General features: G+C 32.0%; 1 protein-coding gene across 1 annotated transcript; it reads right to left on the reverse strand.

Annotated features, from left to right (window-relative positions):
- Positions 1–17,551: 17,551 nt before the first annotated feature.
- LOC114758886 (uncharacterized) lies at positions 17,552–19,238 on the reverse strand. Its single transcript, XM_028947982.1, has one exon. It carries the CDS (start codon positions 18,938–18,940, stop codon positions 17,984–17,986), a length of 957 nt encoding a protein of 318 aa, XP_028803815.1. The 5' UTR covers positions 18,941–19,238; the 3' UTR covers positions 17,552–17,983.
- Between the last annotated feature and the right edge of the window lie 52,851 nt (positions 19,239–72,089).

Consider the following 72,089-nt stretch of genomic DNA (forward strand, 5'->3'; position numbering starts at 1 on the left):
ACAATAAGTTTACTAGTTTCAAACATTCAATAATAATTTGGGCAAATGACCCAAAAGTACCCTAAAAATACAAAATTTCAAGTTAGGCATCTGAAAGTTACAAATGACAAATAATGAAGGGAAGCTTGAACTGGCATTATGAAAATGTGGGAAAATGATAGAAATTCCCTTGTGATCAACAAATGCATATTTCCTACAATTTAATAATTTTTGAATTAAGATTAACAAGTTGCTTTTTTCTAACATCAAAACTTAGCAAATTGGAAAAAACTACCATCTCTGTGAAATTCCTACAATTGAGCTAGCAATAACAACATCGCAGCACATTTTAACAACTATGGAATTAAGATTCACAAGTAACATTTTTTAACACCAAGACTAGGCAAATTGAGAAGAACTACCATCTTCATGAAATGCCTATAGTTAAGTTGAAAATAACAACATTGCAACACATTTTAACAACTTTCAAATTAAGATTAACAAGTTGTTTTTTTTTTCTAACATCAAGTCTTAAAAAATTTGAAAAAAAATATGTTGTCCTCAAGAAATGCTTGCAATTGAAATGGCAATAATAGCATAACAACACATTTTAATAACTTTTGAATTGAGATTAAAAAGCTGTTGTTTCTCATCAAGACTTAGCAAATCGGGAAAAACTACTCTATGAAATGAATGCAATTAAGCTGATAATAACAACATTGCAACATAGTTTGATAACTTTAGAATTAAGATTAACAAGTTACTTTTTTTCATCAAAACTTAGCAAATTGAGATGAACAATCTTCTTCTCTCTATCTCATGAGCTTCATGACGTAGCAATTGAATTAGTAATAACAACTTCCAAATGCATTTTACCAAATTTTCATCAAGATGGTTTATAGGAATTACACATCATGAAGCTCGCAAGATAAAGAGAAGAAGATTGTTCATACCAATTTCCTAAGTCTTGATGTTAGAAAAGGCATCTTATTAGTATCTCTTCAAATATTGACAAAATGTATTGCAATGCTATTGTTTTCAATTCAGTTTTTTCCCAATTTGCTAGTCTTAATGTTAGGAAAAAAAACTTGTTAATATCAATTTGAAAGTTGTGAAATTGTGTTGTGAAATTGTTATTTCTAGCTCAATTATAGGCATTTTATGAAGATGGCAGTGTTCCCAATTTGCTTAGCCTTGGTGTTGGGGGGGAAAAACAACTTATTTATCCCAATTCAAAAGTTGTTAAAAATGCATTGTGATGTTACTTATTGCTTAATTGTAGAAAATATGCATTTGCTAGCTTTTGGGGGTTTTTTTTGTCATTTTTCTACATTTTCTTAATGCCCATTCAAGCTTTCCTTCTTTCTATGTCATTTATATTTACTAAGTGCATAACTTGGAATTTAGTATTTTCAGAATATTTTTTGGATCATTTTTCCTAATAATTTTCTTGAGTAAAACTATTCTATGGAAACAAACAAATCTTACAAATTATATAAGAGAATACATGCATGGATTTTGTGAGATTTTGGGAACACAATTCTTTTATCACAATACTTCTCAGCCTTCATGTGATTTTCAGCAAATTGAGTTATTCGATAGGTTAGAATCTAATCAAGCATGCTCATAATTGGAAGTTCTCTTACCTCCAATAATCTACCACTAAATAACTTTGATATATTATCAGTGATCATGTCATATTTACAAGTTTTGGGAAAGTAACACTTAGTCCAAGAACTTAGAGGGATTCCCATTTAATGATCATGTGCTCCACTGGAGACAATGTAACACCTTAATTTTAGAACACAAATACAGCCAAAACATGTCAATTGGAACTACTTTACATGACATTAAGCTTGGGAAACCATATTTTGAAAAATCACTTTCTTGGGTTACTATTCATTTAGCAATCCTAAAAATGTTGCCAACTTCAAAAATTCATAATTAATTCTAGAAAAATCAAAATGAGGTGGTTCTAAATTTTATTTGAAGCTCATTCATTTCTTTATGGAGAAAAAATACTCATTATTTGTTTAGTCAATTTTTATTTTCCAGCTTTTTGCCTTAACTTCAAAAATTCATATCTTTTCATGTAAAACTCTAATTCAGGTTATCTACCACTTCATTTGAAGCTTAAAATATGAAATTTAGGTCCACCAAATTTCACAACCAAAATTTCATCATTTGATCATAAAGTTGGGGCCTCAAGTTAGAGTCTTACAAGTAATTTTATCTCATTTAATTGCCCTAACTTATGAAAGTTGATTCCTAACTTCCATTTTTACCAACAACCATTCATATCATCATGGATAATATAGCATAATATCTACCAAAAAGTAAGAGTAACCATCCATACAAGCATCCATCATAACATACATAAATTACATAATCCATTTGTCTCATTATACAAAACACATAGAATTGCATAAAATTTTTTGCAAAATTTCCTCTCAAGTCCATACTCTTTCTTTTCTCCCATGATAAGCCAAGTGTCAATTGTATATAAAACAGAGTGACATTTCTAGAAAATCCCAATAGCATAGAACAATAATTATAATATTAATAATACAAGGTTATTCATGCTATGCATAATCAAATTTTCTCACGTATCTATTCTCATTTTCATGCCATGGAAAGGGAGTATAAAATTATCTCATTAACAACTCAACTATACACATTGCCAAGGCACAAATGCAAGGAGTTAAACACATTTTATCACACATAACCACATCATAGCATAACATGCATAGCTAAAACAATCAATTTAATACTAAAAATGTAAGTTTTTGTTACCTCCTATCAAGCTTTACTCCTTGATCCCTTTAGCTTGTTCTTGAGTCTCCTCTTGCTCAAATTTAATGCCTATCAGTCACACAACAATGGCATTCTACATTACTCAAACAATTCCATCAAATACCTAACTTAAAACCCTAGCCCTTAGTCCTTGATTTTAGGGTTTTTACATCATCTCTTCTAACATAATCCTCTTAGGCTTTTCTTACATGATATGTAGAATCCATATTTAAATATAGTTTAATCAAAATTCAATTCATTTCCATCAAACTACACTTAGCCGAAACATAGGGTTAGGATTCCAAAAATTTTATTTTCAAATTTAATGCTTCTAAACACATGAGAAGCATCAAATTAACAAGAATCAAACTCTAACCCTATAATCCCAGCTTGGCCAAATGGTATACATTAATGTCACAAGTTGGAATTCTTCCATATATCAAGTTAAAACACTAGTTTTCAACTATTTTCTATCCTCTAATCCATATACCATTCTTGAATCATTCATATCTTATTAGATGACATTTTGGGAAGCAAGTTTTTCCTAGGATTTTAGCCATTTTCAACCATCAAATCAATCCCAAATCATGCACTAATCAAGGTAATTAAACCCTTAATGAATACTTTACCTACCTTAGATGATTGCTTAATGATAACTTAATCTTCTTCTCTTTTTCTTCTTCCTTTTCAAGGTTATAAGAGAGAAATCTCCTTGCTAAGTTTTTCAATTTTTTTGAATTGTTTTTTGCTTGGATTTTCATTTTTTTTCTATTAAGAAAACCCTAGAATTTCATGTTTAGTTGGCTCTTGATCCAACCATTCATCACAATATCATGCCACATGTCCCTCCAAGCTACCAAGTGTCCTCTTACCTTGCCAAGTGTTCATCCACCTATTAATCATGAGATTTAAAAATAATATTAATTTCATTCTTTTAAGTTTACCCCTTAACAATTTGTATTATTCCACCCATGTCCTCTTTCCCTATTTTGGTGCCAAGCCATGTGGAAAAATTGGGGAAAATATTTGCTCCTCCAAACTTTTGGTTATTTTACTCTATAAGTTTCTAATATCGATAAAATTTTTCCTGGATCTTGTCTAATCCAGTCCTTCTGAAAATTTATTTCTTTATTCCAATAAATTTATTTTGATGAGGAGACGTTCTCTTATTTTTCTTATTAAATTTTGACCTATAACTCCTTCTATTTAATTTCTCCTGAAATCGGCCTTTTACCAATATAATTTGGTTTTAAATATTTTAAAGCTAACCTCTACACTTTCAGAGGCCAAGAATAATTTTAAAATTTATAATAACCTCTCAAATAACTTTTCTTTTTTATGTGTGAATTATTAAGGCCTTTATATATTTAAAATAATTCATTTTGGCTAATTTTTCCTTAATTAGCCAAAAATACGAATAATTACAAAAAATTTTAAAATAAATTATTTTTACTCTGTTTGTACTTTTTAGGCCTTAAATACTATTCTAGACCCTTTATTCTATTTTTTTAATAAATTCTTAGGAATTTTGAGCATAATTTCTAATTTTGCCCTTCCTTGACCAGAACTTTTCAAAATAACATTCCAGTCCTTTCCTGTATTTTACTTCAAAAGTTGTTCTATCTTTGTTTCTATTACACTACCTAGCCCCTGGTCAATCCTAAGTTTCTCACCTTCTAGATGATAATTATTAGGATATGACAGATAATCTTTGTAACATCTCGAATTTTGGGCTCTGAGATGTAAGAAATAGTCTGAGATGTGAAGGCTACTCGAACCTTTCTAGCAAGAGTCCCAGAGTTTTTCTGGAGGGACAGAGGGATTCCCAAGGACTAAATGGCAAAATGAAAGTTTTCTAAGACTAAGGAAAGAGAAAGTAGAGACTCTAGTGAAATTTCAAGGGGTACAGTATAGAAGTTAAGGTGATTAAGAGCTAGAAGTTGTGCTAGGAACCTTAGTGAAGGGATTCCCAAGGTTAAACCCAAGCGGGGATCTAAATGTAAATTTGAAAAGTTCCAAACTGTAAATTGAGCAGTGATGAAAGTGAGCCTGAATATTTCAAAAAAATTCCAAAAAAATAGGATGAGATTCTGAGGCTTATATGAGGTTAAAAATGATGAAAATACCTCTAAAGTAAATTTGAGAAAATCCCAAGGTTTTGGCTAATCATCAATAATAGCCAGAATTAAATTATTTAGAATGTGAGGAGGCCTCAGATGCTCAATGACACTAGGAGATAAGCAGTTGAGGAATTATTACAGATTTTAAAAATAATTTCGTCCCTAGCAAGTAGAGAGATTGGCTTTGATAGAATTTAAAGCCTATATATATTATGGGAAAAGCCAAAATAAACCGTCTATGGGTTGACTTTTGACTTGAGAAAAATTGGAGAAATACATCATGATGAATAAACAGTATTGGCACCCATAGACAAAGAGTCAGAGTTATGGACCTATAGAAAGAATTTGATTAAATTTACTCCAAAATAAATAATTATTAAATGATTTTAATGAAAGGTAGAGGGAAAGGCATTTCTCCCTCCATGGAAAGCATATATAATGTTATGTGGACTTATTTGTGATGAGAAAAAGGTGTCAGAGTATGTCATAGTAGTTATGGGTAAGTCAGGATCTGGAAAAGTACCCGCTACAATATAAAATGGCAAGATAGGTGGATGAGTAGTTAAGGGGCAGATTTTGCATGAATTTCCTATTAATTTCCTCCCTATTTTATTGCCAAATTAATGAAGGGACATGGAAGGAATTATGAGGATATGTAGATAGAAAGGAATTAAATATTGGTTATTTGTTACACATGAAAAATGTTGTAATACAAATGACTTGATCAAGATGGAAGGAAACATAATAAGGCACACACATAGAAAGATCAAGAGAGGGAAGCCATGAGATTTGTCCATTTTAGAAGAACATTAAAAAGGATGGCTAGAGATTTTAACATGGTAACTTAGAATAGCTTAAGGATTAAGTGAAGAAAGTATTATAAATACCCCTTCCCTCCCATTTAGGCCAATTTTCCGCCAAGGCAAAGAGAAGAGGAGGGAGGACGAAATCATCGCAACAAGAAGGAGGAGAGGAAGAGCTCCAAGTCCTAGGCAAGTCTAAACTCCAAAATAAGATATGTTCATGGTTTTTTATATAGTTTCCATTACCTTTATTGTTGGTAAGCTTGGTTATGAGTTTTATTAGATTTTGGGAGCTTGAAACCCTAAGGGGACATGCTGTATGAAATGATTAAAGTAAGCACAAGATGTAACTCATGTTAGAATAAAGCTTAAGAGGTAGAAAAGAGCTAGAATCAAGTTGTTTTGTATTGAGTTTGTAAGAAATCCACCTTCCCCTAACTTGTGTAATTTTTGACCAGACTTAAGGTCTGAGTTAGGGTTGGATTTTGACGATTTTTATGCTTTCAATGTGTTTAAAATGAAAAATTGCATAGGGTAAAAGTCAGAAAGTAATTTTGAAAGCATTAGAATTGAAAACAATTTTTTGTCCTAAAACCCTATATGTTTCAGCCAGAGCTGGTTCTAGAGGCAAGAGTTGGATTTTGATAATTTTGAGCTTGGAAATGAATTTTACATACAAAATTATGTGGAAATAGCATGTGGGATTAATTTTAGAAAGATTAGAAATAAAACTTAAAAGTTAAGGCTAAACTATGTTGAGGAAAGAGTTAAGGATGGAATGTGTTTAATGTCATGGCTCTACTAAGCATCTGGCATTATGTGTTGATGTATTTAGGACCATGAGACATCAAGAAAGAGGAATAGCAAAGGTTGAACATGTTCTAATAAGTGTTAATGAGTAAGCAAGAGGATGCATGAAGTAGAAGCAAAGAAAAAAGAAAAAGAATTAAGAGAAATGTGATGTAGTACATTATGCAATTTGTATGTCAATATATGATATAAATATGCTATTAATGTTATGTGATGTTAAATGATAATGATAGCATGCAGGATTAAATATTATGATGTATGGGAATGATTTATGTAATGTTGGCATGATTATGAGATAAGAAATAAATGAATATAAATTATTAATGCAAGTAAAGAGGATATATTATCCATAAGGGAGCCACAAATTTGTGACAGAATGAAAGTAAGGCAAATGATTGAATCTATGGTGAAATTTGCCACACTTAAAGTACATATCCTAAGCTTTTAAATGAATGGTAGATTATTTAAAATGGATGTGTGTGCTAAGAGTTTGGCTGCTAAAAGTTAGGGCAGAGAAACTAGAAAGTATAATTTTTACCAAACAAATAATAAACTTCTATGAATTAACTATATGAATGGATAAGGATTAAGTCTAGAATTATATTTTTTTCCTATAGAAAATTGAAGGGGCTTGAAATATAATTTTGAATCACCTCAATATGATTTTTTTATAATTAGTTATGAATTTTCAAATTTAGACTAAAAATCTGAAATTTACTAGTGAATAGTAATCTAAGAACAAATTTTAAATTTTTAATCTACAGGCTTGTTTCATGAATCGTTTTAACTATAATACTTCCAAGTGTATACTAAAAGGAGTTTAAGAAAGGATGTTTAAACCTTTAACTTATTCATCTATTTTCTTCAATCAAACTTAATAATGGCCTTGGCAACAAAAAAAACCAAGTCAGGAACCACAATTCCTCTTCCATATTTAGCTTTGATATTCGGGTACAAATTCTAAACACAAAATCAATATTGAGTGCCTTCAAATAAATTTTCAAATTTCAAAACAAGACCCTACAAATTATTCAAGCAAGCAATTAAATATCTATTTAATCCAAAATTCATATCATTCAAATATTTTAATATTAATAAAAAGTACTTTTTGTTGGTAAAAAATAAACACTCATCTTCCTTGCATAGTAACAATCTCATCAAACAATTTATTTGTAAACCACATCCTTGAGTATCTATTTTCTCCCTCATAAATGCAAAGTATAGATAATTAGGACCATATTCCAAAACCACAAATGGCATTCCTCTATATGACCCCTTTAGAGAACACCTATCCAACCGAATAAGAGGTTTATATCCTAATAAGAAACCTCCCTTCATAGCACCAATACACTCTTATATTCTCTTGAATATTAGAAGACAATCTATGTATGGTCGATCAGTACCTAAAGCAAAAGTCATTTTTGGTTAGACTTTCTCACTTTATTGTAATGATCTCTCAACTTATGGTATTGCTACTTATAGTCACCATCAATCATTGCCTTCACCCTTTTTCTTGCGATTTGTGCTTGTCATGCAAACACATCATCCATATAGTGGTCTCATAATGATGCAATTATATCTTCCATCTTGATGTTCTTATTAGTCTTCATAATGTTTACTAATTCTTCTGAAATCTATTTTGAAGTGGTATTTTTACCCTTTATGGATACCCCACGTGTGTTTAGAGTAGAGTGTCTTCAATTGATATTTCAATTCATCCCCTACTTCACTAATGAATATTAACCATTTGCATTCTTTTTGTCCACATTTCACTCAACATCTCACCTTATCATTCTTTACAAATTCACTTTATATCTATTGAGTGGGCTACATTTTATAATTACATTCTTAAATTGTTGAAGTGTATCCCTAACTTGAAATGAAGCTCTTTGCACATCTCAAATGAATTATGTTTTGGATACTTCATTTTAACCACTTTATTTTCCTCATCACCATTCTGTTTCAGTGGGTTTAATTATCATAATTGTGAACTAGCAACAACTTCATCCAACACATCAATAATTCCCTAAAATAGTCCCCATCCATATGTTCAACATTATTCTCAAAATCATACAAAGACCTATATGAGCCATTATCACTGTCCTCCACTCCATTACTGTCACCACTAGCATTATTCTCTTTTTGCCAATCCATATTTCATCTACTAGTATTGCAACAAAAAGAATGGTTGATTCTGTAGACAGACTTAACTACAAATTATATCATGTATTTATGAACCACATAAATTTTCTCAACATAGTTAATGTTGTCGTCTTCAGGTCCAAGTCCTATTAAACTACAAGGACTAATGTTTTAAACAATGGGAAAATACAAAGACCCAGACTTGTGGTTTGAAACTATATAAACAAAAATAAGGTGAAAATATAGGGACCAAAGGTTGTATTAATTCTATTATTTATTTTGAATGAAGAAATACAAAATCATAATTATGAATACAAATAATGTCACATGACAAAGATTGAAGCTATTTTGTTGAAAAAAGATGTTTTTCTGGAAATTTAACATATACTCAAAGAAGGTGTTGGCGGCAGCACCAAAATTCTCCAAGATCTAGCAGATCTTCCACCTCCTCTATAATGCTAGGCAAACCCTGTTGACAGCAACACCTGCAGAGAACGGTAAATCCGAGTCGTGTCTTACAGACACTATCCTTAAGAGCTATTCCGCAACTACCAACAAAGCAAGAAGCGGCACTCCCCAGGATTAAACGGATTCTTCCTGTAAGAACAGGGTGAGCAGAACAGCAAAAGGTAAAAGAACTCAGTAAGGCAGAACACCAGAGGAGGGAAGAGAGTTGCCAGAAAGCTCAGAGCACGGCGGTCCCCCTTTGAACTTTCGTCTCATGCCCCTTTTATAGGCTACGGATCACAATATCATTGGGCACATTTAAACGCGCTTAATGATAATTAACTCATAATTAAATGAGCGGTTTCAAGTAGTAATTAACTTGTTTAATGACTATTCAAGAAGAATAAAGTCTTCGGTTATGAACATTGAAGAGGCATAATTATAATTAAAATTTAGATAGATATTTCCAATAAAGTACCCAATACCGCATTTGACTCGTGCACAAGGGGATGAGGGGAAATTGCCGGATTTGTCTCCGGTGGCCCATTGTGCGCGTAAGTCCACTTCTCCTCTTGGCCCATTTGGTAGCCCAAGACCACTTATTACTTAGACCCTCACAATCCCAAGCAATGTGGGACTCTTCCTTTGACACACCCATACATAATATTTACAACAACCCCCCACATGTGTTAAAGGAAGTACCTTTAGTTGAGTTACACACATGAGTATAACCATTGTATCTGGTGGTCCTTTGGACTTAAAACCCGACCTAGACCAATAAGACTTAGTACACAGAGATGTTGGTGGTCCTATGAACTTAAAACCAACACCTCTTAGGCGTATACTAGAGGCATTATTAGTCAGATTATACCCCCACATTTTCGCTGTTAACGGCGTTTTTGCGCGTTAAGACGACCATGCGCGTGCCTAGTGCATAACAAATGCTTTAGAGATTTTGCCACGATCTCATAGGAGCGGCCCCACTCCACATTCGTAGAGGTGATTTCATTAAATGTACCTGCAATGAGCACATCAACCCGTAGGATTATGAAATCATTAAGAGCTTTCGCTCAGCCTCACCAAAATACATTCTAGCACTTTCTTGTGCCATAGGAAGGGACTAATAATTTATTTTAGTGCTAGCAAAACTGACAAACAACTTGTTTTTACCCATTGAACCTTCTTCATGGGATCACCAATCACAAAGGTTGGGTTGCCGTCGCTGTCAATTTCAAGTGGCTTTAGTCCCATTCCCGTCGACTGATTTGTTTCTTCCTAGGGTTATTAACGGATCTGCTAGGTCCACTTTGACGTCATAAAATTGATTGAGATACCTCCGCAATTTTTAAGCATGCTTATTCACATTGTATCTCAAGTGATTTCCATTTACACCATTGTTCTCTCCACAATGGTTATTGCCATTTAGCAATCACAACTCATCGACAAGTGTCGGTTTTACACCAAAACATCTGCTAAGAAATTTTCAACATCTTAGCCTCTAATCACCACTAAAGGTGAATGATCACTAGTGAATTTCTCTCATATAAACTGAAATTCAGTTAACATCCGTGTATCTCTATATCACGGGAATCCACTGTACATGACACCAAATTTATGGTATCCCTCAAGTATTTCATTTCCCTTATAGGACTTCATAATTAGATATATGCTTAACCTTACAACAAAGATTATATCACAGCGATTAATTATTTAATGCAAACAAATTCTCAAGAATTTGTGCATACACAGGTTGAGCTGCACAACTACCTCAAACAAAATATTAGCATCACAAGGAATATTCACATATTGGTTCTCAAAAACCAAGCTTTAGAAACATTTCTCTCAAAATCTCATTCCTTTATGATTTTAACACTTAATCCACATTCAATATTCACAATAGTTGTGCATACTCATACATATTTATATCAAGATAAGTTATTTATCCTCAAATAATGATATTATGAAAATTAAAACACATTTATCTCTACACTAGATAAATGACTAAATTTTCATACCCACATAATGTTTGTTTTAAGCAACACAGAAAAATTTGGTAATTCACAAAATTTGCTCTCAATAGCAAATAACAAAACCTCCACTTTTTTTTTTTCTAAATCACAACACACATATTGAGATTTGCAAAATGAGACGAACATAAATTAAAACATATTCTTCTAGATCTCCACCAATATTATTTCTGTAAGGTACCCCACATTTTAGGCACCCCCACACTTTCAAATATTTCATTTTTATGGGATAATTATTTCCATACCTTATCAACAATAATTCTAATTAAATTATAATCTTACACCAATAACTCCTCCCATTCTAATTAAATTAGAATTTTCCTCATAAGACAACCAGCACCGTGAGATGATATGCCCACTGATAATTATTTGATTTATCCCTAGCTCATGGGTTATGGCATTTATCTATTTGTTTATTAGTCTTAAAACTCAATCAAGTGAAATATACTGCTACCAGTGACATCCGTTACTTCAGTTTCAAAACGGTCTCACATTTATCTACTAAAGAAATAACGTTTTCCAAGTTAAAATACTTATTCCACAAGAGTCTCAGCAATATCTTGTTAATAAAGCATATTTTCACATCTTGGAAAGATGCCAATGCAAAACCGTAAAACCTACCTTAAATACATTTATAATTATAAAACTGCAAATTATGCGACACTTTTAATCATTTTTAATACATTGCGTTTCCACTTTGGATATTGTCCAACGTCATGATGAACCTTGAAAACTTTGAATACAAGAGTAGTGATAGAAAGCGTAGTTAAATTCCTTAAATATACCAACGGTAACATTCACCTAATAACTCAACGTTAGATTTCATCTTTGATATTCGTAAAACTTGAATGCTTATTACATAACCACTCCAAAATTTATTTACTTTAAAATACGAAATAAAGATCCCATTAACATCTTCATAACGGAACTATATGAAACATTCACACAAAAAGTAATTCTTCCGACTAACATATACTAGTCAGATTTTCATATCACATGCAAATTTTAATTTGTAAATTGACAAAGCCTCAAGCTTTAATTTGAATGTCAAATAAGCAGTTTCACACAATTGACATGTAGATGACTTTAAACATAGTGAATGCTCATTAATTCACGTGCTAGATAATAAACTTCAATATCAACGCCAATGTTAATTTTCACGAGCCACATAATTCTTTTGATTAATAAACACATCAATATTTGTACTCTCAATTTGCAATAATTTCTTTTCACCTTGATTAACACTTTGCTAGCACACCAATGTGTATTAAATTAGAAGAACATGTACCTGCGAAGCACGCTCAACAGCACCTCTACACAATAATGGCATTCATGCCTCCAGACTTTTCATCCAGATATAGTATCCACAAGGTCCAGTGAGTCTGATTAAAGAGGCAAATTTGGCACTCGGGTTCTCAACCGTCATGGCCAGCTTAATCATATAACACACCTCAAAACCCATCTTCTCAAGAATATCATCAGACTCACTATCTCAACTCATGCTTTCATAGGGTTCACATTTACCACCAATTCAGATCACCATATTAGGGGGTCATGCCCGGGTATGTGAGTTAAAACTCAACACTCAATTCATCCCTGGCCTCTATAATTACCAGGGGTCAACATGAGTTTAGCACCTGTTTACTACCATCTCAATAAAAGACAAAGAGGCCTCAAAAACGTCCTAGAAGGAATGTACAGAAAACATGTGAGACCAACTCAATATTTCTCTTGTGCAAGAGAAAATAGAAATGAAATTAAAATAGGACAAAGTTCAGATGCCTCCCTGTCTGATAACTCTATTGCCAAAACAATTGATGTTGCACTAGCTCTTAAGATTATTGGCGGCAGCACCAAAATTCTCCAAGATCTAGCAGATCTTCCACCTCCTCTATAATGCTAGGCAAACCCTGTTGACAGCAACACCTGCAAAGAACGGTAAATCCGAGTCGTATCTTACAGACACTGTCCTTAAGAGCTATTCCGCAACTACCGGCAAAGCAAGAAGCGGCACTCCCCAAGATTAAACAGATTCTTCCTGTAAGAACAGGGTGAGCAGAACAGCAAAAGGTAAAAGAACTCAGTAAGGCAGAACACCAGAGGAGGGAAGAGAGTTGCCAGAAAGCTCAGAGCACGGCGGTCCCCCTTTGAACTTCCGTCTCATGCCCCTTTTATAGGCTACGGATCACAATATCATTGGGCACATTTAAACGCACTTAATGATAATTAACTCATAATTAAATGAGCGGTTTCAAGTAGTAATTAACTTATTTAATGACTATTTAAGGAGAATAAAGTCTTCGGTTACGAACATTGAAGAGGCATAATTATAATTAAAATTTAGATAGATATTTCCAATAAAGTACCCAGTACCGCATTTGACTCGTGCACAAGGGGATGAGGGGAAATTGCCGGATTTGTCTCCGGTGGCCCATTGTGCGCGTAAGTCCACTCCTCCTCTTAGCCCATTTGGTAGCCCAAGACCACTTATTACTTGGACCCTCACAATCCCAAGCAATGTGGGACTCTTCCTTTGACACACCCATACATAATATTTACAACAGAAGGTAGTCATTACCACTTCAAGAACTTTAATTGCATTTAAAATAACTCATTATATAAGGCAAGAGCACATCCATACATTCTTATATTCCATCAAAACACTAATATTATACTGTATCTAAGAGATGACATCCCAAATAAATGCTTATCAAATCACACATCTTCACAAATTGGTACATGAGGAGCCAAGACACAAATGCTAACAAGTTTTACATTCATTTTAACATAAAAAATTATGAAATTATTATAATAATAACTTAAAATTTCTCGCTATGAACCTCAAGACTCTGACAACAGTTCCACTTCAACACCGTTGTTTCATTTGTATGACTTGAGACATAGAATTTTTCATATATATCGTAACATAATCATTATATATTATATTATGTTCATTGAAATAATTGAAAATTACTTTTCATTTAATGATGTGCTTTGTCTATTGCAGGATGAAGCAGCAGATGATACATATAAAAGATATCAAAAAATAAAGAACCAAACAATTGTGCTTCTCATTCAATTATACTTGATTGAAGAACATGGAGCTATGTATGTTTATAACTCATAGCTATCTCCTATTAAACATTAATTTTGGAATATATGAGTTCTTCACACAATGTTTACCAATAAATATCATTTTCAACAGTTTTCATCCAATGGCAAAGACAATAAGGAGTTGCAAAAGCATAACAAAAGTTGCTTTTGATCATGCATTTCTTGACAACAACCAGTTCAAACTCTTGATAGGTGAAGAATGAGAGAAAATTGAATCAGATGATTGAAGTTACAATTTGATGACTATCATTAATTGCATAAATATTATGAGTTTTTCTCAATCATATATTTCATGACATTTTCCTTCTTACATGTTCCCTGTGTTTGAAATAATTGTGTGTGTGCGTCTATATGCTTTTCACACTATTGCTTTAACACAATATATTATTTCTGATCACAAATACTATTCATAATCATATAGCAAAATTGGTTTAATGACAGTCATTTTCCGATCCAAAAATAAATTGATATTATTTACTTCAACTATCTATCATTGACATCATACTTATCACAATTCATCGATGTCAACTATATCCTAATGAGTTAAATAATTTGATTTTGTCACAAATTATTTTACTTAACCCATATGGTGCACGGGGTTTTTATTAGTCCAAATAGGATTACTTCTCTTTTGGCCAAGAAAATAAATAATGCGTTTTATGAGTTGGAGTCTCTTCTTATATGCACAAAATTGAATATCCCAACCTGCTATCATCTATTCAATTAGTCAATCCAGTTTAAATAACTGCAAAACATAATGTGAAAATTTATTTATTATAACTTTTTGCCTTGGTCATCAATTTAAAATTGATAAATGTTATTAAATTAATATTTTGACACTTAACTATCATTCTTCCTGCGCGTTTTAATCTCGGGCCCACCACTAAGTTTTTATTTGACTTGTAATTCTAGTGGGGAGCCGCGACCCACCACTATCTATGTGTTCTCCCTAACATCATGAACTTTTGGTTTTATCCTATAAGAGTGGTCACAGACCAAAAATTTAGATAAAGAAAATCCATTAAAAATAGTCATTGTTGCTTTGAAAGGTCTCCTTACTTTTTAGCAGTGTAACCTAAATCCCAAGGATGCCCAAAGTCCCTAACTAGCTCAATATAGCCAAAATAAAAACTCGCATGGTTTGCGTACAAATTTCTGATTTTTCAGGATACGTTAGATACGATGGATTTGGAGGAGAGAGGAGGGAAAAAGAAAGATTTTAATCATTTCTTTTTGTTTGACAACACATAAATTTTAGAAGGGGAGGAAAAATTCTCCTCCTCACCCTCCCCTCCAAAATTGGAAGGATTTGAAGGAAAAAGACAATATTTTACCATGTTGTGACTATTATGTTCATATTTATTTTTAATATCCCTATACTATTTTAAATTTTTTTTCTTGTCTCGAGACGCTACTCTCTCCTTTGCATGACTAAATATTCATTCAAAGATGAGATACAGTAGAAGTTGTGACTGAACATTACTTTAGCTTTCTTTTCAATAATACTTCACACTCTAGAATATATTAGAATTTTGGTATAAATATTGCTCAATATATTAAAATTATATTTACAATTCAATTTTATTAAACATCCTATCAAATTTGGAAAAAATAATTTTAAATAAAATAAGAGCAAAATTGTTTATGTCAAAATATTTTCCCCTTCCCTCCTCTTATGAACCAAACAAGGTAATATTAAAACTCCTCCCCTCCCCTTTCTTTTTATAAGTCCAAACAAAGTAATATTAAAATCATTCCACTCTTCTCCCATCTCCTTCCCTCTATTAAAATACCTCCCCTCTCCTTCTAGCCAAACAAACCCTTGAAGTTTTCAATATAATTACTACCTTATTTAAACTCTCTTAAATCATTATTTAAGCAAAAAAATTATCTTAATATAATTTTGACTGAATTATAAAATTTATTTTTTAAATTTTATAACTCAATTCTTGAATTTTAACTCACTATATTTGAGTTCTTATAATTTTAACTATATAAAATTGTAATCTCTAAATTTCATAAAATTATAACTTCATTTTTTAAAATATAAGGACTACTTTTTCAAATGGCTAAACTATAGTTGCATTTGAATTAAAAATAAGAATTAAGTTGTACCAAATTAAAATTTAAAAACCAAATTATACAAAGTTAAAACTACATAGAAACCAAAAGATTAGTTGAATTTTTTTTGAGGAGAATTCCAAAATATACCTCTCGAATTTCAAAACCCCAAATTAAAAATTACTAAAAAAATGTATTGTCATTTATTTTTTAAGTATAGTTAATTACTATTAAAGTGTAGTAAATAAGACTAATTTAAAATTTTAAAATTCAAAAAAAAAAATTTAGATTGTTTTCCCTTTTTTCAAATATATCTATAACTCAGGCTACTTTGTGAAAGGAGGAATTTATGTCCTTAAGGTTACATACTTTCGTAAGCTTACATACTTTTATCCAAATAAACTATAAATAGATTTAAAGTTTAAAAATAAAATAAAAGTACTAATAACTGAAATCGGCTGCATAACAAATTATTGATAATAAGATAGAGTTGTTTTAGTTTAATCAGTGCAGAGTAATATAAGCTTTAAGCAAATGACTATTTTCCATTTGAAAATATCTCATTCTTTTGCCAACAATTTGAAAATGTCTGATTACAGCAAAGCCATTTATTGCAAATTTCATCAATATAAAATCTTTCAAAAATTTCTAATAATTAGGAGGAAAAACTTAATGTCTTATACATATACTCTTTTAAAGATTCAAAATCAAAAGATAAAATTTCGTTCCCTTTCATTTCATACTCAGCAAATATTTTGTTAAACGGAAAAAAACTCAAATATTATCCTCTTTCAACTCTTAATATAAAACATATTTAACTAATTTGATTAGATTAAGAAAATTAAGTAAGTTAATTATAAAAAATATGACATATTTTTCTCAAAACACCATAATCATCTTCCTTAATGTCATCTCTCCCTCTTCTGCTTGATTATGGTTAAAAGAGTATCTATAGAGATAATTTAAAAAAAATTAATAAATATGAAAAATAGGTTTTATATTTACGATCAAAATCAACTCAATAATTAAGTCTTATGTTAAAAACCAGGAGAGTACAGACTATTCAGAAATAGCATTGATATTAGACACATTAATATAGGGGGGAAGTCAATAAAACACATTAAAAGTATTTTAAAAATTAAGGCTTTTAAATGGCTTTTGCCGTAAAATACCAGCACCGTGTTTAACGGGCAAACAGGAATTGAATCAAAAGTATGAGTCAAGACACTTCACAAACCATCAAACTGGGTAGATGAAATTCAAATGCAGATTATTATTACATTGATAGCAAAATAACATTAACAATAACCAAATTAAATTAAAACAATTAAACAATATTCTAATTCAACAAATTCTAATCATATTAATATATTAAAATAGTTACCCTGTTTTGCGTCCTGTATAATTTAATTTACCGACAATGAAGGTGGGTGAAAGTTAAGAATCATTATGTATTTTTATAGAAGCAGTTCAATCTCAATAATACTATTAAAGGAAAAAAAAACAACACTTTCTCTTTCTTGTACAGAAATTGGTTTTTGAAATGAAAAAAAAAATGCAAAAATTGGAAAAAGAATCTATCTTTTGTTCAAATAAGAAGGGGAAAAAAAATGAATGTGCAGGAACCAGGAGGAGGAAGAGACAACACATGGGAAATATCACCGTCCAAGGTCAATACTCATCCAGATCAACGGATGTGGTTGGCTCTCCCAAAGTCAGCAAGCTTCCTTGAGCGGTTTGCACAAAACGACGACGCAGTGGACAGGTGAGGCTTCGCCGCCGTCGTGCCTCTCATTTCCCCCGCCGAAACCACCTCTGGAGGCAATCCCTTCGGGTTCCAGTGAGGGTTGGGGCTCGCCCTCACCAACGGACTTAAGCAAAAAGCCATGCCTGATACGTTCCTTACGTGGCGGGAACGACGGGTCCCACACGGTGCCGTCGATGGCGTTTTCCGCCACCGTGGGGACGTTTCCGCTGAGTAGCCACCGGCTGAAGGAGATCGGTCGCATCGATCGCAATCGACGACACAACTTTCGTTTGTCACCGGCGACATTCCCCGATCTGCTTGCCGATACCGCCTCCTCCCTGGGGCGGTCGAACTTTCCAGAGGGTTCATCCTATCCATTTTCTTCCGGCGAGTGGGAAAGATCATCGAGAACCATGAGGGAGACGACGATGACGATGGTTCGCATGATTCCTGAGAAGAAATCCTCGGATTCGCCTCGAATTTATCGGATCTGGATCCAAATAGACTTGAGAAAATCCAGAATCTCCCAGTCTTCTTCTTGAAAGACGAGCTTGTTCTGCCAGGGAATCCTGAATTGGCCTCAGAATTGCCAGTACCGAAGGTAGGGCCAAGCTGAGGCGTGCTATAGAAGAGACTGTTGTGTCTGTCACAGCTCTGCCAGCTGGCATAGTCCGATTTCCGCCGAGAGACGTACGGCGAGACAGAACGAGGAAAGACGAGCGGAGGAGGGTTAGGGTCGGATTTTCGAGGGTGATCGTCGGAGGACCGTGAGGAAACGCGCGCTAGATGTGCCTTCTCTTGTGCTTCGATGAGTGCGAGGAGACGCTCCCGGAGACAAGAGGCGCAGACGCCGATGGTGCTGCTCAGGTCCGCCCGGTGGTGCTTCCGACACCTCATCTAGCCCCTTTGCTTTGTCCTGAACAACACAACACAGAGATCACCTGCTTCAATACGACGCCGTTTTAAAGTACAGTACCAGTGGTGGAGCTTCTGATAGCCCACCGTGAGGTGAAAGAGATCTGATGGAGAATTCGAAAGGCAAGTTTGTCTTGTTGCTACGCGAGTGAGAGAGAGAGAATAGTGGGGGAAAGAGGGAGTCTCGACTCTCAAGTTTGAAGCATGAGATGGCATCTTTATTAAATTTAGAGAGAGAAAGGCACTAATACTTGCCTTGCCTGTCGAAATAAATATACACGCGCCTGTTGAATGCGTATGCTTCTCATAACTTGAAGTAGAAATTACATTAGAGCGTCGGAGGACATTTTGTACTTAATATAAAAATTAATTATTAAATTGATTTCGGAGGACATATTTTTTATATTTATTTTTTTAAAATTATTTCTATTGATTTTTTTAATTATAATCAAGTAAGAGAGGATAGAAGGATATTAAGAAAAATAATTATAATATTTTAAAAAAAACATTTCTTATAAATAACTAACTTATCTAATTTTCTTAATCTAATCAAATTAGTTAAATAGTTTTTATATTAAGGACGGGAGGGGTAGAATTAAAAAAAAATTAAGAGTACCATGTAATTTTATTGCCAAAAAATGATTACATAATTTGAATAGCAATTAAAAAAAAATATAATTGCCTCTAATAGAAGGATACATGTGCTTACATAAAAAAGAAATCGATACTCCATCTATCTTAAATATAAGATATAGTTAAAATGTTTCTTATCTTAAATATAGAATTTCAATATTCATAGTCTCTCTCATTTAATTTTTTTCACATTATTTTCTTAACTTCACAGTATTTTTATGGAAAAAAAACTTAGTTCAATCTGCTTATATCAATTATATCAATTTCTCCAATCACATATAGCTATGTGTCTTTTGTTTTTGTTCACGTGAATCTATAATTAAATGCCTTTAAATATTAATATTTCAAAAATGGGACGCATGATCATATTTGACAAGAGAACTTGACACAATGAATATAAAACACTTGACATGAATATTATACTATTTTTATATAACTAAATAATGTTAAATGACCAACTGTTATCAAAATTTATAATTTTCATATATTAGTTAGCTACTTCTTATATTTAAAATTAGAAGAAGTGTTTTATATAAGCAAATTGCTGAAGATAGGTTTTTTTAGGGAAAACCATTTTGATAACGATACTAACTTGGCAAAGTTAATTAAGATAAAAATAATGTAGGTATTAAATTAAAAATTAAGAAAAAGTACAAGTATCTCAAAAATGGTTTTCTTTTTTTATAAGCAAATGTACAAAAAAAAATTGATATCTGTTTCAAACGTATTTTGAAAAATTCCCCTCATTAATCACTCTTCACTAAATAACATTATTAAATTAGGAAAAACCGTAAGTATTAGTCATAAAGGCATTTCGGTAAAATAAATAAATAAATAATTGAGACATAATTATTAGGGTAAACTAAATATTTTTTTGATATATTTAAACTAAATATTTTATACCAAATGGGTTAATTAAAATTTCTTTATATTTAAAGACGAAGGGAGTAACTACTACCTCCAATAGATTTTATTAATTTTGATCCTATCTCTAACATTTTTTTCAAAGTATTTATTATAATTTTTCTTTTTTATCCTCATCAAAAAGAAGAATGATATTCGTGACAAATTAAAAGTTATTTATCATTTTTTTAAATGAGGGTATTTTTGAATAAAAAATATGTATATATAAGATTTATTGCCTAGAACTAATTTTAATCATATTTATTAGGTTTAATAATTTAGTTATTTGTTTCTTATTAAAAAGATCGGTAATATTAATATCTTATCATCAAGACAAAAACTTCCCTAATGGATTATTAGTAAGTTTTTCAGTAAATTCTCATTGAAGTTGTGAGAGTCCTTAACACTTTTAATTCTAATGAGATCTGAAATTCATCAGATTCGTTTAGATTAAAATATGTGCCTAGAAGTTTAACTAAATATTATCCCCTCCTTTTCTAATATAAAGAACAACAACTAAAATTATGCAGTTCAAAATGCTAGTTAAATTTAATTAAAAATAATAAATGTGTAAGATATATACATATTTTTTAATGATATTTTTATTTGTAAAGAGAGTACATGACAGATAATAGGTAAAAATTTATTACTGAGATATGATAAATGACATATATTTAATGGGAGTAAAAGTAAAAAAAAAAATTTAAATTTTATACAAAAAAATTTTGTTTCTTATATATTTAGAGATACTGCTATGAGAGAGGTTATAAAAGGGAGGGAGGGAGTATAGAACTAAGGGGGGAAAAATAGTAGGCTGACCAAAAAATAAAAGGAAAAAAAAATGGTTTGGAGCAAAGTTGTCAAACTCGTGAGTTTAAACAAACTCGTGAGAATGATATAAACTCGGATCGTAAACTTGAATCGTGAACTCATAAGAGTTTACTTTTATTAATTAACTAGTATTAACAGTATATAATCAAATCATTAATATATAAAAAATGAGAATAATTTCCTTTAAATATATTTTAAATTTAAATAATTGAAATTATATCCATCAATGTTCATAATTTTATCACATTCAACCAAGAAATTTTTATAAAATTCATATATAAAGTCACTAAACAAAATCAAATCCAAAAATTTAGCACGAGTTTAAGAGTAAGTTAGCACTATTTTGTAAGCTTAAAACGTAAAAATGGTAAATTCAATAAATAAACTCGTAAATTTAATCAAGTTTATAGTTATCATGAGTTCAAGAGTAAATTAACACGATTTTATTAACTGAAAACGTAAAAATATTAAATTTGGAGAGTCAACTCACGAGTTTGATAACAGTGGTCTAAAGATAAAAAGCAAAGACACTATTTCACATACATCAAATGAATTAGGAAGAATGACAACTAAAAACTTTATAAAAAGATTAATACTAAAGCAGGATTTTATAAAGATTTTTAGCGCTAAAATATAGAAAAAAAATGAAGTATTGAATTTAAAAACTTAAATTGAGATGCTACCATAATCTACTTAATACTCACTCCTATCATTAATATAAAAGCTATTTAATTAATTTGACTATATTAAACAATTAAATAAATTAGTTAATTATAACTAATGTGACTTGACCTCTCTAAAAAATCTTTGTCTAATACTAGATTATATATTAATTTATAAGTTAAGTCAATTAGTTTTAAAACTTAAAATGAATTGGGATCTTATATTTATATTTATACTATGAAAAATTTATGTAGTATTTTAATTATTCCCTTACCTTAATATTGTCTCTTACAATTGCCTCTCACACGCACCATATTTGTCATGTTATACTATATGGGCGCATAATTTATGACAAAATTTTAATTATTATGATTTGAAAACTCAATGTATGAGTGTTGACTTTGATCCCACGATCAAGATGAGATAAATATAATGATTAATTGATGCAAGAGCCTCACCCATTTCTTGCCTTATCGGCATCTAATTATTTGTTGGTTGAATGTGTGTGGCCAGGGTGGGTTTAACTTTTCTAACCCTATTTTAATATTATTATTAGTTGATTAATACTAATGATAATAAATCATCATTTTCTGAAAATTCATCATCCAATCATTTCTTCATTACGTGTCCTTGCAATTTAAAATAGGGGAAATACAGCTTTTAATTCCTAATTTCTTCGTAATTATTAATTTAGTTCCTAAATTATGATTAATTGCAAATCCGCCCTTATAATTTATTAAGCTAATGATAATAGGGGCTGAACTGTTCTAATTCGATAAATAAAAATTGAGTTCTATCGAGTTGGAAAATTGTAAAAATCCAATTTTATTGATTTGAATTTTAAAGACTAAATTAATAATTGAAGAAAAGTTTAAAATCAAAATTATAGTTTTCTTTGACAATAATGGAAATGTTTGGGGGGTGATGAGAGCGTGATTTGCACGCTCCACATTGCGCCTTGATTCAGTCAAGAAGTCAAACTTCGGCTTTTCGTCATCATGTGCCCATCATATTCTCTCTGTCTACATCCAACGGACAGTATTACGCTAAAGGAAAACACGCGCCTTTAACCAGGGGGAACATTTTTAGTTTTAAATTAGAAGTAAAGAAGGTAATATACTCCTCCGATTCTTAATATAAAACTCATTTAACTAATTTGATTATATTTAAAAAATTAGATAAATTAATTAATTATAAGAAATATAACACATTTTTTCTAAAATACTATAATCATCTTTATTAATATCCCCTCTTTCTCTTCTACTTGATTATAGTTGAAAGAGTATTCATAAGGGTAATTTAGAGAAAATTGATAAATATAAGAAATGGATTTTATATTTAGAACCAAAACCAACTCAATAATTAGTTTATATATTAAGGATCAGAAAAGTATATAAATAATTTTTTCTTAATTTTTTTCTTCATCTAGCCTCAATCTAGTGTATTTGTATGTTCATTCAAAATGCTTTTAAAAGACTAAGGACGTTGAGTCTAGTGGGAAAAAAAAAAAAAGTTCTCTTACAACTTAGTGAATTAAGTTCGAATTTTTATTAAAAGAAGTGTCTATATTTAGTGTCGACAGTATCTCAAATAGATTTGTCTTCCATTGAAGAATACATATACATACTAAAAAAATACATTTAAAGGCATAAAAAATAATTTTTTTTGAAAAAATAATAAATAATAAAATAACATAATGTGCATATAATAAAAATGTTTCCATCTTACTTTTATTATGTCAAACATAGAATTTTGGCTGGTCAAAAAAAATATGAAAATTTGAAATTTTGAGCAAAAAAATTGTCATCAATAAGAGGGTATCTGTTAATTGTTTGTCCTGGGCAAAAAAAATCAACACATGGTGGTTGTTTTCGTTGTTCTGCTTGGCATGCATAAAAGAGAACATTATTTATTTTGAAATTTCAACATTTGAAATAAGAAGGAAGATCAGTCTTTGGCTTTTGCTGAGATTCTATTTCCTTCTTTCAGTCTTGTTTAATTTTCCCAACAAAACATCAAATATTTAGTATTACTCACTAATTTAAGTTTAAATTTTAGACGGGTTTAATATGCTACCTTCCCTTTTCAATATAAGAATTAATTGGGCTTTAGATTTAGTCCTAAATATATAAGAACTTAATCTACTTTAATTTGTCTCTCAAAATTTGTAATTTATTTTTTAAAATATTCCTATTTGTTATAGATATTAAAATAAGTTTCTATTCAATAGTAGTTATGATTAATAAAAGAATACTTTGAAAAAATTAACTCATTTGTTACAAATAATTAATTTAATTAGTTATTTTTATTTATTCAAATTAGTCAAATAACTCTTATATTAAGGACGGAAAGTACTGTTTCTTTTAATGAAATCAACCAATATCTATATTTTTATATGAAAATATTTAAGTCATTTGAGTTTTAAAGCTCACTAAGATTAGGATAAATCATAAAGTTCTAGCTTAATTTTTTCTGCGTGAAAAGGAAAACAAATTTCTTCCTTGTATAACATTCAAATCCAAGATCAAACCTGAAGATTTATATTCATATTAGTCAAATCCCAACACCGCTGAGTTTTTTTTCTATCATTGTTCATCTAGGAATGTGTGGGTTTTATGTGGAATACGTCACATAAAATGGGAACGTGTTAACGAACATATTGTACGCGCATATACAGGGTCATAGGGTTGACTGTAACGGCGTGCTTGGACGTCCATCTTCTGCATTTAATGTTTTAGGTTGCATAGTCAAATGGGAACCGCCACATCCAGACGACGTACAACTTATGAACAAAGCACACGGGACGATAGAGCCTTGGCGTATTAAATTCATGCAACCACCATCGCCTTCCTTTCATAACTCACGACAGCCCAATAATTATGCCTATAAATTACGTACATGTGTGTTTTCATCTAGATGCAACGGGAATCTATTTATAAGAGTCATTTTTTTGAAAGGATATGTTCTCTTTTATAAAAAAAGCATTTTAAAAATATTAAGATATTCAATGCATTTTTTTCATATTTATTCTCAATTAATTATATGTCTCTCTCATCTTTTTTCTTCACCAATTTTCTCTTATATCTTTTTCCACCATTTCTCTCCCCCCATATTTTGCATGGATAAGGGTGTTTAATTTTTGAAAAATAAATTGCATTCTTTGCATCTTTATTGCTTCTAACTAATTTTAACTAATTTTTTTATCAACATAATTTCATTAATCGTCTTTTATAATAAGGAAAGGATGGAATAATAATTTTTGTAGGGAAGAAGTGTATTTGTTACTCTCTTCAATCTTGTATTTAAAATAGGGACTAAAATCAAAATTAGTTAAAAGTATATAGACTATTTGTTAAGCTCAAATCAAAGAATTATGAAATTATAGGGACGAAAACCAACAATTAGAAATTACATGGACCAAAACTAAAATTCTATTATATTATAAAGACTAACAATGATATTAACCCAAATTTTTCTACAGATGCCGTTCATATATTTATAAGATACACTAATATAGTAAGCATGAACTTTTTAATATTATTTTTGAAAATTTTTGTCCCCATTAATTATTTTGTAGTTTCACCACATTAATTATTGGTTTGCTTATTTTTATTCCTCATTCTCTCCATATAAACAAATGTGCTTTTGGAAAGACAACAAAATTATTTAAACTTCCTTGAACATAAATAAAAACATGTACAAATAACATCTTTAACCTTTAAAACTTAAATGATAAACCTTCATAAACTTTGAATTATTGGTTTGCTTATTTTTATTCCTCATTCTCTCCATATAAACAAATGTGATCTTGGAAAGACAACAAAATTATTTAAAACTTACTTGAACATAAATAAAAACATGTGCAAATGACATCTTTAACCTTTAAAACTTAATGATAAACTTTCATAAACTTTGAATTATTGGTTTGCTTATTTTCATTCCTCATTCTCTCCATATAAACAAATGTGCTTTTGGAAAGACAACAAAATTATTTAAAACTTCCTTGAACATAAATAAAAACATGTACAAATAACATCTTTAACCTTTAAAACTTAATGATAAACTTCCATAAACTTTGAAGTCTATGCAGATAATCCTAAATTATATCAATTTTATACCTCCATAAACTTTATTTTTGTATGCATCTAACTTCTTTCAAAATTTGAAAGGAAAATACTTAGGTCAAGTTCCTTATATCTATTATATCAAGTTTTCCAAGCACATATGGTCATGTGTCTTATTTTTTTATGTGGGTTAAAAAAAAAAAAAGACACATGGCCATGTGTCATTGGAGAGCTTAATGTAATTGATATAAACAACTTGATGTAAGTATTATGCATTTTGAAAATATATGCGTATATAAATATCTTAAATTTTAAGTCATTTGCTAAATAATAAATAAAATTATTAGTATGAGAATAATCTGCCATAAATGTAAAAGGTCAAACATATGTTAAAGATTCAAGGATTATAAAAATTATTTACATATAACATAAATTTTAAGGATTTTGTACAATTTATAGTTTCATACTATCACAATTACTATAATAGGAGTTGTGTGAGCAATATTTGGCAGTGATAGACTTGCATTTTGTTATTGCCATATGAAGAAAAATTTTAGTTTAGAATGGATGGAAATAAATAGAGGAAAAGGAAGGACAAGTTCCAAGAATAAGATCGATGCACTAAAATTACTTGACGATATTACCTATGCAAGACTTGAAATTAAGTTTGACAAGGCAATGAGACATATGAGGAGTATGTCTAAAAAGTTATTTAAATAGCTTGTGAATCATGGTAACATTGCTAGGTGGACTTTAAGTTAATTCCCGTTTAAGCGATGGGATAATTTAACAACTAATATTGCCAAGTGATTCAATGTATGGATGATGAAGGAAAGAAGACATAATGTGGCACAGTTAATTCATAGAGATTAAGAAAATCTAGTGAAGAAGATGCATGCATTAACCATGGCAATTAGTAAGTGAAGGAATGACATTGGGCCAAACATTGACATTGCATTGATGGAAAATCTATGAAAATTGAATATATGTTCATATAGCTTATGGAGACCTAGAGGTTGATCTCGATTCACATGAGTGTAGTTGTGTAGCATGGCAAATGTTAGAAATTTCATGTGTACATGCTTGCACAACCATTAAACTTGCCCATAAAAATATGTATGACTATAGTGAGGAATACTATAAAATTACATCTCAACAAAGGATTGATAGTCGAAGATAGAGAAGTTGTTAAATTTAGAACATTAACTTGTTAAAGTTGTTAAATTTAGAACTTAAAATTATTAACTATGTAATTGAACTTGTTAATAATTGTCAATGTTGTACTGTGATCAAATTTTAGTCAAAGTCTTATTGCAAGCATGTTATGGAAAAAGAAAGCCATTAATTTAGAATTGAAAAGAGTTAAATATAAAATGAAACATGTTAATTTAACAAATGCAGTATTGTGGGCTTGTTACGCAACTAAAAAAATTGTTAACTTACAGCTGAAACTTATTAATATTATAAAATGGAATATATTAATTTTTAAAGAGTAATATAGCATTCAGACAACTACATCAAAAAAATATCATATCTTTCCAATAATTCGAATAGAAAAGAGATGATAACACAGGACACAATAGCTCCTCATCAAGGCAACAATAGCTTCTTCTTCTCACTGTATTGCAACTTATAGATTCTCACGATGGCTTCTCTTAACGAAAATGGCGCTAGTTAGGCAAGTCAAGCAACAGACGATGGAATCTCTTGACCTCAGCTGCTTCCACTCTCTTGGTTTCAAATTAAAGGGGTATTATGATACTTTCATAAAATTTTAAAAAAATATTTTGCATTATGTGACATGATCAAGGATTTGACAAATTTAGTAACTTAAATAAGGATTTGAGTTATGTAAGCATCTTTTTAAGAGAGTTTCCCTTATTATTTTTAATAAATTTTAACTAGCTAACTTATTTATATATACAATTTGCTTTTTCCTATTTTAAAAAAATGCATAAGTGAGTAAATAATAAATAAGTAATTAGATGTGTAATGTCTTGAGTTTTATTTTTGGGTTTTGGTAGCCGTTTTTGGTTGATTTTGAGGATAATTAGTGATTAAACTTGAATTTTGGTGTCTAGTTTGGGATCAAGGTGACTTGGAGGAGCAGGCGAACAAATCTCAGGATTTGTTCGCCGTGGTGAACTGGAGAGTATTGGGAGAACTTTCTTTCAGGAATAGGGTTTCCCCATAACGAAGTTAAGGGGGACGCTGTGACAAAAGATGTTCAGGTGAGCAAGAGTTCCTCTCGGGAAAATTCCTCGCCACGACTAAATGTGAGTTGGCCACGACGATGTTGGTTTTCCAGGTTAGAAAAATCTCTCTCGGGCTTAGTTAGTCCCGACAAAGCCGTGTATTTGTCATGATGAAAAGTTTGCGTCTTTAAATCTGGAGGAAGGGTCTAATGTGTGAAAATCAGATTTTCTAAAGGTAGGAGTTGGAGCTCTGCTAGGGCTTTGTATTTTTAGCTTGGGGAAGGTGTTTCTAAGGGTCCATTACCTCAAGTAAGTGGATCTAACCTCCAATTTACTCTTTTTCTTGGGATTTTTTAGGATTTTATAGAGAAACCCTAGGGCTTTCTAGTTTTTGATGGAATTGAGGTTTTTGACTGATTGTTTTGAGTTTAAATGATTGCTATGGTTTAGTCTAGGTATTTAATTAGTTTAGTTTTCTTGGATTTGGAGATTTTAAAGTTTTAGGATTTTAGGGTTTGTGAAAATGGACGTTTATGATTGAGGATGATAATATAGTGATTGAAATTGAGTTTTGTGAATTGGGTTATGTTAAGGAGGGTTGAATTGGATGTTTAATTAGTTTAGAATGTTGTTAAAACTTCAATTGTTCTAATTGGATGTTTGGGTGATGAATTCCTAAAGTAGGACTTTGAGTTTCTAAACTCAATTGATGTTTTAGAAGGGGAATTAAAGTGATAATAGTCTCTTGTGGTTTTTGGAGTGCTGCTATGATGGTTTGGCCCTTGTGAGTTGGGTAGAGTTTTGGTTGAGGTTAGGAATTTTGAGTTCCCAAGTGTTGTGTTGACCATTTTATTAGTTTGTTAACTAATACATAGTAGTTGTGCATTTGTGTGCTTGTGTAGACCTGTTGTGAGTACTTGCTGGTGCACAGGGCATCATGGTGTTTTCTTATTCCTTGCTCAGGTGAGAAGTAACCACTTTCCAATCCTTTGTACATGCTGTTATTGTATTGTGAGTGGTTTTATGTTTTCGTGCTCCGAGTAATAAATGGTGTTCTAAATGTATTTTATATATAGAAAGAGAAATTGTCTTGTGGGGTTTTACATGATTTTAAGGTGTTGGAAGATATGTCACTTGTTGAAGTTACTTATGAAATGTGAACTTATTCGTTGGTAATACTTGAGCATGATTCATCAGTGACCACACCAAGTGTTAGTGGATCGTGGCCCAGATGTGGGGGTAGGCACGCGGGACAATGTTGGGAGTGCTTCTGGTGCCACAAATGGGGACATATCGCTAGAAATTATCCAGAGAGCTAGCAGTACCTCTAGTTGGCCGTTTTACTGTTCTGGGATGTGTCTACACCATGACTAATGAGGAGGCTTCTACATCCCCAAATTTGATTTGAGGTAACATTCTACTTGAGGGGCATACTATTTCTGCTTTATTTGACTCGAATGCTACATACTCCTTTATTTTTGTGGATTGTGCTCAGAAGTTAAAATTTCCTATGGTTGAGCTACCATACAATTTGAGAGTATCTACTCCTGCAGGAGTCATAGTTGTAACTGCAAAGGCGTGCCTAAGGCTTGCACTTCAATTTGAGAATCAAAATTCTGCTATAGATTTGTTCTGTCTACCTTTGAAAGGTATTGATGTGATTATTGGTATGAATTGGTTGATGGTCAATAGTACGATTCTCAATTGTAAAAGGAGGTTAGTGACAATTCTGTTAGGTGCGTTATGTGTGGAGATGTCTAGTGGTTCAGTTCTGTTGTTTGCTGCCCAAGTGGATAAGGAGGTAAGGAAGGGTATCGAGCCTTTGTTATTTTCCTTTTGATAAGTGAGGATGAAGCTAAAGGAATTGAACAAATAGATGTGGTAAGGGAATACTCAGAAGTGTTTCCAGACGAGGTTGCAGGATTACCTCTAGAACGAGAGGTGGAGTTCTCTATAAATGTGATATCGGGAACCACACCAATCTTAAAGGCTCCATATAGAATGTCTCTTTCAAAATTGGTTGAATTGAAAAAGCAGCTTGAGGAATTGTTGGAAAAAGGATTTATCTGACCGAGTGTGTCACCGTGGGGATCACCAGCTTTGTTTGTATGGAAGAAGGATGGTAGCTTGAGGCTGTATATTGACTACCAGTAATTGAATAAGGTCACGATCAAGGACAAGTACCTGTTGCCTAGAATTGTTGATTTATTGGTCAACTCAATGGAGCATCCGTTTTTCCAAGATTGATCTGAGGTCAGGGTACCATCAGCTAAGAGTACGGGCAGAGGACGTTCCAAAAACGGCTTTTCAGACTCGTTATAGACACTACGAGATTTTGGTAATGCCTTTCGGACTAACAAATGATCAAGCCGTCTTCATGGACTACATGAACCGAATCTTTCGACCATATTTGGATAGATTTGTGGTGGTGTTCATCGATGATATACTGATTTATTCTAAGAGTGAGGAAGAACATCAAGAGCATCTCCATATCACACTACGAATTTTGAGGGACCATTAGTTGTATGCTAAACTATCAAAGTGTGAGTTCTGGTTGAAAGAAGTAAAGTTCTTGGGTCACATTGTGTCTACTCAGGGAGTAGCAGTGGATCCTAACAAAGTGGACACAGTACTAAGCTAGGAAGTTCCCAGGTTAGTAACGGAGGTGCGGAGTTTTGTGGGATTAGCTGGCTATTATCGGAGGTTCATTTAAGGCTTTTCTCGTATTGCCATGCTGTTGACTAAGCTAACCAAAAAGGATCAACTATTTTTTTGGATAGAGAAGTGTGAAGCAGCGTTCCAAGAGTTGAAGACCATGTTGACTACGGCTCCGGTACATACTCTTCCAACCCCCGGAGTACCGTATATTCTTTACACTGATGCATCACCAAAGGGTTTGGGTTGTGTGCTAATGTAAGATAATAAAGTAGTGGCATACGCTTCCAAGTAGCTAAGGCCACACGAGGAAAACTACTCGACCCATGACTTGGAGCTAGCAGTAGTATTTTTTGCACTAAAGATTTGGAGGCATTATCTGTATAGCTCCTAGTTCGAAGTCTTTAGCAACCATAAAAGTTTGAAGTACTTGGTGGATTAGAAAGAGTTGAACAACCAGTAATGTCATTGGATAGAGTTCCTGAAGGATTATGATTTTGAAATTAAATACCATCCTGGAAAGACCAATGTGGTAGCTAATACTTTGAGCAGAAAAGTGGTGCATGTGTTCTGTATGAGTTTAAAGGAACAATTCTTGCTTGAGCAATTATTGGGTATTCCAATTTTGCTGTCAGAACAAACCACTTCGTGTGCAGTGCTTGGGGATTATGAATTCTATTAGGACTTACAAGTAGCTCAATGGGAAGACGATTAGCTGGCAAGGGTCCGAGTTGAAATAGAGAATGGCTCAATGCAGGACTATGAATTTGGAGATATAGGAATGCTGAAGTATAAGAACCTGATTTGTGTTTCCCGTAACAAGGAGATTAAGAGAACTATCCTAGAGGAGCTCATCAAAGCCGTTATGCCATTCACCCTGGTGCAACCAAAATGTACTATGACCTGAAGCAATAGTACTGGTGGCCCAACATGAAGAAGGAAGTGACCCACTATGTACTCCGATGTTTGACTTGTCAGAAAGTCAAGATAGAGCATCAAAGGCGTGGAGGCTTGTTGTAAGGGTTAGAATCCTTCAATAGAAGTGGGACAGCATCTCTATGGATTTTATAGTGGGTTTACCAAGGACACCTGAAGGTTATGATGTTATTTGGGTGGTGGTGGTGGACAGATTAACAAAATCTGCTCACTTTTTACCATATAAGGTCAATTATACTTTGGAGAGGATGGCCAAGTTGTACATGGATGAGATCTTCAAGCTCCATGGGGTTCTGTCGAGTATAGTCTCAAATCGAGACCCACGCGCTAGTATCCAAATGGCCCCTTATGAAGCACTCTACGGCTGGAAGTATTGATTGCCCCTTTGCTAGACAGAACTGAGTGAAAGAACAGTGTTAGGACCATACTTAGTGGATGCTACCACAAAGAAAATCGAGATCATTAAACAAAAGTTGCTAACAGCCCAGAGTCGGCAGAAGAGTTATGCTGATCAGAGAAAGTGACCGTTGGAATTTAGTGAGGGAAACCATGTGTTTTTTAGGGTCACACCCACCACTGGCATTAGGAGGTCTATTAAAGCAAAGAAGTTATCTCTTATATTTCTTGGACCCTTTGAAATTTTGGAGAGAATTGGAGAAGTAGCCTATCGGGTTGCTTTACCGCCGTACTTGTCTAATGTGCATAATGTGTTCCATGTGTCCTCACTAAAGAAGTATCACCTCGATCCATCTCACATCCTAGAACCTGAGGAGATGGAGTTGCATGACAATCTAACTTACCAGGTAGAACTAGAAAGAATCCTTGATGTGAAGGACAAACAGTTGAGGAATAAGACCATTCGGCTAGTGAAAGTATTCTAGAAGGGCATGAGTCCTAGTGATACCACCTGGGAGACGGAGGAGCAGATGTCACGTGAGTACCCTCTTTTATTTTCTTAGTACGTGTTTTGCGTTTGTTTGCGTGTTGCGTGCTGTGTGATTGCTTGAATTTTGGAGACGAAATTCCTTAGTTGGGGAGAATTGTAACGTCTTGAGTTTTATTTTTGGGTTTTGGTAGCTCTTTTTGGTTGATTTTGAGGATAATTAGTGATTAAACTTGAATTTTGGTGTCTAATTTGGGATCAAGCTGAGTTGGAGGAGCAGGTGAACAAATCCCTCTAAGGATTTGTTAACCATGGTGAACCAGAGAGTATTGGGAGAACTTCCTTTCTAGAATAGGGTTTCACCATGAAGAAGTTAAGGGGGACGCTGCAACGAAAGATGTTCAGGTGAGCGAGAGTTCCTATTGAGGAAAAATCTCTCGCCGCGACTCAATGTGAGTTGGCTGTGACGATGTTGGTTTTCCAGGTCAGAAAATCCCTCTCTGGGTTAGTTAGTCGCGACAAAGCCGGGTGTTCACTGTGATGAAAAGTTCGCGTCTTTAAATCTGGAGGAAGGGTCTAATGTGTGAAAATCAGATTTTCTAAAGGTGAGAGTTGGAGCTCTATTAGGGCTTCGTATTTTCAACTTGGGGAAAGTGTTTCTAAGGTTCTATTACCGCAAGTAAGTGAATCTAACCTCTAATCTACTCTTTCTCTTGGGATTTTTGAGGATTTTGTAGAGGAACCTTAGGGCTTTCTAGTTTCTGATCGAATTGAAGTTTTTGACTGATTGTTTTGAGTTTAAATGATTGCTATAGGTTAGACTAAGTATTTAATCGGTTTAGTTTCTTGGATTTGGAGATTTTGAAGTTTTGGGATTTTGGGGTTTGTGCAAATGGACGTTTATGGTTGAGGATGATAATGTAGTGGTTGAAATTGAGTTTTGTGAATTGGGTTATGTTAAGGAGGGTTGAATTGAATGTTTAATCAGTTTAGAATATTGTTAAGACTTCAATTGTTCTAATTGGATGTTTGGGTGATGAATTCCTAAAGTAGGACTTTGAGTTTCTAAACTCAATTGATGTTTTAGAAGGGGAATTAAAGTGATAATAGTCTCTTGTGGTTTTTGGAGTGCTGCTATGATGGTTTGGCCCTTGTGAGTTGGGTAGAGTTTTGGTTGAGGTTAGGAATTTTGAGTCCCCAAGTGTTGTGTTGACCATTTTATTAGTTTGTTAACTAATACATGGTGATTGTGCGTTTGTGTGCTTGTGTAGACCTGTTGTGAGTACTTGTTAGTGCACATGATTGTGAGACTTGGTGGTTGTGTATTCCTTGCTCAAGCGAGAGATAACCACTTTCCAATCCGTTGTACATGCTGTTATGGTACTGTAAGTGGTTTTATGTTTTCGTGCTCCGAGTAATAAATGGTGTTCTAAATGTATTTTATATATGGAAAGAGAAATTGTCTTTTGGGGTTTTACATGATTTTAAGGTATTGGAAGATATGTCACTTGTTGAAGTTACTTATGAAATGTGAACTTATTCCTTGGTAATACTTGAGCATGATTCATGTGTTGGGAAATGATGAGAGACTTGGTTGATACTATCACGTAGTAAAGCCTCAATTAATGCATAATGGTTGGCTCCTTATGTCCCCCATAGTGAGGGATAGGCCTTTTGGCTCCTTACGTGGGATAAGTTGGGTTCCGCTCTTGAAAATCCCCCAAAGTGAGGGATAAGTTTGATGGGATTACATTATTGCACATGCATGATTGTTGTGGCTATCGTTTATATTATTACTTATTAATTGCCCCAATTGACATCTCACAAGCACCTATTTAGTTTGTACCCTGAATTGGAAGTTGGTTACTGGGACTTTTGTCTCACCCCGTGGTTTATAATGTTTTTAGGTGAAGGTTCTAGGTGTACGCTATTGGGGAGGCATGCTGGTTAACTGTAATGCCTTTAGCTTGTGTATATGTATGGCTGGGTGTATATTGCCACATTCAGGGTCCTTTCGGAGATGTTTTGATTACATGGCATCATTGTAAACTAGAGGAAGTTTTACCTCCATATTGGGTTGGCCAGAGGCCATTTCTTATGTTTCATGACGTTTTGGTTTATGTTGTTGAAAAACAAGTGGATGAGCTTATGTTTGATATCTTTTGTTACCCGGGTCGAAGGCTCGGAGGCCCAATAGATTTAAAGGAATGATTTGGTTACATGCAACAGTTCTATTTGGGTTTCGGCCCACAGTCTAAATAACAGTTTTAGAAATGTTTATATGTTTTCTGTTCTACTATGGTAGCTTGTATAACATTTTTTTTTATCATAGTAGTAGTTTTATGACGAGTTTATAATGTTTTGAGAGAAGGAGTTTTTATAGGATGTGTTTGGGTTTGGCTCATGTCTAGTTTTGGCTTTGCCTCTCTAGGTGAGATTCACTTGAATCAGATTTTTTTTTGGTAAATTAATAATATTAATTTTATAATAAAATAGTTATAAAATAATTATCATTTTGTAGTCAGATATACCAAAAATGATTATAAAATAAGAATTAAATAAATATTTAATTCGGAAGGTTCAAATCTCACAAATGACTTAAATGAGACACATCATTAAAACATATTTTATAGATATGCATCATAGCCAGTTCGTTTAGTAACCGGTGGTAGGTGATCTATATAAGGCATGATACCCAAGGTATTTATTACATCCCTTCTTTTCAAATAAGAGGAAAATGAAATCTAACAACTTTATTACTTAATTTTTGGGTGCACGCAATTATAGCTTTTTATATAGTAGTGTTGTAACTTGTAATATTATCCGTAAATTCATTTAAAAATTATGTGGATAATGCGATGTGTTAACTAATATTATTTGTGACATGTTGCGTGGTTTGATGTATCGTTTTCTTTGTTCTTATAATTGTTTTAAAAAATTATATTGGTCATTTTATTTTTGGAAAGAAAGAGTAAGCAGGAAAGCACGCTTACATAATAAAATCGAAAATGACACGACTTTATTTATAAAAAAAAATAGAAGAGACATGACTAATTCTAAACAGTTTTACATTAAAATTGTATTTTTTCTTTTAAAAAATATTGGATAACTATTAGCGAACTTTATTTTACCACGTCAATGGTTTTGAGTGTGCTTGATATTCATTTTCTATGACTTATGACTGAATTGTTCAATATTAAAAGGCAGAAGTATGTATATCTAATCAAATAACTTTATACAAAGCTAATCACTTAATTTTATAAACTATTTTTTCAGTCATATAACTTTAATATCAATTAGTTTCAAATGATGATTTTTTTATCAATCATTAATGTCATTTTAGAAAGTTAAACTTAATAAGTCAGTATTTGAAAATATTTTATCAATAATTAAAATTTTAATATTAATATTTTTTAAACAAATCTAACCATGTTAGTATTAGAAAATAGATGCTTTATAAAATTAGAGGACTAAAATAAAATATCATGTAAAAATTAAAAAACCAAATCTACATTTTTTTTTTCTTATTTAAGTGATGAGAACATCTAATACACTCGTTTCAATTTGATTTGGGCATTTTAGTCCTCACACCCATTAGTTTTGGATCAATTAAGACCCCTTCTCTGACATTTTTCAATTTTGTCGTTCTTTAATACCAATATTATATTTTACTTAATTGTTCCTTCAAGGCCATCCTCCTTTCTTATTATATCATATGAAATATTAAAGAGAGTTAGCCGCTCGCTAGCTTCATACAAATATATCGAACCACAGCTGGATTTTTATTTATAAAGGGAAAATGACAAATAAAGAAGCTGAAAAATATAATATTCCAAATGAGGCACCTAAGAGTTAAAATGATAGAGAAGGAAGTGGTGTATGATATGGTATTTTGCAAATATAGTTAAATGATTAAAATACTCTTATAGAAAAATGTTTATTAACAAGTTTTGGATTGACAATGACAAATATTGAATAGTAAATAACAATAAATATATTAACAATAAAAAGTTATTTATTAACAAGTTGTGAATTGCTAATGAGAAGTGTTGAACAGCCAATGACAAGAAATGTACTGACAACAACAAGTTTGATAGTTCTTTTTTAAAAATATGATACAAAAGCATTTTAGTTATTTAACTATATTTGCAAAATATTAGATCGGGCACAATTTCCTTCTCTATCATTTTCAATTTTTAGGTGCCTAAATTAGGAAATGATAATTTTAGTGTTCTTTTTCTGGAATTTTCCCTATATTTATATTAACCTATTATTTTTTATTTTTGGAAAAAATTTATTATTTTTATTGTGAATAAACCAATACCTCATTACACTTCAAGTTATTGATTTATATAATCATATTAATTAATCATGTTTTCTTACGCTAAAATCATCACCGGGTATTGTATGGATATACCTCTATAATTAAAGGGAGCCACTCGCTTGAACTCTAATATGTGAAGCTTGCTCTAATTATTTAGAAAAATTGTAAAATCAAAATATGAAATATATTAAACTAGAAACTACTAAGAATGAAATGGGTTGGCTAAAAAAAGGTTGTTATTTCATAAACTAAGTTAGTTATAAAATGACTTTATTGTTTATTATGAAGGCAATGAATGCAAATTTCCTATGAGTGGACATGATAATTTACATGGTTGACTTCTAACTAATTAAATTCGTTGTTTTTGAACAATGTCGTATCTTCACGAAAACAAATAGGGCTCAACTTCCATACATTTTTTTTTTCTAAAAACTTTTTCTCAACCTAGCACAGTATCTCGAGTTTTTCCTGTTAAAGTTTAAGGGTTAAGATGCGAATTTACTCATGAAATATTTTTCCATATCCATCAAACATCATAGACTTTCACTAGGTGCAAAGTTATAAATGAAAACTCAAAGTGCAAAAATACAACCATTAAGTCAATGAATATTAAGTGTTTAACAAACACATTAATCAAGAAAATAATACAAAAATACACATAAAGTTTTTAAAATAGATGCAGAAAGGTTACAATTATTATACCAACTATCATTGACCATTTAGCAAACAATCTTCATATAAGTTGCACAATCTCTTCGCCATTTGGGGGGTTTTTTGCATGACACAATGGTTGCTTAACCTAGTCATTGTTTAGTTTCTTCACTATTGATGCATATTATCATGTGAATTGGACGCGTTGATTTTTGTGACAACAAACAGGTCATCCTTAACCTCCTCTTTATTTCCTTCCAGCACATAGCTAATTTACAACAACAGTGGCCATAATTCACAGCTCGATCGTTAGCTTTGAGGCAAAACCACTGACGTTGAAGAAATCAAAGAAAAGGACGGCGAATGAGGCAGCTGTAGGAAAGGTTACTTTGGCACTATTGAGGTGCGTTAGCCAATGAGGTCATTAGGAGTGGAAGCACAATGTATGCAACAAGTGTGGGAACTGATTGATAAACGTCAATGTTGATTAATAGGAATGTCATTTTTGCACTATTCTGAAAATTTTGTGTGTTTTTGTACTATTTTCTTAGTTAATGTGTTTGCTAAATGGTCAACATTGATTGATTTAGTGACCGTGATATTTTTCCACCAATAGAATCTTTATGTGTACTCTTACACCCAAGAAAAATTTGTGTTAGGTGCACATAAGGAATACTTTACAGAGAGATTTACACTTTAATCCTAGAATTAATGTTAAGAGAGATCATCATTAGATCCCATCACTACAAAAAAATTGACTTTTGTCGCGCGAAAGTACAAAAGTCGCCGCCGAAAGTTTTTTGCGGCGACAAGTCGCCGCTGAAAAGTCGTTGCCATAGCAGCCGTGGCTGAAAACTTTCAGTGACGACTAAAAAGGTCGCCGTTAAAAGATACTTTCAGCGGCGACTTTTAGAAGTTTCAGCAGCGACAAATGTCGCCGCCGAAAACACTTTCGGCGGCGACTTTTTTGTCGCCGCTGAAAGTAATGCCTAAGAAGAATTGGCTTTACCAATGCCACGTGTCATCATCGTCTCCGGCCGCCACGTCAGCACCGTCGACCTCCACGTCATCGCCATCGGCGGCCACGTCATCACCGCCGACCGCCACATCATCACTAGCCACCTCCACGTCATTGCCACGTCACTCCTCCTCGCCACGTCATCGTCTAAATATTTTCACCTTAAATGTGTCTTCTTCCAGGTTCGAACTCGTGACCGCCTCCCTTCGTGTCCAACCTTCTTGCCGCTGAGCTAGATTGAATTTGTTTATTAATATTATAAAATAAAATATATATTATTATATTATACTTTCAGCGGCGACAAAAAAAGTCGCCGCTGAAGGTCCACTTTCGGCGGCGACAAAAAAAGTCGCCGCTGAAGGTCCACTTTCAGCGGCGACACTTTTGTCGCCGCTGAAAGTCTTGGTTTCAATGGCGAACTTTCAGCGGCGACTAGAAAAGTCGCCGCTGAAAGTCCACTTTCGGCGGCGACACTTTTGTCGCCGCTGAAAGTCTTGGTTTCAGCGGCGACTTTTTTTGTCGCCGCCAAAAGTCATCGCCTAAAGTCTATTTTTTTGTAGTGCATATATGAGATATTAAAGGAATAATATAAAGGGCTAATATATATATATGTATATGTATCTGTAACACTCTTGCTATTTAAACAAGGATTAAGAACTATTCACATTTTAATTCAGTAAACTTGTGAAAAAGGGTTAAAATTCGTGCTGCACAATAACAATTTTATTAATTAATGAACACAATACAACCCAAAGAAAGATGGATAAGAAACAAAAAGACTCAAATCTTTGAGCCCCAGCTAAAAAAGTGAAGGAAAATGGGTGTGAGAAAAGAAGAGCAGTTCACTACTGCATGAGCATGCCACAGCTGCCGCGACAAATAGAACAGAGAGGATACATTGCAGCAAAGAGTTCAATGTGCCACAAAGCATGGGGTATGGACACTAATTCAATTCATGCTGTCAAATTTTTTGTACTTAGAGGGCTTATATCTTAAGCTACATACCATCGATCAAGGTGGTTCAAGTATTGATATAAAGTTTAGGATGAGATCTATCCATAGACACTTAAACCGACCCATTCTGGCCCCATTTAGACCTATCTAGAGTGGCACTTTTCCATCTTTATAGACAACAGTGAGATCTATATCCTTATGGAAACCACTCGAGCAAGTCATAAATGCTTAAATAAATTAAGATAATTTGTTTACTCAAAACTGAAACTCAACCAGACATAATTTAACTATAATTGTTCCTTGACGCAAAACTTAGCATCTGGTTGATGGATGTCAGTCACAATTACCAATTATGCACATAAACCACAGTTACACAATTGCCATTTGGCTTAGCTTAAAGTATCACTTTTGTGTTATACTAAGTAAATATATGAGAAAAGTTTTATCTCGTAAAGCATAAAATTAATTATTTTAAGAGGTCCTAAACACACCTTTATAAACAAGTAAACTACACTTGGCATTTCCATGTCATAATGCATTGAGCAAACATACAAACGACAACCGCTGAGGTAGAACATACTATGTTTCCTTCCCCTATCGAGCCACAACTCAAAACAACCATAAAAAATATTAAATAAACGGGCAAGATATAAATCTCAATGACCAAGGGAACTAATTATAAATATGATCATAGTAGTAACAACGTTGGCGATCATAACAGAAAGCATATAGAATAATATATACTAGAGTTCTCATTTCAAATAACATTCTATCACAACAAGCCATGCCAATCCCAGACCTGACATACCCTAGTTGTCATCATAAAAAGCGAGTGACATATTGCCATTCAATCGGGGATTACATGAAGTAGAAGCACCGAACACAAGTCACAAGATATAATGTGCTTATTATTATGTACATACTTATTACTGTGTGGATATAAATCATAGGAATAATTAATAACAAGTCAAACAAGTAATTACATCCCCTAAGTACCTATCACTATATTCGATCACTAAAAGGCAAAAAGTTGTTTTAGTAGTTCATTTGTAGTGGTTTCGAAAAATCGTTACAAAATGTACAACAAGCGAGTAGCAATTTCTAGCCAGAAATTGAAGTTTCAAGCAAAGATTGACTCCAGATTTCAAAATACCTCTTTTGAAGCTTAAGTTTGGGCAAATAATTAAAAGTTCCGCATTTTCATTGATTAAATTTATTTTGGAATCATAAACAAGTTTCATCAAACTCCTCGAGCATCTTCTAAGCAACCTATAATAACAATAAAGTAAAATTCAACCTAAACTCCAAAAAAAAAATTTTGGTTGAAACTTTAAGAAATCAAGAGTAGAATGAAGATTGAAGTTTATCTTGATGCTTAGATATAAATGTTTGGAGACTCCCACTTTAGTTCAAAGTCGTTCCAAAATCATGCCCAAGCATAGCTTCACTGTTCTCTCTTCTTTCTTCTTAGAAGTGAAAATAGGTCAAGCAGCTTGTTAGGAACCTATGGCCTGGCTTATTTTCAAAAAGAAGAAGGCCCAGGTCTGTTTGAAAACTTGTTTAACTTAATAGGCCACGTTTAGGCTCTCTAAGAAACTTGTTAAACCTGTTAGGCCAGCCTGAACCTGTTATAAAGTTATAATTATATGAGAAAATTAGTTAATGGTACTATTATTAATGTGCTCCTTTAATTTATTTTTTAATTTTAATATATAGTTAATGGTTTAATGCTTTCTCGGATTTTAAAGTTTAGTTGACAAGTGAAGATAAACAAGTAATTTAAAATAATAATATCAATAAATAATATGATTTTTAAATTTTAAAAATATAAATAAAATAGGAAAGAAAAATTTTGTTCCAAGAATGATAAATTAGTTAACTTATGTATTATGTTAATTAAATTATCAATAAAATAGTACTTATGACGCTAAAATTTAAATAAAAGACAAGACATTACCAAAAAAAAAACATCAAATTAGCGACATAATTTAGTGACGAAATTTTCATCACTAATCAAAATTAGTGACGAATTAGTGATGGGATTCAAAATTCTGTTGCTAGCTAATTAGTGACGGATTAGCGAGGAAAATTATTGACAGAAATTTTCTATCACTAATCTGTCACTAATTAGTGACGGATATCCCACAAAAATTCTGTCACAAAATAGTGATGGATTTGTGATGGAAAATTCCGTCACAAATTGGCGATTGAAATTTCTGTCACAAATTGGTGAATGAAATTTCCGTCACTAATTCGTTGCTATTTTTTTTATTTTGTAAATTTAAAACAATACATGGCAATAATTGATTGCCGCCATGTGTCATGATTGCCACCTCATCACCGGCTGCCATCTCATATTCTCCTCTCTCTTCCATGTTGTCATGTCATCCCCTCATCCATATCATCGCCATGTGTCCATCACTGTGAGCTGCCACATCATCAGTGGCTGCCACCTCACCAACCCTTTTCTCTCCCATGTTGCTACGTTATCTCTTCGTCCACGTCATCACTACATGTTCATCATTGTGATTCGCCATGTCATTCACCAGGTTCCCCCTCAAATCCTCCTCTCTTCGAAGCAGCCACGTCATCCCATCATCCATGTCATCATCACGTGTCCATCATTATGAGTCGCCATGTCATTACCTTGTTCACATCATTACCACGTCACAAATTGGCTCAATTTTGTGAAGGAGTGTTGGTTCGATCCTGAGACCTCTTGCATGTGTGTTGAAGCCTTTACCAGTTGAGCTGAGAAGTACCTGTGAAATTTTTATACAAAAATAAATATATATAGTATTTCTAATGACAAATACAAATATATATAATAAATATTATATACATAATTTAATATATTATTATTTATTTGAATTTAATTTTTATATTTTAGTAAAAAATTTCTAATAATTTATATTTTTATTCATATATTTAATGAAATAATAAGTATATTGTATATTGTATATTTTTATTTTCTTTTATAATTTTTGTATTTTTAATTTTTATATAATATATTATTTAAAAATTATGATATATTATATTTTTATTTTAATAATAAGTCTAAAAATAATTATTATATATTTATATTAGATTTTTTGAGATGGATTAGTGATGGAATTGTGATGGAAAAATTTCATCATTAATTTCTGTCACAAAATGTTTTGTGATGGGAGTTGGTGACGGATGAGTGACGAAATTTTTTCGTCACTAATTTCTGTCACTAATAATTTAAAACAGAATCAGTGATAGACTTGTGATAGAATTTAGTGAAAAGATAAAATTTCGTCACTAATCTGTCACTAATTTAGCCACATAATATAATTCTGTCACTAATCCATCACTAATTTAGCAACAGAAATTTTTCGTTGCTAAATTATGTTGCTAATTTTAGTGACAGAATTTGTGTCCATCGCTAATCTCTTGTTTTTTTGTAGTGAAACTAAAAAACTAATTATTATGTACGCTTCTTTTAACCTTAGCTTTTTTTTTTTTTTTACATATCACTATGTAATTTGAATTTCTTTAAAAAATACAGGTTTTTTAATAGGTTTTAGGCCAGGCCAAGTTTTTATATAGGTTATGCTCAGGTTAAGAATAAGCCTTTAACAAGTCACAAGCCTGGCTCAAGCCGATATATTGCAAATCAGGTCTGACCTGTTAAAAGTAAGACATGGCCTAGCCTGACCTATTTCCATGCTTATTTCTTTTGAATTTTTTTTTGCCCTGGTTCGCATTTGATTTAAAATTTGATGTGACCCTGTACCGTTGTGAAAAGTGTGTGCAATAGCGTACCCACCAAATTTCTAAGCCCAAGTTAAAAGATTCATAATTAATTCTATACATGTCCAAAAATCATAAATTAGGACTATATAGAAAACTGGTGACATCCCACTTTTAAATGCAAAAAAAGTGTTATAATTTGCCCTTTAAAAGTTAACAATTCCCAAAAAACTTTAGAAAAACCTAAAATAATATAAAGAACATTATTTCCAACGCATCCACTGTTTAAATGTGCTTGGTTAAGCATGCTTAGTGCATACTTCCTCTGGTCCTAATTATAAGAGCTAGTTGACTAATCTGAGAAAATTAAGAAAATAAGTTAAGTTAGTTATTTGTAATAAATATATGTTGTCTTTCCTAAAATATCTTTGTTAATCAAGTATATTAGCTAGAACTATTATTATTAGAAGGACTACCTTAGGAAAAAAATATATAAATATGAGAGACAAAGTGGATTGTGGTCTTATATTTAAGACTAAAATAAAATTCAAATGAGGTCTTATATTAAGGACCGGAGGTAGTATAGTCAACATTCTAAAACAAGTGTTAATTATGTGGGATGCTACATCTATAGCACATCTCATTTGGAACATCTAAATGGGATTTTATTGGTTTGGATTTCTTTTTAATTTTTTTTAAAATTTGAATAATTATTTTCTCATAAATTTGATAGTTAAAGCATCAATATAATTTCTTCTTCCTAAATTAGATGCACTTGGATATTATTTATTCATAAAATGAATGTAGAGGCCAAAATGCATTTAGAGAAACGAGGGCAAACGACCCACATATAATAATTATATATGGGATCCACTTTACCAAAATTTTCACTAACACTGTTGGAATGTATCCTCACAGCATGACTGTTGAGTATTTAGGTCAAAATTAGATATTTTTTCACATATATTACATGGAGACTGAGGTGAATGACATTATTCATGACTTATAAATTAAATTATATAATTTAGAGTGAATATGCAAATTTATCCATTGTAATATAAAAAAAGAATATCAGATGTCACAATAAATTATTAGGTACAAAAATACACATGAAATTTGAAAACGGGGCAAATATACCATATCGGTTAATTCTTCCAAATGTCCATTGCCTTTTTTTTATGTTCGTACTTAGCATGCACGTGTCAAATGCTCTGCACACGTAATCTCGCTCACCCTTCCCTCTCTTCCCCTTGTTAAGCCGTTTTCACATATCATTCAATTTCAATCCTCTGCTTTAATTCAACTTTAATCCTCTCTCTCCCCCTTTCAAGCAATTTTCACAACCATAGCTTCATCAATCTGTCCAAATTTGCTGATTTCTGCTGCTCCAATTCCGCTCATGGTGACTCAGCAGAGCTCCATGATGCCTTTGGCCTCTACGATCAGGAGAAGAAGAATGGCCTCATCTTCGCCTCTGAGCTCTACCAAGTGTTGAATCCCTATTCCATCACCCTAATCTAACCATCCTTGGCTTGGATCATTTAAACTTTCCAAGATGACAAAAATTCACCCAAACCCATTTCTGGATCCCGTTCAAGTTTTATTCTTGGCATTAAGGTGCTTTGATTAATGAATGATTGGGGGACCACATTGTGGCATAATGAAGGAGGAGAAGTTGAGAGAAGTTTCTAAGGAAGCAAGAAAGAGGGGATGATGCCATAGTTGATGCCGATGGAGTAAGGGGGTGCCAACAAAAACTCAAGCAAAGGAGAAAAAAGAGGTATAAGCTGGGTTTGCCATAGCTTCAGGGAGAGAGGGGGGAGAGATGAGGTATGAAGTGAAGGGTGATTTGTGAAAATGAAGTGTTGAGCGGGGAGGAGAGAGGCGAAGCGGGTCTTTGCGGGGCGAGAGAGGAAGGTGAGAGAAAGGTAGAGTTGCAGGTGGAACCCATAAAAATAAAAAGTAAAGGACATTTGGAAGAATTAACAAAGACGACATATTTGCCCTGTTTTAAAATGTCTTTGTGTATTTTGCGCATAACATTTTATTATGATATCTGGTGCTCTTTTTTGATATTATAATGAGTAAATTTATCCCTTCACCCTATAATTTATTATATTGTTTTGTTTTATATTGATATATCACCCTATAATTTATTATAATGTTTTGTTTTATATTGATACGTCGTTTACGATAAATAGGAAAGACACTGAACTTAATTTAATGACAAAATATAAAGTGTATAGTGTATATAGTGCGTATAGTGTATACAAATACGTGCACCAAATCTATCTGCAGCGGGGTTAGGTTAACTTATAACAAGAACGCATTAAAGTTATCACCGGAAAAAAAGAAAGAAAGAACACATTTATAGATCATTTTGAGATAATGTAAGTGCTCTTAGTTCTTTTTATCTCTCCTTCATTTCTTCTTCATGAAGCCTTCATTATATAGTTCAACCATCAGATTAATGATCACTGAATAACAGCTTCTTTTGCATGTGCGTATTTGCTTTAACAACAAGAAATCAGCTATTTTCAAAGCTTCTAATTAATCCATAATTATTACTGCCACTTTATTATTTCAGAGTGAGTGGCCTTTCTCTAGATGCGTGAAAACTCATAAACCTTCAATATCAAATTATTAATTCAATATCTTCATTGCTTGACTTCAATTACCAAAATTTTCATTCATAAAACAATGGAATCAATTAATTTATATTTAAAAAAACGTTCCATAAAAATTATTCCATATATAATCCAAATCTTCATTATTAGACATTATCGAGTTAATCCATTATTTGATAAAGATTAATTCTTCCTAAAACAAAAGTGTCTAAAATTACAATTGCAACGCCACTTTTTTAAAAATCGTCTAAAACGGGAACCAAATAAAATTGAGGAATGAAATGAAACTTAAAATAAAATTACGTGACTAAACCAAAGTTGAACAATTTTTTTGGGAATAAAGATAAAATTACTTAACCAAACCAAAGTTACACAATTTTTTGGGAACAAATACTGTATAATAAAAGCGAAAAAAAGAGCCCTCAGAATGGCCAAACGATGTTAGGTTCCTTCATCAATCGCCACCTCTTGATTCAAAGGTGAAGATAAAAGTTAAATTTAAGAAACATATTAATATACAAAATTAAAAGTGAACAAACAAGTATATATAATGTTGTTTTTAACTTGAAAAAACTAATTTATTAATTTAATTTGAATAAAAATTTTAAGAGAAAGCAAAATGATTTTCGACTTATTATTTTAAAGTAGACATACGTTCCTATGCATAGCATAGATCCTGAAGTGAGTTACATTATTAATTGCTCATGAATAATATGATTTGGGCTGGATTTTGTATTTTATATTAAAATTTATATTTTTAGAGTGATAAGTAAGAGTATAATATTTTATTTATTTACAGTTCTATTCCCAAAGAAAGATTTGTTTGTTTGACATTGTGATGATCCTCATCAATGTGTTAGATTTTGAATATTTATTGCTTATTTATGTTTATTTGATAAAAATTGGAGCACCACATGAATGTTTCCAAACCTAAATTAATGTTTTGTTCCCCACGTTGACCTGCCTTACCCTAGTGCCCATGTTGGTAGTTGGGTGCTTCTTTTTCTTTTTATGGTGGTTAGGTTTAGTGCTGTGGGCAATCCCACATTGTTTCTTATGATTGTCCTTTGAAGTTATGATATGTGTCAACAAAAAATTTGAATCATAAAGAAGCAAAGAAAAAGACCAATTAGGTTAGATTAATCAATCAATATGTCAATATTGGTAAAATATAAAAGTGTAATGAAAAAATAGTTACTATTTATTTGATCATAATAAGATGATTTACTTCTATTTATAAGTGACAATCACTATGAAATACTTCCTCAGGTCTTTATTATAAGTTTCAAATAACTAATTCATGGATAACAAATAATTAGTTAAAATTAGTTAAAAGTAATAAATAGGCTAGAAATGTAATTTTGTTTCTAAATATGCCCATATAATAAATGAGAAAAATAAAAGATAATGGAAAAATATGATAAGACAGTATGGTAAATGAGAGAGAATAAATAACGATGGACAAAATTGGAAAAAATCCATTAAATATATAGACAAATCCCAAATTGAAGCTTATAAAATATAGCACATCCCTCTCCAAATTTAAATCTTATAAATAGGACAAGAGAGAGTACAGGAAAAAAGAAACCTCCCTGCACTCCAATGTGATTAAGAAAATAATAAAAGTAATAAAACATAATAAGTTGACCCTTTTATCATTTATTCAATAAAAATAATTACAAAACATTCACAACTGCTGCAAATATACCTAATAATCATAATAAAATTTCGAAAGTATCTTTAAAATTATAAAACATACTAAATATGTATCATACTACCAGAAAACACTTTTCAAAACGTACTTACTACACTAGTCATTGCAGAGATGATAAAAAAATAAGATCAGTAGCATTTTTGTAAATATTGGTAGATATTTATACCGTCCTTTTTTTAATAGCCAATTTAAAATATATTCTTCAGACCAGTCGCTCGTACATTGATCTAGCTAGTACAAAAATCATATTTAAAAATGTATTTTTGATACATGCTTTACACTAGAGACTTTAATTTCGGTGTAGAGATCATTTGTAACATCTGTCATGTTGTGCAACCAAGGTAGAAATTGAATCCGATGACCTATTTTTTGTTCGTGCATTTTGTGCCGTGCAGAGAGCAATACTGACAACCAGTATCTTCTGCAAGGCTATGTTCCTAATTCATCTTTAATCCCTGTTCTTACTTCAATCCATTTGAAAACCCCAATCCCCATGTTATCTTCAATCTCCAAACTTTTACCTGCACTTCGAGCCCTATTTCTTTTTGCGCCTTTCATTCCATCACATGAAGAGGAATACAAACTTGTACAGTTTTTGTCCTTTTTAGGATGTCAAAATTACATAAAGCTTGTTTGATTTTTGGGTGTTCATGTTTCAATTTTTGGGTGCTTTCCCTGTGCTTGTGTTTAAACTCATTTCAATTTGTGGTTTCCTTCCCATGCTCATTTTCATGCTTCCAAGTATTTTTTTTGGTTAAAATACTCTGATCTGAGGTAGTTTAGTGATAGTTTATGGGCATATATTATATATATATATATGCACTAGAAGATAGTGGTAGTGAATAATGGAATAATTGAGGATTTTTGTCCTTAGTGCTTTAATTTGAGTCACCTGTTGAACATATCTCTTTCCTTAACTTAGTAGGATGTCGCAATATGAATTGTAGTTAGATAAGTGCTAAATGAATGAGTGTGGAGGATTTTCACGGGGTGAAGGATTTTTCGGAGTTTGCTAAAAGAAATATTGTTGATGATATATAGGGGAAGGTTTTATTGCCTCTTGTTGAATTTATGAATGGGAGACGACTAAATCTGGATTTATAATACACAATATGTGATAGGTTGGTTGGACCCAATTGTTTATAGTGTTGTACATGCTAAATTGGGGGTCCTTATCTCTTATTTTGAGCTTAATTGTATGTTTTAGCTATTATTTAGAGATGGGAGTGCTTGCATACAATTAAGTCTAGTTAGGGGAAAACTTATTATAATTGGTGATTTATTATTATTAATGAATTTTTAGGACATATGATGCTACCTTGGGTTGATTTCTATTGCAGGATACTCAACAATTCGAGCTAAGAAGGTAAACAAAAAGAAGACTGGCAAAAGAATTAGTTTTCAACTCATTGTGTCATTCTCTACGGTGAACGCACAATTATTGCAGTTTTCACATTTTGCTTTTTGGTTAGACCCAAAGTGAACCCTACACTTGACATCCAACCCAAAGCCGCTAGAACACCAAAGGGGGTTAGATACTTGAACCATAGGGATATTCGATCTCACACACACACACACACTCTTCTTAATAGTCTCACACCTCTCTCTCTCTCTCACCCCACTACTCTTTTTATTCTCTCATTTTGTGTACTTTTTCACCCCTTTCACTCTATTTTTATCTATTGCCTCTATGGGTAGCTTGGAATCGCTGTTAGTTGTGGTGTTCTCTTCTCCTATGCATGGTTAAACTTTCATTTTCTCGAAGATGGAAGAAAATGGACTCAAGGGTTTGACTGGGATTGGTATTTTGGAAAACCTAGAGAAATTGCATTTCTGGTATTGTTTTGACTATGATTTCCATTGATTCCATTTTCAAGGGTTTCATCACTTGCATTTTCCAAATCATTTCCATTTTACATAAGAGACCAAAGACAAATATTTTGGCATTACATGAATTTAGCTGTAGTTTAAAATTATTTTCAAACTAACCCCTATTATGCCACGTTTTATGATATTAGTTAGTATAGGTAGTCCATGAATTGACTACTCAAGAGAATGACCCGAGTATTTCCATTTTGTTGCAATTCTTGGTTATAAATACTTGCATTTTGACCCCAAGGCGCAAGGATACGGCCAAATCATGACTTTGTTTTGGAAGGATTATACAGTATGGGTGTGACACCCTACTTTAAGAGCTTCCATTACATGTTCATTCCCCTTCTAGTTATTGAATCAAGTTCTTGTGACTTCATGTTCAAGAACTTGAACCTTCAAGTCCAAACAACACTTCAAAGCTTCATAAGTTGGAGCTTGTCATTTCTTTCCTTTTGAGTAAATTTACATGTTATTGTTTGTATATGATCTTACTAATTAATGGTGTATTATGGAAAGATACTTCATATAAGCTTTTTCAGCCATTAGTTTGGATAGAAAACTTTTCTTTAACACCAATCAAAAATCTGCTTATTGGATTTGAAAATATAATCACTCAATAGTAATATGAACAATTATTTCTTATCATATAATACATAGTTGTCCATCTTAACTTCCATAACTTCCATCCATTTATTTAAATGACGTTGTAGATGGAAAGAATCAATTTACATTAACATAACAAACTTCTAAAGTAGAATCTCATGTTTGGACAAGGGACATATTCATGCTTCTACTATCTTGATTTTATCCTCATTCATGCTTGATCTTGTTTTAATACAATATTAGGAGAATGAGATTCATACGAATCTTAGTAGTAGTAAAACAATCATGCATGTTACAATAAATTAAACGAACAATCATTCATGATAACGTGTTTAAATATACAAGTCACATATCATATTGGAATAAACACAACTATAGTCATGGCATTCATGAAACATATCTAGTTGGCAAACTTCACATCAACATTTCATATCTAGTCGAAGAACTTCTATTGACATAACACAACATATTAGCCATCTAATAAATTATAACAACTATTAAAGGAATGATTATCTTAATTGCTAACTTTTACTTTCACAATAGCTTCTTCCTCTTCTTTAGTAACATTGGTATAAAGTCTCCCAAAATCTTGTGCTCCTTCCTTCCTCACATTCTCACATATAATGGAAATACACTTATATATGATGGGACGAAAAAGAAACAGCCTACACATGCTATTTACAGTGAAATAAACTAGTGGCTTTTAGTCTTAATTATTGCCACATAATAAAACTTCTCCTCAAATGATTACCAAGACTGAGTGTTATAAGCGAAATGTACAGACGTAAATCCACCAATTTTTGCCACCTAATTTTGTACATTGTAAGGATTTAATCTTGATCCATTTTTTCTATCTTTCATAACTTTATCTTTTAATTTAATCAATGTATTGCCACCTCCTACTTGTACAGGATAGGATGAATGAATCTTATCCCTTTTCTATTTGAATCACCACATAAATTCATGCCACCTTATTTCTTCACTTTTTTTTTTTTAATTTCATGACATATGATAATAAGAAAGAAGTGAAGTGGCAATTTTAGAGGCGATAACAGTGGAATGTAATTCATGTTAAGTTTTAGTAATTTGTTTACATGAAGTAGTGGTGACAGGCAATGCAATGGTCATTTACTAATTAAAAAAAAAAAGGGTTTTTCTAAGATGTAACTCGTGATGAAGAAGCATAGCATGATGAAGATAATGCTTTAAAGGAAGAGCAAGGCATGAAGAAGGAGCCCGCATGTAAGGACAGGAGTCCAACTGTAACATCCTAAATATACCTTAATATAAAAAAGAAATTATTATTATTTCAAAATATATATATAAAATAACAATATTTTATTTTTTTTAAAAAACAAAGACCCAGCTTTTCCTCAGAATTCGGTGGAAAAGTTGGGGGTTATTAGGGGGAGAAAAATAGGAGGTCATTTATGAAGAAGAAGAAAAATGGGAATTGATAGTTGAAATAGGAGGAATTGAGGAATTAATAAGAAGGGAAGATAGAGTGAGATGTAGAAGAGAGAAAGAGTGAGAGACGCAGGAAGAGAAAGAACGAGAGAGTGAGTAAAGAGTTTTGCAAGTACGTGCTGTCTGAAGAGGAAGACAAGTATTTAGGGACCATTTAGGTACATAAATATACTTCTTTTTATCAAATTTTCTCTATCAATATTTCTTATATATTTAGAGTTTTATATTAGTAGTATCATTATAATGTTTAGAGAAAATTTTGTGATTTGGGTATGAAGTAGGTATTAAGTTTTGACAATATTTGACCATAAAAATTTAAATATATATTATTAAGGAATTTTAATTGGTTTAGATTTGCCCATTTCTTACTTTTGGTATTTAAAATTAAATTTATTTTGCTGAAAAATTTGTCATTTATGATATATATCATATTTATAATGATTAAAATTAAGTTAAATAATTTATTCAGGTTGTTTGATATATTATTGAGGTTTTAATCGGTTTATATTTATTTATTGATTGTTTTGAGAATTTTAAACTAAGATTTTAGTTGAAAAATATATTATTCAAGACATATAGAATGTATTTACCGATTAAATTTAAGTTAGATAACTTAATTGAGTTATTTAATATATTATTGAAATTTTAATTGGTTTAAAAGTAAAAATAGGTTAAAGATATATTATTAGGAAAATTTTGAAGTTGGAAATTTAAGTTATAAATTGAGAATTTTACAATGTTAGATAATAGCAGTTTATATATATATATATATATATATATTTTGAATGAGTTATTTGGGTAGAGAAAAATTGTTATTTGAAGTAAGAATTTTTGGGTAGTAAATATATGTATATATATTAATAATAATAAATCCTATGTAATTTAAACTATTTACTTGTATGTATATTAAATTGTAACTACATTATTTATAGATTATCTTGTACTCCGGAGTCTGTAAAATGTGCTCTTATTTCTTAAGTTGTGAGATTAAGCTTGGAGTAGATGTAACTGGGGTTAATTTATTTTATATACATGCTTTGGATTATAAGGTGTTTATTATGTTTTTATTTTCTCAAATTAATTTGTGAAAGTATGCCTGCGAATAAAGTGTGTATTTTCTTATATGACAAATTTTGGTGAAGTGGGAAGTATGTTGATTTAATTATGCCTAAGTTGTGTTTTATTGTAAATTATGTGTTCTTGTGATGCTGAATTTAATATACTAATATTATGTTATTGAATAAAATGAAAATGTGTTGTACTTTGTTTGAAATTATATCATCTTACTTTGAAGAACTATGATATTTTTAATATATATTGTGACTCTGTATGAGGTTCATATGTAGAGGTTGGGATTTTATTATATGAAGGATAATTGTTCTTGAAACCTGCGTGGTATGCCTACACTACTGAGTGTTTGGCCTTTTTGTTAGACCCCTGTAGTTCTTTCTTTTCCTTGGCCCGGAATTGAGAACGAACTCTTGGGTAGACACATCTTGCTCCATAGCCCATTCTTGGGTTGTGTAGGTACAAGAAGGGGCTTGTTGCTTAATGTGACTGGGGTGTCCTTTGGCTGGGTTACTCAGCACAAAAAACCCAAGTCCTTGTCAATGAGTCATAAGGAGGAGTATGGTGATGGGAGGGCACATTTCATTGTGTTGTTGCATATACGTACTTTTGTATAAATTTTGTTGTGGATGGTGAGATATACTCCTTTCATGTGATTGTATCTATTAAAGTATCATTTATTGCTTAAATTATATTTAAGTACTACTTCACCAACTTACCATCCTACTTGTATATGTCATAAATTAATACTTAGTTACTGGGAATTTATGTCTCACCCTGCTATTTATCAATGCTTTTTAGGAGAGCCATCTAGTTTGGCTCGGCGTGAAGGGAAGTAACCAAAGGCATAGGCGAGTATAGCCTAGTAGTCCTCTTTTGGTTTGGGCACATACTGTTATGTATATTGCCATCTTAGGACCCATGATTTTGTTGACATATGCTTATTTTTGTTTGGTTGTTGGATGACTATATTTGATGGAGTGCTATTAGAATGGCTGGAAGCCATAAGACTCTACTTTATATGTTACTCTTATGTGTGTATGACTTGTGGGCTGGGCTAAGCACCCTGTGTTTCTTATGCCCTAAGTCTTTGTGGGATGAATGTTTATGTTAGGCTTGTGGGAGGTTACTGTGCCTTGAGTTCTTATTCTACGTGTTGTTAAACTCATGGGTGTTTTATGTATCCGGAGCCTCTTGGGATGTTTTCAGAATAAGATAAACTCTTTATAACCATGGTAGTATTTTAACGCTCTAACTCAATTCTTTTTCTACCATGGTTATCATTTTAAAAAATGGTTTTATAATTTTATATAAAGAAGAGGTCTTTTCACCAATATTCTAATAGATCCATTAAAAGGAATAAGAGGCCTAATTATAAGAGCAAGGACTAACATTATGAAAGAGGTCCTGGATTGTCTAACAAGAGAGCTTAAAGAGTTAGAGTCCATTGATTCAGAGGAATGCATTTTAGTAAACCTAACAAGAGTCCAAGAATAGTGATCATATTGTTATAAGCCCAACAAGATGATGCATAAGGCCCATATGGAGTCCAAATTAAAGAGCTCACTCAAAATATTATGTGACAAGCATGTGTCTTGCTGATAATCATAAGTGACGTCTAGCTTTCAGAAAACAAAATGGTTTTGAAGCTTGCCATTCCATTCTCTCTTTTTTTGCATCTTTCCTCACAAGTCGAAACAAGAATGAAGAAGAAGAGAGAAAGGACATAGATAATGAAGAAGATGGAAAAATGAAGGACAAGAACAATTAAAACCCCACCTATCGAGCCTGCAAGGGTCAGGTCCGACTGGTCACAAACGGGAACGCAAGGCGCCTTCCCTACCATGTTATGGGCTCGATACCTGCGAGTACACCTGGGATTAGTCTGGCTGGATAGGCTGGGATACCCTGAGTTAGCGATACCATCCTACTCAAAAAAAAAACCCCACCTATCGATCAGTCTTCTCTCCCTTCTTTCATGGTATTTTAAAGGTTGCAATGATAGAGAAAGAAGTTACAAACTTTAGACTTGAGAGTTGTCTATGATGGAGGGAAGAAAGAAGAAAGATGCAAGGAGATGTGACATAAGCCATTGACTACATGTGAACAAAGGAGATGAATTCATCTGACACTTAATAAAATGCGAAGGCTAGGTCTTTTTACCTTTTTTAAATTTTTATTTTTTATTAGCATATATTTTATTGATATAATGTAAAGCATTTCACAGTTATTTTTTTTTCTTAGCCAAAATTTGCAGGTTGTTCACCTTTTTATTAGCTGTGTATACATATTTATTTATTATTTTATTGTTATTATTTAAAATTTTAGATTATATAGTTTTTGGTACTTTTAAAATAAATATATCATATTCTTTCTAGTATTAATGCATGATTGAATTTGAAGGGTGAGATTAAAAATGAGAGGAAAGGCCTTGTTTGTTTGTTTTCACCATTCATTTTTAATTTATTTAACATTTTAATCTTATATATTATATATAATATTATTTTTATTTAATTATTATGTTACTAGTCTGACCGTTTGAACCATGACCTATTAGCCTTTCTGGTTCTTTGTTCAGTTTAGGTTTTAAGACATTGGTTTTAACATCTCATTTTCCATTTTTTGGAAATTTTGAGCATACTTTTCATCATTATCTTTTTCGGTCCAAAACGTTTTAAAATTACAATTAGATCCTTGCTAGGGTTGAGCCTCAAGAATCATCTCTCTGATGTTTCTAGTATGACCTTTGGTCCCTGTTTATCCTCACTCCTCCTATTCAGTCCCTGAGGCTTCACTACAGCATTTAACTTCCTTGTCTCTTAGTCCCAGAAAGCTTTCTCTTTACAACTTGGTCTCTAAGAATTCTTCTTATCCTTTCAGGGAATCTCTGTGACTCCTACCAATTAAAGTCCTACAGCCTACCTATTCCAGGCTTTTTCTTACATTTCTAGGCCAAAAATTCACGATGTTATATCTAGCAAAATATGAGAGTAACCAGAAGTACAAGAAGAGGATGAATAAGAAGACTAAACAAGGAATCACTCTCAGAGCTCTAGAGAATAAAGAAGGTGACAAAGATGAGCTGGAAGATGTAGAAATGGGCCTCATAGTGAAAAGGCTCAAGAAATTCCAAACCAAAAGGAACCTATCTACTTTCTAAAAAGAGACTAAGGATCAAATTATTTGCTCTGAATGCAAGAAGCCTGAACACATCAAAATAGATTGCCCTTTGCTTTTGTAGGGAAAAGGATAAGGATAAGAAAAAGGAGTTCCAAAAGAAGAAAGCCTTTGTTACTTCTATATGAGGAGATAGTTCATCAAAAGATAAAGAAAGTGATGAGGAAGAAATAACCAACATCTATCTTGTTGCATAAGAAGATGAAGCAACCATCACTTTTTAATATGCATTTGAAACTGCTATGGTTTAGGTGATTCATTAATTTAAACCCATATATTAAAATCTTCTATCTTGATTCTGGGGTTACTATTCATTTGGTAATTATAGATTTTTTGTGCAATTTCAAAAATTCATAACTAATTGTAGAAAAATCATATTAAGGTTATTCAAATCTCTATTTAAATTTCTTTTAATTCTCTAATGGAAAAAAAAATACTCAATTGTTCATTTACATGCATATTAATTCCAGAGAAATATGTGAAACAATACTCTTCATATGGTCAAAACAATACTTTATAGTTTTTCTGTCTTAATTTTGAGCAATCATAACTTCTAGCACACATATTCATTTTAGGTGATCTATTGCTCATTTTGAAGATTAGGATATGTACTAGTTACTCATAAAATTTCAAAGGCAAAATTATTCATTTGCATTACTTTTGCTATATCTCAAACTCATTACCCATTATTAGAGTGCTTATCCCTTTTACCTAAGATTAACATGCTATAATAATCATTTATTAAACATTCAACCATTCCATACTCAATGTTACATGCCATTCTCAACAATCACCATTACAAAATATTGATGGCATTATTCATAACATACGTCAACATTAATAGAAAATCATTGCATAATAACATACACATTTCTTCAATTCTCCTCATCAATCAACTTGCTTTACTTCATGCATTCTTCCTTCATGATCTTTTAACTATTATGGTTAGGCAAGGGAGGGTGAGATTTGGGAGAATCTCAGTAGCAAATAATTACCACCCAAACATACATGGCATGGCTTGGCATTCGTAACATGTTTGTAAACTTAACATTTTCATAACATAATGACATATTTAGAAACTGTCATGCATTAATCATAAATCACATAGGCCTATGGCATGCTTCAAATATTATCACATACACAATGCATGAGTTCATAAAATCACATAAACATAACAAATATGTCATACATGTGAGCAAATACTAAGCATATAAGAGTAAGGTAAAGTTTGCTACCTTAAAGCTTTAGCTCCTCCTGCTTCCTTTGCTAGATTCATTGTCCAAGCTCCTAATTCCAATTCCATAATTTCCAATGGCCCTAATTACATCAAAACATCATTGTCATTCATTCATTAGAGCCATAACAATGAGCCACTTTCAAAAATAGCTCTCTTGAACATAACTTTAACTTTTAAGCTTTGATTTCAACCTTTTTAAAGTTAATTCCACATGCTAATCCCATATAACTTTGCATATAAAGTCCACTTCCAAGCTCAAAATTAACTAAATTCAATTCCTTCACTTAAAACTCAATAGACATTAGGGTTTTTTAAGGCAAAAATTTCATTTTCAATTCCAATGCTTTCTCTGCTTTACCCCACATATTTTTTCATTCTAAACACGTTGACATATCAAAATCATCAAAATCTAACCCTAGCTCAAACCCTAGTCATGGCTGTAATTCTATAAAGGTTAAGGGGAAGTTGTATTATTTCTGATTTCACTACAAAACCACTTGATTATTACTTTTTTTTCCTCCTCTTAATCATTAATTTAACTTCAATCAATCCTTTCCTTAATCATAATTGGACAGCATCTTATCATAAGATTTCATGCTTCCAAACTCATCAAAAATCATAACCAAGCTTAACAACATAAAAGGCAACATAAACTACATCAAAGTTTATAATCCTACCTTGTATTACAACTTGACTTGGTTTGAGACTTCTTGCTCTTTCTTTGCTCCTTTCTCTCATCAAAATTTTGTGCTCCTACCCTCAAGACCTCACTTGGCCAAAAATCTTACTAAATAGTAGAGGAGAGGGGTATTTACAATGTCATCCCAAATTAACGCTTCATTCTTTGCCATTGAACTTGATTAAATTACATGGATGAGGTGTCATCCTCTTAGCTTTCTCATGTCTCATCTTAACTCCATTGGAATGTACTTTAAAGTCTATCCTTTGAAATTACTATAAAGCCCTTGAATCCTTGCCCTTAAAGTTGACAGAAATTACAAGGGCTATGTATCATCCTTCTCATTCTTCCATGTGGCCTTAACGCCTTATTTCTCCTTTTTGAGGATTGTTTTTGAAATTTTGGGCTAATTTTTCATCTTTACCCTTTTTGGCATGAAACTTTTTAAAATTATGACTTGGCCTGTGCTTAGGTTTATCCTCAAGAAAAATCTCATTGAGGTCTTTGACATAATCTTTAGCCCATTTTCATTATTTATCATACTTAGGCCTTGATGCTTCATCGTAGCCCCCACTTCCTTTTCCTTTAGGTCCAAAAAAATTTTACTTTACAATTTGATCTCTAAAAATCCTTCTATCCTTTTAAAGAATTTCTAGGACTTTTGCCAAAAAGGGTTTAGTAGCCTATCCATTTCAGGCTATTTCTTGCACTTCTAGGCTCAAAATTCAAGATGTTATATAAGATGAATCAAAAACAGAAGAGGCAAATAATTCTGATCCTACTTATGATAAATTACAATTTGAATATTGCAACATCCATTCTTTTAACACATTTAGCACACATTTAGAAGCACTATGGTTTAGGTGAATCATAAATTAATCCCATAAATTAAAATCTTGCATTTTAATTCTTGAGTTACTCTTTATTTGGTAATTCTAGTCTTGTAGTCCAACTTTGACCATTCATAAATAAATATAGAAAAATTGTATGGAGGTAATTTGTATATCTATTTAAAGCTCTTTCAATTCTCTATAAAGAACAAATACTCGATGGTTCGTTTACTTGCTTATTTCATACTAAAAAATGTGTGAAATTGTTCATTTGGTCAAATAGTACTTTATAGTTTTTTTGACCAATCCTTTAAATTTTTATCTCTTAACATACATATCCACGTTTGATCTTCCACTCATTTTAAATCTTAAGATGCGTACTAGCTGTTCATAAAATTTCATGGGTAAATTCAACCATGTACTATTTTTTCTCTATTTGAAGTTTATGCCCTATTATTGGATTATTTACTTTCTTACATGAACATAATTCAATTAAATCATCCTTTTTTCATTCATGTAGCTAATCCTACATGTTGCCATCATCATCATACATAATTAAGTTACATGAATGCGTTGTTTAATTAAACATTATTACACTTGGAGAATTTAAATATAATAATCATTAAATACAATTCTTCAACTTCTCCATTACATTCCCTTTGCCTTATCTAATACTATCTTCATTCCATGCTCTTATCACCTAATAGGGTTGGATAAGGGAAGGTGAGATTTAAGAGAATCTCAGTAGAAAACATACCACTCAAGCATACATGGCAAAGCTTGGCAATCATAAGATGTCTGTAAATGAACTTTATAACATAATGACATGTTTAAAAACTATCATGCATTATTTATAAAAGCACATGGGTCTATGGCACATCTCAAACACAATCACCTAGATAAATGCAAGATTTCATATAATCACATAAATATGGAAACAACACCAAACATATAAGAGGAAGGTAATGTGTGCTACTTTTGTCTTTATATGATTTTTCTTGCTCCCTTTTCTTCCAACCTTCACGATTGCTTCCTCTTTCTTGATACCTCATTACCTTAAACACATGCCCACATCACTAATTACTCTTGTTAGAGCCATGGTAGCAAGTAACCATTATAACTTGCTCTCTTGATCTAAAGCTTAACACTTTAAACTCTAATTTTTTGGTTTCTTAATCCGACCTTTCTAAAATTATTTTTACATACTATTCCCACATAATTTTGCATATATAATATATTTCTAAGCTTAAATTAACAAAATCTAACTCCTTTCCGTCGAACAAGCCTTGGCCAAACACTTGGGATTTTGGGACAAAAATTCCATTTTGATTTCTAATGCTCTCAAAATCACTTTCTTATCTTTACCCTATATAGTTTTTCATTTGAACCCATTGGAAGCATCAAAATCATCAAGTTCCATTCCTATCTAAAACCTTAGGTTGTTCAAAACATACAAGACAAAAGGGAAAGTCGGGTTCCTTATATTTTTATCACTATATACTTGATTAACACACTTTTCTACCTCTTAATCTTTAATCTAACTTCAATTAATCCTTTTAATGGCTTAATAAAAGTATGATAGCATCTCTTCCTTAAATTTCATACTCCCAAAACTCATTAGAATCATAATCAAAACTTAGCAACATAAATCACAATACCAACAATAATCAAACTTAGAACTTACCTTAAATTGGTGCATAATTTCTTGGTTGTTCTTTCCTTTCCTTTTCTTTTTCTTCTTATTCCTTTCCTCTTAAAAATTTCATTTTCCCTATGCCTTAAACCATCTTGCCAAGAATCCTTATCAAATAGGAGGAAAAGGGGTTTTTATACTTGAACACATTAAATTGTATTGCAATATGATTTCAAGTCCACCTCCTTTATAAAATTACCATTTAATCCCCTAATATTTGCCCTTAAACTTGCATGAAATTATGCAGATGAGGTGGCATCCTCATGGCATTTAATTCCATTTAATTCCGTTTTGGAATTCACCAATCATAAGTTGCCACTTGTCTTATTTTTAGAAACCTTATTATTTTGTTCTCTTTTTATTACATGGTTTAGAAAAATTTCACTAATAAAAGGAGCTTAGGTAGTGCCATTCACATGAAGAATGTCACATATGTTAGTGGTAGTCTCACCCAAGAAGGGGGTGAATTGGGTGAGTAATAAAAAATTTAACCGAATTGAAACAGTGAAATCAATAAGACAGAGAGCTTTAGAGTTAGAAAGATTTCACCGTTGGTCATACTAGTTTGGTCTTAACCACTTAACCTACATCCAGTCCTCAGAACGCCTCTGAGATTTCCACTATGATCCAAGATTAATCGGGCTCTTGGTGCCTCAGTATAGCAATTGATCTTCTTAATCACTCCCCTTTACTACCCGTAAGGTTACAACCCACTCAAGAGTCCATACTCTTGAGTTACACTTAGAAAGTGATTTAAGATGATATGTTGGTCTCTCTCACAGAGTAAATGAATGAAAAACACTGAAGCTCAGTAAAGATGAAAACAGAGTATTGAATGCAACACTAAAAATTTGTAGAAGATAGCTCGCATATTCAATATCTGCATTCAATGCTTCTTCACGCCTTTTATAGTTGCGGAAGTTTAATAACCGTTAGATGGAAGAGCTTCTAGCCATTGAGAGTTTAGTTGCGTGTTTTCCCTGTTGCAACGGTATTCGCCATTTAATGCTTCTGACATGGTAGGTTACAGGCTACTGAATAACCGTTATATAACTGTTGAATTTTCTTCGTAATCTATAACAATACTTCAATCTAATAAGTTTTTCCCTTAGAAAGAAATTTAGGATGATAACTGATAAAATGATAGTAATATGCATATGGTAGAAGAGAAGTAAATCAATCAAACATTAGATCCAATAATTATGAACTGATCATCCTTGATCAAAGATATGATTGATAACCGATTTATTGATTACATTATCAATTAAATAAGATGAAGAATTTTGAAATAGATAACTATATTTATCGATCAAGTTATGGATTAACTCATAATCGAACAAGTGATCGATAAATAAAAAGAATGACTTCATAAAGATTATATAGAGAAAAGACTCAAGGTCAACTATGATTTTGAAGCACTTAGAATAGAGTATTAAGTTAACCAGCAAGGCAAAGAAAAGCTCGAAGAGAAATATTTAGAAGATTCTTAAATCTCACCATAGTTTCTGGCATTAAAAGAGTTGGATCATTGATCGAATAAGTGATCGAAAAATGTTTGATCAATCAATTTATCGATAAAGATAAACAAGAGAGAATTTGATTTTCAAGGTACATTGATCGAATACTTTATTGATAAACGGTTGACACAAATTTGATTGATAAAATGAAGTTTAACAAAGATTTTCATGAAGAGTATAATCCTAAGATGATCGAGTAAGTGACTGATCAGAGACTTATCGATCAAGTGATTGATAACAATTTAGTTGAGAAGCTCAGTTCTGAAATGCCAGGAGCATGTTTGATCGATCATGTTATGTGAAAACAAAATATTCAAAAGATTGGATGATTGATCATTTTATCGATAAATTGATGATCGATCAAGTGATCGAAGAAAGACTTAAACAATTTAAATCAGTGAAAAGGTGATGATCGATTATTTGATCGATAAACGATTGATCGATCAAGTGATTGATAAAGTAATTTTCAAAAGCACTTAACCAAAAGAAAAATATCGATAAGTAGGTGAGATATTATGCAATGACAGAATAGGTTATCCATAAAGCTGTGACCGATAAAGTGGTCGATAAATGGTGATTAAAACAAAATACAATGAGAGTAGGAAGCTTTACCATTTATCTGTCTTCTCATCGATAACTTATTTATTGATCAAGTGATCGATAAACACTTACCAAAACTTGTGTCCCATTATCTGTCAGTTGTTCGATCACTAGATTATCGATCAATTGATCGATAATTTTTTGCAAACTTCTATACAAAACAGTGTTAACGATGATCGATCAATTGATCGATTAACACATATAAATTTGATTTATCTATCAGGTTATCGATTAACATTTCTGCTAACCTTCTTGTTAACATATGAACTTTATTTATCAAGTGATTGATAAACCCTTGATCGATTAGGTGATCGATCAACTTACTAAAACACAGATTCCTTAATTTGTTATCATCAAAACCTTAAATCTAACAACATATTACTTTTAGACCTTTTTATATATATAATAAAAGCAATTAGAACCACTTATCGAGTCTTTAGGTTGAGGAAATTCAAGTTGTAAATTTCCTTTACTCAGGTTACTATTCACATGGAACCCAAAAAGTAAGTCAAAATTTGAAAAATCATATTTAATTCTACAAAAATCAAAATGAAGTGATTCTAAGTTCTATTTGAAACTCTCTAGATTCTCTTTTGAGGAAAAATAGCCACTAGACAATTATTCTTAAACTCTGAGCCTAGTTTTATACTAAATAGTTACTGTTCATTTGGTCATTTTTTAATTTTTTAGTATTTTTACCTGACTTGGATAGGCATAACTTCCTGTGTAGATATCCAAATTAGATAAAATACCACCCATTTTAAAGATAAAAATGAGCTCTAATTGCATACCAAATCTCATGGACAAACTCAACTATTTGACTAGAATTTTGTGTAGTCAAAATTGGTCATTTTAAGTTATTTCTATCTCCTAATCACCTTGTATATTAAGACCATAGCTCCTCATACTAACCATTTACTCATGCAATTGGATATCATAGCATGTTTTAATACACATATGCATCAAAATATCCCATAAGGTCATTCATACAAGTCAAATTACAAATTCCACATATTTCAAGAGAAAGGTTCAAAGCTATTTAATATCACAAAATATGGCATTCCTTCAAGTCATAGCTCTAACATCTTAGTTTCAAAGCCATTTTCATATCAAATATGTAACATCCTCAAAATTTTAACCCTGAAGATCAAGGAAGCAAAATAGACCAAGGGCTAGTTGGTGTAGAGGGGACATAGTTTATACAAGTTTTGAACTAAAACTAGATAGTGGCCAGACTGACATTTTTGAAATATCAGTCGAAGAAAGATTGGATTGGTAAGTCAGGTTAGAAATTCTCAAAAATTCTCAAAAAATCATGTAAAATAGAATTAAGGGTCATAGAACAATATTTGAGGGCCCAGAGGAATTATTGAAAGAAAAATAAATAAATATAGGATTTTCTATATTTTCAGGTTCTTTTGGTTACACTAAGTAATAATAACCAAAGTTAATTATTTAAAATACTTAGAGGCTTCAATAATCCTAGAAAAATGTGAAAAAAATTTCTGAGAGGATTATCATAGTTTATAAAATTGTCCCTGACCTCAAATGATGAGGATGTTAGCTTTAACAATATTTAAAGTAGAATTATTGCTGGTAGAATACCGGTTTTACTGGAAATAGAATTTAGAGAATTTCAGAATGAATTAAATTCTAAGAAAAATCACAGAACTTCCCTACATTGGTGCATTGAGATGAATTTTCTAAGATAGTAGATTAGACAGGATACAAAAAAAATTCATTCAGTACTCTACAAGTACTCAGTACAACGTCAAAATACTTGGGGAAGTGAATTTTTTTGCAAATTTTTCTAGCCCAAATGGCCCTTATATCATGCCACTTTTGGCCCATTTAGAAGGAAAATAATTAAATGGAAAATGAAAAAAAAAAGAGTTTTCCAGAAGGTGAGTAAGAGGAATTAATCATGATGATTAAGGAAGTTAACCAAGATTAAGCTAATTAAATTTGGCATGACATAAGCAAGTGAAATCATCACCATGACATTAGGTGGACAAGTGGCAAGATTATATTCTTGAGGTATAGGATTTTTCAACCTATTTTCATTTTATTTTCTACTATTTTTGGAAGAATTTTGGAGGGTTAGGATTTGTCCACCTAACCCTTGTAATTTCAAAATGCTATAACTACCCCCTCCCGCACCCTTATATTTTGGCCAAAGAGGGAACCATAAGGAGGTCTTGTTGCTCTTGAGCTTAGGAGAGAGAGAGGCCAATTCTAGAGAGAGAAAGACTACTCAAGCTTAAGGAATCATCAAGGTAAGCTTTTATCCCTCTTGTGTTTTGATGTGGGCTTGTTTTTATGGTATTTTTATGTTGATTAGATGGCCATTTTCTTAAGGGGAAATGTTGCCAAATTTTTGAAAAAATGGAGGGAAATTAGCCAAGAGAATGAAACATGGATTCGACACTTAAAAAAAGATAGGAATTGATTAGTTATGCTTGATTTTTGGAAAGAAAATCCAACCCTTAAACTTATGTATCAATTTGGCTAGGAAGAGAAATAGGGGTTTGAGTTAGATTCAATTCAATTTGATGCTTAGAATGTGTTTAAATGATGAAATGGTATAGGGAAACACCCAAAAAGGAAGCTTGGAAGCATTAAAATTAAAAGTGGAAATTTTGTAATTAAATCCCCTATAATTCAGCCAAGATAATTTCAATAAGGAGGAATTGGATTTTCATAAATCTAACCTGATATTGGAACTCTACATGAAAAATTATGTAGGAATGGCCCAGGGGAATTAATGAATTAAAGTCAGAAGTAATAACCCAAAAATCAAGTAAAAAGGGATTAAGGGTTATTATAATGAATGGAATAATAATGTGTGATGCCTATTGTATTATCAATAGGTTTTGCATCCAAAGAGGAGGAGTTTTGCTAAGGGGAAAGCTTGAAGGCTAAGGATAAGCTTAGAAGAGGTAGCTAGCTTTTACTATTATGGATGAGATTATGCGTATTGTATTTATTGCTATTTGTTATGCCATGTTGCTATGCCATAATATGGATGAGATTATGATGTTATGTGATGTATAACTCCATGCATGTAATGCCTTGGCTCATGCAATGTTGAGTGCTATGAATGAGAAGCATGTTATTTCCTTTCCATGGCATATGGACGAAGTTGAAAGCATGTTATAGCTAGTACATGTGGCATGTAGTACTTTGCTTGAGTGTGACATTATAAATGTGGTGCTATGCTACTAAGATTTCTATGAATCTTGCCCTCCCCATGTACAACAAATCCTAGGACCTACAACATCAAAAGGAAAAAGCAAGGAGGTGACCAATGCATGAAGAAATGGTTGATGTTATGAAACTTCATATGTTTTGATCCTTTGTTGAAAAATTTGTGAATATTTGTAAATATTCTTTTGGGTAACCCTATTGTCACATCCCAAGAAATTTCACTTGGACATGAGGAATCAAAAATTTGGATGAGGGCCAATGTAGAGATTAGATGGGGAGATGAAACAACTTTTGATGTGAAACCTTGATAAGGTCTGGACTGGCTTTTCCGTAATTATTGGTTTAGGAAGGGCAAAATGGAAAGATTTGAGAAAAATTCTAGAAAATTTTGAAAAAATAGGAAAAGTGTAGAGTAGAGGTTTTGGAAGCTCGGTTGAGGCCTGAAAGGTAGAATTTCGGTGAAAATGATTTATTATGGAATTTCTCGTAAACAGAGGTTTTTCAAAAAATATTAGAAAATCAGAGGAAAATAATTATTTTGATTAGTTAGGGGCCTCAATAAACTTGGAAAAAATATGGATAAATTCTCTAAATATGGGAGAGAATTTATAAAATTTGTTCTAAGCCCTGGAATTTCTGGGAATTTATTATCCCTTAGAATCCTCGATAAAGGCTGAATAGGAGAAAATTCAAAATAAATACCTAGAGGTGGCGAAAAATTATAAAAAGTTCCATATCATACTTTTATATTAAAAGGCGAATTATCATAGAGAGAAAGGAATTTTTAGAGGCCTGGAAAAATTTTCAAATGTTTCGGTGTATAGTAACTGAAAAAGTTTCGGAATAAGTTGGGATGGTGATTTGGTTTATGAGCCAGCTTTTTGGGCCAAACCAAAACATTTGTGGGGCCCACAATAAACCCAAGAAGGGCCTCAAATCGTGCACTTTCTAGATCCTCCAATTTTAATTAAATAAAAAGTGAAAATAAGAGATAAATGGTTGGAAATATCTAGTAAAGGGACACTTCTGCAAATTTGATCATCTCACACACTTGATGGATGCCACATACTCCTTATTAGGTGTCCCAATTCGGCCAAATCAGGGGGCAAGAGGGTAGACTTGAATTTTCTATAAATACTCCTTCAAAATACCAAGAAAAATGTTAGAAAATTGGAAAAAATAGGGGAGACTCTGCCACTGTTCATCCAGCCCCTTTGTTCAAAAATCTTGAGGTATTTTAGGCAAGAAATCATCCAACAAACACCAAGAAAACATTAAGGTATGTCTAAGCATCATTGTCCCTAAGTATTATATTGATTAGATTAGGATTTTTGCTTGGAAAAATGCTGAATATTTTGGTTGGGATGTGTGATGCTTAGGAAAGGATAGAAACCTTAATAATCAAGTGGAATGAGGAAGATTAAATGGTGTATGAATTGATTTTTGGATGAATCAAGATCAGGGTTAAGGGAGAAATTTTTTGTCTGCCAGTGTTCATGCAAAAGCAATTTGATTTTGCTTGATTTGATGATTCCAATGGCTTTAAGACATGTTTTTGTGTAGGGATATGATGTTGGGAAGTGTTTAAAATCATCGGAATTGAAAATGAAAATATTTGGAAGTTAATACCTCCTATTTGGCCAAGTGGACTTCATGGGAAAGGAGTGTGAATTTTAAAAATCTGATTGCACCATTAGATTCCTCATGAAAAATTGTGTAGGATTGAGTCATGGGATGATTGATTTAAAGAAGGAATCCTTTTGTTAAAAATTAAAGAAAAAGGGGGGAAATTATTAAGTGGAAGTTAAAGTGTTGTAATTCAGTTGTTTAGTGGTTAATGTGGCTATGTTTGTGCTTGAATTAATAGGCTTTGTGAGGAGGAATCAAGAAGAATCATTGTCCCTTGAAGTGACTGAATTGAGCAAGTAGTAAAAGGTAGCATTGAATTGTAATTTGATTGTTTATCTTGCTTGTGTAATGTGCTTATGTAGATTGCTTGAAGCAAGGAATTTATTTTGTGGCATTGTTGATTTTATGACATTTGATATGCTTTGGCCAAATGCATGATAATATCTTAATGTGAAAGTGTGTTTGATTCTTCCCTTGATTTAATGAAAAATATGATTTTATGTGACTTGAGGATGTCTTGAAGTTCTATGACATATCATATCATACATTGCTTGATTAACATGATGATTATAGTTCATTGCTACTAAGATTTCTATGAAATCTCACCCCTTATGTTAAATTATGCACTAATAGGAAATGGACCAAGTATGGATAAGGGCAAAGAATTGGCTTGAGCTAGGGAGGTCATGGAGATTTTGTGACAATGTATTAAGTTATGTTGTATTTTATTGAACTTCGTTATAAGTTTGTAATGAATTATGGATATGGAATACTTTGACATTATGTAAATTATAATATTGTATGATGGTTTATAATCATGGTGTGATGTGTTGGAATGGATGGCAATTGGAAAGGAGAAAGGAAAATTGAAGAAAATATGGTTTAGGGGATAAAAATGCCTTAAAAAGAGGCAATTTTGTGTCACATAAAATAATAAGCAAATGATGGAATCTGGACCTGTGATTTTGCAGCCAAATAGATCTCATTTTTAGCTCTAAATCAAGTGATAGATCATTAAATTTGGAGTTGTGTGCTAAGAGTTATGCCCTCCCAAAGTTGGGCTAAAATATTAGAAATTCAAAAATTGACCATATGAAAAGTGTACTTTGTCAAATTTTTTGGTGTTGTTCTGGATGTAATTGAGTCCAATGAATATTTTTTCTCTATAGAACACTTAGTAGGCTTTGTGTGAAAATTAGAATCACTTTGTTTCAATTTTTCTAGAATTAGTTATGAATTTTCAAAGTTGATTCAATTTCATATGAATAGTGTATGGACAGAATAAAATGTGAAATTTTGAAACTGAAATTTCTTCCGAAAACTCTGGAAAACACCCAATAATGGTTCCAAATGATGTATAATGGGGAAATAAAGGAGGTGTTATACCTATGCTATATTTTGATGCAAATACATGCCAAAGCATGATATTATATCCAATTATGTAGTTGAATGAATGGCATATCAAGTTAGAATTTAAGTATGAAGAGGTAAAGCAATTAGGGGATAAAAGTCAATATTATGATGTTAAACTTTGACCGATGTGATTCTAGCTAATCAAGTGAGTTGGGTCACGAAATTTTACAGGAAAATATATCTCATTTTTTTCTTTAAAATAAGTGGTAACATGTTTCAAATGGATATTTGTACAAGAAGTTATACCTATGCAAAATTAGGCAAAAATATTATAAAATTGAAAAATGACCAAATGAGGAGTACTTTTTGGAAACTAAATTAGGCTCGAATTTGAAGATAATTTATCTAAAAAATTTTTTTCCTCAAAAGACAATCCAAAGAGATTCCATTATAACTTGGAATCACTCAATTTATATTTTTTAGAATTAATTATGATTTTTCAAATTTTTGCTAAAATATGGGTTGCTGTGAATAGTAACCTGAGAACAAAATTTTTTAATGTTAAATTTTTAAAACTTTTGGCCATTAAATATGATTCCATTTGCTTCTAATTAGTTATTTATTTGGTATAAAGTGAAGGTGTTACAAAATAGAAGTAAATGGAACCATTCATTAAGTTCCTAAGTTGCTAAATTTCAAATTTCAAAACATTTCTTCTCGGATTACTATTCACAACCCTAAAAATTTAATCAATTTTGAAAAATCATAACTAATTTTAGAAAAATCAAAAATCAAAATTATATTGGAAGCTTTTAGATAGATTGTCAAGAGACAAATACTTCTAGATTATGAATCGATCTCATACATGCCCAGTTTCCACGAAAAAGTGCACTATTCATTTGGTCAATTTTTCAATTTTTCATAATTTGTGCCTAATTTTAGACGGGTATAACTTTTAGTACAAAACTCTAATTTTAATGAATTATCAATCATTTTAAAGCTAAAAATGAGGTCTATTAGACTGTCAAGTTTCATGCTCCAACTCTTTCCTTTGCTTAAAACTCGTGGTCCCAAAATTAGGTGCAATTAAGTCAAATTTTATCCTTTTTAAACCCTAATCTTGCACCATAATATTTTACCATCTCAAAACCATTTACTATCATGCTAATCAAGTTAAAATCATACTTTAATCATCGAGTGCAGCATACAATAACTAAGGAGTCAAACATTCATAATTACACATAACATAAAGAAAAATCACAAAATGTCATAACATATCCAAAGTTTTCAAGTTAAAGTCACCTCCTTGCCTTTTCTGTTGGAGCTTCCATCCCCTAAATAGTTAAGATTTAAACATAATAAAGTGAGATTCCAAATAGTAGTGAAGAACAACAATTATAGCATTAAAATGTGAGGTCAATTCATGTTATATGCAAGCATTAGATCTAATCATTAACATGCCATAAACATGCCGTCAATATGCCATGAATAAGGAGTACATAACATACCATTCAAAAAATCAACTAAACACATTTGCCAAGGCATCAATGCAAGGAGTTAATCATATTTTCACATTTATAACTCAACCACATCATGACACATACACATAGCATAAATAACTAAGACAAATTAACACTAAAATTGAAAGTTCTTACTACCTCTTAATAGCCTTGATTCCTTAATTCTCTTTTCTTGTCCTTGAGCTTTTCTTTGTCCAATGCCAATGCCTATCAATCAAGCACCAACAATGGTATTCCAATTAACTTCAATAACTTCATTAACACTTTAATCTAGAACCCTAACTCTTTAACCTTTATCTTAGGGTTTTAGCATCACCCTTTTTAATTTAACTTCTTTATGCTTTTCCTACATGATTTTCCTTATAGAATCCAAATCCAATCCTTCCTATTACTTTTCACTTTGGCCAAATAGGTCTGCATTGGGGTTCAAAATTTTATTTTCAATATTGATGCTTCTAAACACATGTTCTTCCTATATCTTTATACAATTTCACCTTCTAAAGTCATTGAAAGCATCAAATAAATAAAAATGAAACCCTAGCAATGAACCCAAGTTTTGAATTGAACCTCTTAGTTTCATAAGTTTGAATTCTTTCCAAAACAAGGTTTAAATACCATAATCCAATCATTTTCTACCTTTTAATCCATAAACAAACTTAAATCATCCATAGCTCAACATAAACCAAATTGGATAGCATCAAACCCTAATCATTCTATTCTTTAAACTCCATCAAAACTACATTTTAAACCATCAAACTACTGGACATCTTAAACTAGAAAGGAAATCTAAGCTTTTATCTTGATTTGACACTTGATTTGACCTATGATTAGCTTGATCTTCTTCTCCTCTTCCGTAACACCTTAATTTTAGACCATATAACAATTCAAATAGAACTATTTGAAACCACTTCTTATGGCCTTAGATTGGAAAAAATCAAGTTTCAAAATTCTTTAAATTTGGGTTACTATTCATGTAATACTAAACTAAGGCCAAACTTTGAAAAATCATAAATAATTTTAGAAAAATTGAAACGAGGTTTTCAAGTTCTACTTAAAGCTCTAACATAATCTTTAGAGGAAAAATGATCTCTAGCATTGAGCTTTTTTTAATCATTACCAGGAGTCATGCAAAGAAGCATCGTTCATATGGTAAATTTTCAATTTTCTTGAATTTATGCCTAACTTTGGATAGGCATAACTTTTTATACAAAACTCCAATTTTGATGAATTATCACTTGTTTTAAAGCTAAAAATATGATCTATAAGTTTTCCAAGTTTTATCCCAAAACTCATTTACTTGACCGGAATCACATTGGCATGAAAATTAGACATTCTTAGGGTTAATTCATCCTATTTTCATACCTTTCCTTGATTATTTTCTTTCTTGGCATTATGTACTTGTTCCATACACATAATGCAAGTTTAAGCACAATATTTCCAGCCTTTTAAAGCCACTAAGGTCACAAACACAAGTATTCAAACTTCATATAAAATTATTACAAACTTGCATAACAAGGTTTACATAAATCCATGAATAAGATAGGCATAGACATCCTCATTCCATCATGATCTCTTTGCCCTTCTCCTTAGAGGATCCAACTCTTAGAGTATTGGTTATTTAGACATAAAAAGGAGTGAGATTTCAAAGAAACCTTGATACCAAAAGCCACAATAATTATGCTAAATAGGCAACGCAAGAATGCCATATGTCACTAACTAAATAACATGCATACTAACATGCTCTTATGCTATGGAAAGGGAGCAATTAATCATACTATTCAATCTACTCAACATTGCATAAAGCTAAGGCACATTATACATGGAGTTAATCATATTATCATCCATCTAACTGTACCACATCATGGCATAGAAAAATCAAGTAACACATAGCAAACCAAGCAAAGCAAG

The sequence above is a fragment of the Neltuma alba genome, unplaced genomic scaffold, assembly GCF_004799145.2.
Source record: "Neltuma alba isolate B1F8T4 unplaced genomic scaffold, ASM479914v2 tig00010764_pilon, whole genome shotgun sequence".
NCBI classification, from domain to species: domain Eukaryota; kingdom Viridiplantae; phylum Streptophyta; class Magnoliopsida; order Fabales; family Fabaceae; genus Neltuma; species Neltuma alba.

Bases quoted from the DNA above. Each gene is read 5' to 3' on its own strand.
- LOC114758886 (XM_028947982.1), bottom strand. From the start codon at position 18,940: ATGAGGTGTCGGAAGCACCACCGGGCGGACCTGAGCAGCACCATCGGC.